We start from the raw sequence: 71,417 nt of genomic DNA, 5'->3' as shown, positions 1-71,417 counted from the left end.
CCGTCACACCACCGGGCCCCGGGATCACCAACCCCCTACCCACGGAGGGGATAACATCCTAGCTGCTCCCTACCATCTCTCCCGGGATCCCCGTCACCAGCAGCGGTGGTGCCATCATCACCATGTCCTGTGCGTGGCATCACGAACTCTCTCCCCAAACAAACCATTCCTTTTCACTCACGGGTGAGGAGCGCTGCTCGAGTCCCCAGGTCCGGCCCACCGCTCGAGCCACCGAGCAGCAGCAGCAGAAGCCCCGGACCCGAGCGTGGCAAGCGCGTCCCCTCCGCCCACGACAACTTGGCGTCACGAACAGGATAGAACCGATCTACCTACCGGTAGAAGTGCGCCTTGCAGTCCCCGCCGGCGGCGTCCGGACGAAAAATTTGAAGCGCCGCTATCTTTGTGCGAAGATTTCCCACTCGAGCGTCTTCCCCGAGCAGAGAAGGCGCGAAAAGTGAAGCCCCGCCCCCAAAGAGGAAGTACTAAAAAGAACCAAGGGGGGGGCGGGTGAAGGCCTGCCTAATGTAGCCGAGGGCATAAAAAGCAGGGACGCCAGGACTCTGCAACACATCCGGTTCCTGGGAGCACAAGCGCTGACATGTCCGTCCCGTCCGGCCACGCAGAGATCCCGGAGCCCACGCCAGGAACAGCGGCGTGAGTGGAGGCCCGGACCGTGCAAATGTGCTGCCGCCTGCAAGCCAAGGTCCGATTTTTGATGGAGCGGTGGGTGGCAGAAATGGAGGAGTTGGCGGCGGCCGTGCGGAGACGCGAGGTGGAGACAGTGCTGGAGGAGCGGGTAAGCGACCCACGCCCCTGTGTCCCTGAAGGACCGGCCGCTGTGGCTGAGGGGCCCGGTCTGAGCCTGCTCACCCAGCTGCCTCCCCCGCCACCCGCACCGGCTGTTGCCGCCTCATCACTAGGCTCGCTGTCCCCGACACCGGTAACAGAACCCAGTCCGTCCGCCCTGCAGAACCAACCTGCAGGCGTTGTTTGTGAGCGGCCCGCATCCCTCCCGCTGCCATGGAAGATCCCGAGGGAGGTGCCTGTCCGCGACAAAAAGCCGTCGGCCCCAGAAGCAGCCGTACCTGAGACCGTCCCGGCCCCAGCAGTCCGTCCGGCTACCAGAGAGGTGGAAGCCGAGAACCGGAAGGCCCAGCAGGTGAGGCCTGCTGTCCCTGCACCCACGCCTCAGCTGAGGCTGCGCCGGGTCGTCACTGCAAAGCAGCAGCCCAGGCAATGTCACCGCAGGACCCCCACAAGAGAGTACCGGTCATGGCCGGTGTGGGCGCAGCCCAGCGGGGCCCGACCCGCGCGCAGGGGCATGCAAACGCCCCTTACTGGGACATGGAGCCGAGCCAGCTGGGCCGTGAAATTGCAGCCAGAGAGCAGCAGAGGGCCAAAGTGCTGGTGCGAGTCATAAAAGAAAAAGACAGTCTCCGCAATGCCACCTTTCGGGTGCGGGGCCCAGTGTATGAAGGCCAGGTGAGGAGGTTTGATCCTCAGCGGGGGTAGGGCTTTGTGTACGAACCGGGCCTGCAGGCCGAAATATTCGTGGCCCGCCGAGATGTGAACTCTCACCTGCCAACCGGTCATCCTGGTCGCGACTTACAGCCGGGCGACTTAGGGACTTACACCCGCCATTGCGGGGAGAGGGGCTGCTTTGCCCTGGATGTCAAGCAGGGGGTGGGCTGCAGTGCCCAGAAACAGCCCCAGTCCCCTCCCCCACCGAGCCGTCCGGATGTTGAGTTGGAAGAGGCCTATGAGGAGGGTGACCTCAAGTAATGGCAGCGGTCCACCGTTGCAACCAAGTTGTCCCCGTTGGGACCCTCAGCGCTTTGTTTCTCCGTTGAATGAACGTAAATCAATCCAAAGCATCACCTAATCAGCAACCAGTTGATTATCCCGGGCGTTGCCGGCAAGTTGTCCCCGGAGGAACTCTATGTGTTTTACCACCCACATGAGAAACTGCTCATGAACATGGCTGAGAACTAGCAGACCTCCCACGAACTTGTGGGTTTGTAAATAATTTGTGGGCCGGTTTTCCATTCTGTGCCACCTCCGGAGAGGCAGATTGGAGGAAGGGCCCGCAGCAGAGGAGGCTGGGGACCAGCCACCACCAGAACCGGTGGCCATCCTCTGGGGGTCAGGGGTCCCCCTAGACGTGGGGTCCCCTGAAGTGACAGGCGGGTGCGAGACACCGTACCCGTTCCCGCTAGGGTAACCTGGACCAGGACTGGGGAAGAGGAGTGCTGCCCGTTTCTTAGGGGCAGCATCAAGGGTCAGGTTGCTTGGGTGGGGGAGCGGATGACCATGAACCCGTCCGTTTTAATAAAAATGTTTACCGTTTGAAACGTTAAAGTACCGAGCCTCCCGTAAGGGAAGATTTCTAAATATGCTTATGTTGAATGTTTACATGTTAATTTATCTTTTGCAGAAACAAAAATAAAACCGGTGATGAATGGGCAGCCCGCGGACAGTCTGTATTTTACCAAGGGGGAGTGTGAAGCCCTGGACTAGCCAGGTAGTCACATACATAACAACATACACACACACACACACCCTAAACAGTGTGAGACTGTGACTGGGGTTGTCTATGACGGCCGGTACGTCTCGCCCCGGTTGTGCTCCCTCCATGTATAGAAAGCAACTCCACTCCAGAGTTAATGCTGTTTCCCTGCAGGCTGAAAGGAGGGTTAAAAGGAAACAGGAACATGGGCATGGGCCCCTAGTGTGAGGGAGTGAACACAACTCCCTGAGTTTCTGCCAAAGAAGCACATGTGAGCCATTTCTGGAACCTGGCTTGTTGGTCCAGGAGGAGGACATTCCGGAACGTGTTGTGTGCTGTTTTGGACTTTGTTTGTGCAATAAACCGTGTGCTGTGACCATTGGTGCCTGGATCCCGTGTCTTCTGCAGCGCAGCCGACCACGCTACCTCACATATGGTGGAGAATGCAGGCAGTCCAGCCCGGTGAGGTGTAGCATCCATCCCTGGTGACCCAGTAGCGCATGTCCTGGATTCGATCGGCTATACTACAGCCCAAACCCGGCGACGCCATGGAGGACATACTAAAGCATCTGGCTCAGGCTAATGCACAGCAACAACAGACCAATGCACACCTGCTCCGGTCGTTCGATCGTCAGCAGCAACAGCACCAGCACTCCTTGCAATTGCAGGAACAAAGGCACCAAGAACAGATGGTTCTCCTGGCCAAGTCGATCCGTGCCGGACCGGCAGCAACAACCCCGGGACCGGGTGACGACGGCAGCGTCCGGAAAGCGGTGAGACAAGCATTGCAAAAGATGACCCCGGGGGATGATGTGGAAGCGTTCCTAGCGGTGTTTGAGCGGGTGGCCGAGCGGGAGAAGCTGCCGACCCCCCAGTGGGCTGAGGTATTGTCGCCCTATCTGACAGGGGAGCCCCAAAAAGCGTAACTGGACCTCTGTACCGAGGATGCCATAGAATATGAGACCCTGAAAGCCGAAATACTTGCTCGGTTGGGGGTGAATACCTATGTACGGGCTCAGCGGGTAAATCAGTGGTTCTATGAGGAAGTCAAACCCGTACGCTCCCAGGCCTATGACTTGTTGCATCTGGTAAAGAAGTGGTTGCAGCCTGACACTCTGAGCCCTGCGCAAATGGTGACTTTACCCGTCACCATTCAACGGTGGGTAGGACAGGGCGACCCTGGACCAATTAGTGTGCCTGGTGGAGCGGCATGTGGCTACGCAGGACTTGATACGGGACACTGAGACTTTGCGTGCCGCCCGTCGGTTCTCCCCTCCAAGCCTCGGGCCAAGGACCCACCGCTGACACCGCTGACACCGGTGCGGGAGTCCGCTACCGTCCCGTCTGAGGCCGCGCCCGCCGTCCCTGAGGTCCGGAAGGCTATGTACCCTAAATGACAACTCGTCAAGGGGGTTTCCTTCCCTATTAGATGTTGGCAGTGCCAACGGGTGGGACATATGGAAGCCCAGTGTCCATTCACCACGGAGCCCATGGATTGTGGGGTTACCCGGCGGGGTTCAATGTATGCTCAGGCAGTGTGTACCGCGGACCTTGTCTCCACGGAGACTGAGCCCCACTTGTGCCAAATACAGGTGAATGGATGTCCGGTTACAGGCTTGTTGGATTCCGGAAGCTTAGTGACCCTTGTGCGATCAACCCTAATGGCTGAAGTAAAGGCCACAGGATGTACAGTGGGGGTGGTTTGCATACATGGGGACCGCTGAGACTATCCCACGGGGGTTGTCACCATCACAGCACCCTGCGGTCAGGTGCAGCATGAGGTGGGACTTATGAACACTCTTCCCTATGACGTGATCCTAGGAAGGGATCTGCCGTATTTTTGGACTCTATGGAAGGGGCCTCCTAAGTCCCCTCAGGTATTGGACAGTCCAGGACCTGAGCCCGACAATCCCGAATCCGGGACGCCTGTCGTAGGGATCCCCATGATAGGGACAGAATGTGAACCCGATAGGTCACCCCTAGAGGTATTGGCAGGAGAGGCTGAGATGGTCGAGCCCATCCCGGAGTTGGAGGCGTCCCCGGATACGTTTGGGACAGCCCAACTACAGGACCCTACATTAATACATGCCCGGAGTCGGGTGACAGTGGTTGACGGGGTGGCACAGCTGCCCGGTGCCCAGGTAAGGTACCCCCATTTCGCTCTTAAGCAGGATTTACTCTATCGGGTAGATGAAATACGGGGTGTGGGGGTAGAGCAGTTGGTGGTGCCCCAGCCGTATTGTCACGCTCCCCAGCTCCCGTGCCACGGTCCCCGGCTCCCCTGCCTTGCTTACCGGCTCCCCGGCCACGCTTCCTCGCTCTCAGGCCGCGCTCCGCCGCTCCCGTGCCAGGCCTCCCGGTCCCCCGCTCCACAGCCTTCCTGCTTCATCGCCTGCGGTCCCCAGGCAGCCCGGTCCCCGCTCCCGGCGCCCGTCGGCTACTCAGCCCCAGCCCGGCTCTCCTGCTTCCTGCTCACCGCTCCCTGCTCTGGCTTCTGGCACCCGGGCCTCGCGCATGCGCATTAGGGCGCGCGCGCGGTCATTGACCCTCTCTTAAAGGGCCAGTGTCCTCCAACAGGATATTGGTGAATCAGGTACAGGGTATATAGGGGAATCCTTTCCAAGTGGGCGGGGCCTGTTCTTCGTGTTTTGCTAAGCTAGGAGTCAGGTCTCCTTGTGTCTTGCGGTATACTTACCTCTCTCTCTCCTAGAGCCGCTCCTGCCTCGCCATCCGGTCCTGACGATTCCCGAACCCCGAACGGTGACTGTCCGCCATCCCGTCAGTCCATACCATCTCTGATCCCTGTGGTGACCCGTCTTCTTGCTCCGTCGGTTCCGGACTCTGCCTGACAACATCTCGGCCTCCGAACCTGAGCTCCGTCACCCGGACTACCTTCGGTGACTCCGTGGTCCCAGGGACTTCTACACTCCACTTCCTTGAACGGACTCTCCTGCTACCTGTAGTGCTCCGGCTACCGGACCCCTTGCCTTCAGTGAGGTGTTCGGCCCAGTGGATCCACCTCCTGGGTCTGCCCGTCCACCCGGCCCTAACACGTATCGCCTGCGGGTCCTCGACTTGGCTCATAAACACCTGATGAGTGGCCACCTAGGGGTCAAGAAAACGCAGGAGCGAATATTGCAAAGGTTCTATTGGCCCGGGGTCTTTGGGGAGGTAAAACGGTTCTGCGAAACCTGCCCGGAGTGTCAGCTTACCGCACCCCTGGCCCACTTTCGCAGTCCGTTGGTACCGTTACCCATTATAGACGTCCCTTTTGAACGGATAGGGATGGATCTGGTGGGGCCCCTCGTAAAGTCCGCTCGAGGGCACCAACACATCCTAGTGATCGTTGACTATGCCACCCGGTATCCAGAGGCGATACCTCTCAGACATACTGCAGCGAAGCTTATAGCTCGGGAGTTGTTTGCTGTGTTCTGCCGGGTGGGGTTGCCCAAGGAGATCCTTACGGATCAGGGGACCCCATTCATGTCTAAAGTGACCAAAGAGCTATGCCGGCTACTCCAGATCAAGCAGTTGCCTACGTCTGTGTATCATCCTCAAACGGACGGTTTAGTGGAGCGATTCAATAAAACCCTGAAAACCATGCTCAAAAGGGTGATTTCCAAAGACGGGAAAGACTGGGATATGATGCTTCCCTATTTGATGTTTGCCATCCGAGAGGTGCCACAGGCATCCACGGGGTTTTCGCCTTTTGAGTTGTTATACGGGCGACATCCCCGGGGATTGTTGGACCTGGCAAAGGAAACATGAGAGCAGGAGCCCACCCCCCATAAAAGTGTGGTTGAACACATTTTAGGAATGCAGAACCGCATAAGCGCGGTCATGCCAATTGTGAAGGAGCATTTACAGGAGGCTCAGGCCGCGCAAAGCGGCCGCTACAATAGACAAGCCACCGTGCGGACCTTTAACCCCGGGGATCGGGTGTTGGTATTAGTCCCCACGGCAGAGAGTAAATTCCTGGCTCAGTGGCAAGGCCCCTACGAGATAAAGGAAAGAATCGGGGTGGTCAACTATAAGGTATTGCAGCCCGGTAGGCGGAAACCTGAACAAATATACCATGTCAACCTGTTAAAATCTTGGCAGGAATGGGAAAGCCTGATGGTTGATTTTTCCCCATCTCCCTCCTCTTTGGGTCGTTCAAAGCCGGCTCCAGCGACCCCCGGAGAGGACGAACCGGAAGTAAGGATTGGAGAAGCCCTCACCAAGCAACAGAGGCAAGAGGCCAGACGGCTGGTTCAGCAGAACCCCGATGTCTTCTCCGAGCTGCCTGGTAGGACCAGTCTGATACGACATGACATTGTCACCGAGCCTCACCTGAAGGTACGCCTGAAGCCATACCGGGTGCCGGAGGCTCGAAGACAAGCCATATCAGAGGAAGTGAAGACAATGCTACGCCTGGGGGTCATCGAAAAATCCCGGAGTGAATGGGCTAGTCCCATTGTCCTAATACCAAAACCCGATGGCTCCTTAAGGTTCTGCAATGACTTTAGGAGATTGAACGAAATATCCAAGTTCGATCTCTACCCCATGCCCCGGGTGGATGAGCTGATTGATAGGCTGGGACAGGCGCGATATTTCACCACGCTCGACCTGACCAAGGGGTACTGGCAGGTGCCACTGACGGAGTCCGCCAAGGAGAAAACCGCTTTTGTTACGCCGGAGGGTCTCTTCCACTATGTTGCCTTGCGCCTTTTGGGTTACATGGCGCTCCGGCCACGTTCCAGAGGTTGATGGACTTGGTGCTGGAACCCCACCAGGCGTATGCATCAGCGTACCTTGATGACATCATTATTTACAGCTCCGAGTGGCAGACCCACTTGGAACAGGTACAAGTGGTGGTGAACGCGCTCCGAACAGCCGGATTGACAGCCAATCCCAAGAAATGTGCGTTGGGGCTCACGGAAGCCCGCTACTTGGGCTACGTAATAGGCCAAGGAGTGATTAAGCCCCAAATTAACAAAGTTGAGCTGATCCAGAAGTGGCCTAGACCCCTGACCACAAAGCAGGTTAGGACCTTCCTGGGTATCATGGGGTACTACAGGAGGTTTGTAAAAAATTTTGCAGGACTATCAGCCCCCTTGACGGACCTTCTCAAAGGCAAGAAGTCCGTCATGGTGCGCTGGACTCCGCAGGCCGAGGACTCCTTCCGGGCCCTGAAAGGGGTCCTGTGCGGACAGCCCGTTCTTGTCAACCCTGATTTCCGGAAGGAGTTCGTAGTACAGACTGACGCCTCTGAGGTCGGCCTGGGGGCAGTGCTGTCTCAGGTGGTTCAGGGGGAGGAACACCCCGTCACCTTCTTAAGTAGGAAGCTCACCCCTACCGAGCGGAATTATAGCGTAGTGGAGAAGGAGTGCCTGGCGATCAAGTGGGCCTTGGAGTCCCTACGCTATTACCTGCTGGGACGGCAGTTTCGCTTGGTGACTGATCACTCTCCGCTGGTCTGGATGAGGTCCGCCAAGGAACGGAATGCCCGGGTTACCCGGTGGTTCCTTTCTCTACAGAACTTCTGGTTTACGGTTGAACACCGGGCCGGTAGGTTGCAGGGCAACGCCGATGCCTTGTCCCGCAGCCCGTGTTTGATGGCGGGAGTTCAACCCCGCACGCTTGAACTGAGGGGGGCGATTATGTGAGACTGTGACCGGGGTTGTCTATGACGGCCGGTACGTCTCGCCCCGGTTGTGCTCCCTCCATGTATAGAAAGCAACTCCACTCCAGGGTTAATGCTGTTTCCCTGCAGGCTGAAAGGAGGGTTAAAAGGAAACAGGAACATGGGCGTGGGCCCCTAGTGTGAGGGAGTGAACACAACTCCCTGAGTTTCTGCCAAAGAAGCACATGTGAGCCATTTCTGGAACCTGGCTTGTTAGTCCAGGAGGAGGACATTCCGGAACGTGTTGTGTGCTGTTTTGGACTTTGTTTGTGCAATAAACCGTGTGCTGTGACCATTGGTGCTTGGATCGCGTGTCTTCTGCAGCGCAGCCGACCACGCTACCTCACAACAGTTACAATAGTCAGACAAAAACCCTTGTTGCCTCCCTCCAGGGTCTGATGTCCACACCAGGTGGGGCGGAGCCAGGCGGTTGACCCCACCCACCGAGGAGTTCACAGGCCTGGAGGCGGGAAAAAGGAGTCATATTAGTTTTGGAGGTGAAAGTGAGAGGAGTGAAACGTCTGCGTGTGCCTGGGTAGGAGCCCAGGCACTGACAGCAAGGTTGGCAGACGGTGGTGGCCGTCTGCAGGAGTTAGCGGAACTCTGCAGAGCCATAGCACCGGGGTTGGGCGGTGGCCCACCGGTACCGAACCGGGGAGCGGAGTGAAGCTAAGCACACAGGCAGGGCCATCGGACCCCGACCAGGCTTGGAGCTGCCGACAATAGCCAAATCCGAGTGTGACAGGAACCCCAGGGGTTTCCCAACAACCAAGACCCGACAGAAGGCAACAGTCCACACCGAGAGGATATACAGCCACCGCCATAGGCTAGAGATCCAAGGGCCAAAATGGGCTCCTACGGCACCTACAGTGCCTACAAGTAGTATTCAACCCCCTGCAGATTTAGCAGGTTTGATAAGATGCAAATAAGTTAGAGCCTGCAAACTTCAAACAAGAGCAGGATTTATTGACAGATGCATAAATCTTACAAACCAACAAGTTATGTTGCTCAGTTAAATTTTAATAAATTTTCAACATAAAAGTGTGGGTCAATTATTATTCAACCCCTAGGTTTAATATTTTGTGGAATAACCCTTGTTTGCAATTACAGCTAATAATCGTCTTTTATAAGACCTGATCAGGCTGGCACAGGTCTCTGGAGTTATCTTGGCCGAGTCCTCCATGCAGATCTTCTCCAAGTTATCTAGGTTCTTTGGGTGTATCATGTGGACTTTAATCTTGAGCTCCTTCCACAAGTTTTCAATTGGGTTAAGGTCAGGAGACTGACTAGGCCACTGCAACACCTTGATTTTTTTCCCTCTTGAACCAGGCCTTGGTTTTCTTGGCTGTGTGCTTTGGGTCGTTGTCTTGTTGGAAGATGAAATGACGACCCATCTTAAGATCCTTGATGGAGGAGCGGAGGTTCTTGGCCAAAATCTCCAGGTAGGCCGTGCTATCCATCTTCCCATGGATGCGGACCAGATGGCCAGGCCCCTTTGCTGAGAAACAGCCCCACAGCATGATGCTGCCACCACCATGCTTGACTGTAGGGATGGTATTCTTGGGGTCGTATGCAGTGCCATCCAGTCTCCAAATGTCACGTGTGTGGTTGGCACCAAAGATCTCGATCTTGGTCTCATCAGACCAGAGAACCTTGAACCAGTCTGTCTCAGAGTCCTCCAAGTGATCATAAGCAAACTGTAGACGAGCCTTGACATGGCGCTTTGAAAGTAAAGGTACCTTACGGGCTCGTCTGGAACGGAGACCATTGCGGTGGAGTACGTTACTTATGGTATTGACTGAAACCAATGTCCCCACTGCCATGAGATGTTCCCGGAGCTCCTTCCTTGTTATCCTTGGGTTAGCCTTGACTCTTCGGACAAGCCTGGCCTCGGCACGGGTGGAAACTTTCAAAGGCTGTCCAGGCCGTGGAAGGCTAACAGTACTCCACTTCCGGATGATGCTCCCAACAGTGTAGACAGGTAGGCCCAACTCCTTGGAAAGGGTTTTGTACCCCTTGCCAGCCTTGTGACCCTCCACGATCTTGTCTCTGATGGCCTTGGAATCCTCCTTTGTCTTTCCCATGTTGACCAAGTATGAGGGCTGTTCACAAGTTTGGGGAGGGTCTTAATTAGTCAGAAAAGGCTGGAAAAAGAGATAATGAATCCAAACATGTGAAGCTCATTGTTCTTTGTGCCTGAAATACTTCTTAATACTTTAGGGGAACCAAACAGAATTCTGGTGGTTTGAGGGGTTGAATAATAAATGACCCTCTGAATAAACTTTTCACAATTTAAAAAAAAGAAATAACATTCTTTTTTGCTGCAGTGCATTTCCCACTTCCAGGCTGATCTACAGTCCAAATGTCACAATGCCAAGTTAATTCCGAATGTGTAAACCTGCTAAATCTGCAGGGGGTTGAATACTACTTGTAGGCACTGTATACGCCAGGAAGCAGACTACCGGTGGGCAACCACAGGAGTCAGAACATTCTAACAGGTGCAGGGAAAGACAGCCACTATCAGCTGTCCGGGGAGAGCACAACAACACTGCAGCCGGCTGCGGGACCCGTCCATCTGGCCGTTTTGGTTTACCATAGACTCTGTCATTGATTGTCTGAGTGAGTACACCAGTGCCGTCTGGCACCGCGCCGCGCTGTCCCTGCAACCCTGCACCCCCAGCCATCCAGCTTCCCCATCACACCACCGGGCCCCGGGATCACCAACCCCCTACCCACGGAGGGGATAATATCCTAGCTGCTCCCTACCATCTCTCCCGGGATCCCCGTCACCAGCAGCGGTGGTGCCATCATCACCACGTCCCGTGGGTTTGGCGTCATGAACACTGTCCCCAAACAAAACATCCCTTTTCACTCATGGGTGAGGAGCGCTGCTCGAGTCCCCGTGTCCGGCCCACTGCTCGAGCCACCGAGCAGCAGCAGCAGAAGCCCCGGACCCGAGCATGGCGAGCGCATGCCCTCCACCCGCGACAGCAGCTCGGTAATGGTCACTTGGACTTGGTAATATGGACGAGATGGCTCTCACGTGACAGCACGGAGGTAGTGGCTCTGAAGTGGGAGCACAGAGGTAGTAGCTCGAATGTGGCATCATGGAGGTAGTAGCTCTGACGTGACAGCACAGAGGTAATGGCTCTGATGTGGCAGCATGGAGATAGTAGCTCTGACATGGCAGTACAAGGTGGTGGTAGAGAGCAGGCTCTAAGACGAGACAGAGGTTAGACACACGAGACTAGTACTAGGACTAGACATAGTAACGTACAGGGACCTGAGAACTAGCACCGCACTAAAGGCAACGTTGCTCAGGCGCTTCCTGTCAGGGGAGGTGGATTTAAATACCTTTAAGGTCATGGGTGACCTCAGGAACAGATTCCAGGTAATGGGACGCCGCCTCCTTAAGAAAGGGGGCGTAACTGCGTTTGCACCTTACAGGCACTCACAGAAGCAGTGTGCATGGCTTAGAAGCAGGAGGCTGCTGAAGCATACCCCAGGGCAGAAGAAAAATAGATGGGGACGCCGGACAGGAGAGAGGGAAGAAGCCCTCGTCGGAGCCTGGAATCAGTCTCTTCTCTATATCTGTTGCTGACTGTATTGCCATTCTTCCTGGTCATTTGGACTAGTCCGTGCATTGCCTGCATATCCTTTCCTACTTTGTGAGTCATAAATTAAGAGTATTTTCAAAATGAAAACAAAAATGTATTCAGAGGACTGCTTCTACTTCTCTTTTAAGGTTTATCTCATTACCTTGTTCTAATGTTGGCAACCCTTGCACTTAGTGCATAGTCTTTATTACTGTAGGGCTAGCTGCTGAAGTAGGGATAGCTTACCAATATTGGCAAATAGGCAAAGATTCTTAGTACATAGCCTTTATGAGTTTAACAGTCCCACTACCTAACATTTTTAACTGAATGTTTTTAAGGCCCTTTTCTCTCTAATTTTTGAAAGTTCTTGTATTGTTTGCATAGGCTTTGTGAGTATGCCTCCCTCCTTTATAAATTAAACAGCATGTGTCTGGCCATGTCCTACATAGGCCTTGCCCAGATAAGATAATAAACTGTTAAAATTACATTTACCATTGACTACTAGTGTGTGTAGTTTTATTTATTCCTATGCTATGTCTACTGCATTTTCCTATAAAATTGTATGTATTGTGTTAAAGCAGCAAAACATAAAAAACCCTAAATAAATGTGGTATTGCTGTAATCGCACTGACCTAAAGAATGAAGCTGTTTTATCACATTTATGACTCTGACAACAGCATAATATATATATATATATATATATATATATATATATATATATATCTCCCAAATTGCTGTTTCTTCTTGATTCTATCTCACAAAAAGAATAGAAAGCAATAAAAAAATACATTTTGTGGTACTAGCACTAAAGTCTCATCCTGTAAAAAACAAATCCTCACTTGACTCTGTAGGGAAAAAAATAAAATTAAAAACCTGCAGCCTTCAAGATTCAATTATGCAAAAAACCCTTTATTTTGTAAAAAAGATTTTTTAGTGTGATAGTAGCCAAAGCTAAAAAATCTAAATCTGGTATAGCTGTAATTGCAATGACTTGTGGAATAAAACCACTTAATCACTTATACCGCAAGGTGAACGCTGTAAAAAAAAATAGTAATAAAGACAAATCTTCAACTGCTGTTGATTTGTTCATTCTGCCTCCCAAAGATCGCAGTAAAACAAGGTTCATATTTATCCTGCACACTACGCTGTGTATTAACGCCAGAGTTTACATGTAAATCATTGAAAAACATGTTTCAAAAAAAATTCTCAACAGAAAATTCACTGTAATAAGGCAAAGGGATTTTGAACTCCTTTCTGGCCTCAGGTCCAGTGGTGTCTATCTTTTAAAGCGTCTTTTAAGCTCTTGCTGACATTGGACATACTGGGCATGTCCTGCCTCATGTCGGTATCATCACCGCCTGCTGCTGTAGTGAGTCGGTGATAGTCCAGCTGACATGTGCGGCTATCAGGCGTGGGTGGATCTGTGATCCACTTGCGTCTGTTAACTCCTTGGATCGCACTGTCACATTTTGATGTAAATGTCCACCGTGGTAAGCGCACACTCACCCGCTGCCATCGGAAGTCACGTGACATGATCACCTGAAGCCGACGGTTGCCATGGTAGCACACCCTCTTACTTACTACTGGCTGTAAGAGGAAAGCAGCATTTCAGCAGATCAGAGGTGTGTAGCAGTGATCTATAGAAATGAACAAGCAATCAGATTGCTGATTTTAATAGTCCTTTAGAGGGACTAGTAAAATAAAAAAAGTTGAAAAAAACGTTAAAGATTAAAAAAATAAGAAAAACCTAGAGTTCAAATAACCCCTTATTCGCTCCATTGAAAATTAAAAGATTAAAAAAAATTAAAAAAAAATACACACATTTGGCATCGCCGCGTTCAGAAATTACCGATCTATCAAAATGTAAAATCAATTAATGTGATCAATAAGCGACGTAGGATCAAAAAAAAAAGCGAAATGGCAAAATTATGTTTTCTGGTCGCCGCAAATTTTGCGCAAAATTGAATAACAGGCGATTAAAACATAGCATCTGCGCAAAAATGGTACCGTAAAAATTTCAGTTTGAGATGCAAAAAATAAGCCATCATTGAACCCCAGATTCCTAAAAAATGAGAGCGTTACAGGTTCCGGAATATGGCGCAAAAAAGTGCACCACTTTTTTTGGACAAACTTATGATTTTTTTTAACCCCTTAGATAAAAATAAACCTATACATGTTTAGTGTGAACGCATGCTGATAAACCAAAAAAGACCAAATTACCTAAAAAAAACATTTTATTCACATATATGCCACAAACACAGTACACATATTAAAAATAATTAGTAATGAGAAGAAAGATGGGAATCAATCTCCCCTAATCCTCACCCTTCCTGTCATACAGGGGTCGGCGTACTTAAGTTTATTGACGCCCCCGTTCCTCGTCGACTTGAGTCCTATACTGACCCTCCACTCACTCTAAATGTTTTTATGTTTTTTCTGATTGACAGTCGACTGAGTTACACCCTTTCCCATAGTTACTCCATGACATCTACTGACAGTATTTAGTACCTTTATTACTTGATGTCACATACTATTTCTATGGTTCTGATCTTGGGTGTTTCACTTTACCCACTTTGAATTGAGACACATGGTATTTCTCTTAGAGTGAGTGGAGGGTCAGTATAGGATTCAAGTCGACGAGGAACGGGGGCGTCAATAAACTTAAGGACGCCGACCCCTGTATGACAGGAAGGGTGAGGATTAGGGGAGATTGATTCCCACCTTTCTTCTCATTACTAATTATTTTTAATATGTGTACTGTGTTTGTGGCATATATGTGAATAAAATGTTTTTTTAGGTAATTTGGTCTTTTTTGGTTTATGAACAAGTTGTTTACCTTGATATCTAGTTTGGTTTATGATTTAGTGTGAACGCATGCTGACCTGGGGCATCAAACTGAACATCGGTTTTACCGTATAGTTAACACGTTGAATAAAATATCCCAAAAACAAGTGTGTAATTGCACTTTATTTGCAATTTTTCTGCAATTGGAAATTTATGTCGCTTTCCAGTACACTATATGGTAAAACTCATGGTTTACTTTAAAAGTACAACTTTTCCCACAAAGAATAAACCCTTATATTTCAATTTTAGCAGAAAAATAAAAAAGTTATGGCTCTCGGAAGAAGGGGAGCAAAAAAACCCCCAAAAAAATGAAAAATGGAAAATTGCCCGGGGGCGAAGGGGTTAAGGTATGCACAAAATTGTGGTCGAAAACAGTTTTGTGCACCACTGAAAAGAAGAACACCATTGAAAAGAAGCCAAATCGAGTCTAGAGTAACACTGCTGCCTCATTATAGCGAAAGGATCCTTTGGGGATCACCCATATCACGTTTTTCAGAAATGTAGATAGAAACCCTAATGTAAGTGATCAGCATAGAGCACAGGATAAATGTGAACTGATACAAAATGTTCTATACCCCAAATTTCCACCGGTAGCATTTCGATCCTTTAACATTGAGCCCCGAGTAAGTGGAAGACTGTGAATTAAACAGACAGAGTGAAATTATGTTACCTATATTGCTTGGTTTCTTTGAACAAAATAATACTTTTGGAAAAAAATTTATTTAATGTAACATCCTGACTAAAATCTGGGGAATATTTTTTGACTAGATCCACTATTTTGTGGTAAACAATGCTGTATAGAGTGGAAAAAGTAATGGCTCCAGGATTGAATTTTTTTTAGGGATGAGCAAATATATTCACCACTATTTCGGTATCCAGCGGATAATGGGGTATTTGAGGTATACGGTATCTGACGGCTAATATGGTATTCGCTCCGATACTTTCATTTTCATTTCTGGACTTCCTGGCGCCTTTTTCTAGCCAATGAACATATCCGATGTTGCTTGCCCTCACAGTAACGCCGCAGCCATCCTTGTTGTGGTGTTTCTGTGATTGGCACAGCGTCATAGGGGCTATATAAGGCTGCCGCCATATTGTGAACACGCATTAATTCCTGAGCTGCTGGTATAGCTAGACTGTCCTGTGTGCGAGACAGCGGTTATACAGCAAGCTAATAATAGTCCTTTTAAGGGCTGAACACAGTATCCACTAGCTGCAACCAGCTGTGTAAATCATAGAACCAGATATAGGGACAGTGTTAGTGCATTACTTAGTCAGTGGAGAGCTGTTCCTGTTTTAACCCCTTCACGACCGAGGCAGTAAAATTACGTCCTATTTTAACGTGACTTAACGACCAGGGACGTAACTTTACTGCCTAAAGTTCATTTGATTGCCGGGCATAGCAACGGCTTTCAAATGATGTCCCCTGCTGTTTCCTACAGCAGGGGACCTTTGATTGACCCCAGGGGGGGTGGCATCGCCACCCCCCATCGACGATCGATGTGATTGGCTGTTCAAATCTGAACCGCCAACCACATCGTTCGCACTAATTTCGGCAAAAATAATGCCCGAATTAGTGCGATACTATGAGATCCTGCTATGAGATGCCGTAGCAGCTGCAGCATATCATAGGTGGACCTCAAACATGTCGCCCCCAGCCCCTGCAGCACTGATTGGAGCGATCGTGCTATGACGCGCAATTGCTCCAATCAGCGTGCAGTGGGGCGGTCTGATCTGCAGGTGGCCACCCTCCCCAGGCCTGTGCTGGTCTGGGGAGCGTCCCCCAACATGTCTGCAGCGTGGACTTGCTGGTACTTGTGGTACCACACCACCGCTGCTGCTGCCGCCGCCGCTGATGTGACTGCCCCTGCTCCACGTGAGTACTGTGCTCACCTTGCAGCCTGTGCGCGCTCCCCTTATGGCCCCTGCGCGCTCCCGTGATGGCCCCTGCGCGCTCCCGTGATGGCCCCTGCCCGTGCCCCCATCCCGATCTGCTCCCCCCGCGATCTGCCTGCCTCCTCTGTGATCTCTATTCTGCTTCCTTCCTTCTTTACTTCTCCAGTATCCCCCTCTGCTCTCCCTCTCCCCCTCCCCCTCTGCTGTCCCCCCGACATCCTCTTACCTGCCTTCACCGGGTCGTCCAAGGTCTTCACTGGCCCGATCACATCTGCCTCCATCGCTGGGTCCTTCCTGGGTATTCTGCAGAGCTGTCCAACGTCCTGCCTGCTGCTCCTGTAAAGCTGTCCATCTCGCTTGCCTTCTGTTCCTCCTGCAGTTCTTCTCGTCAGTGATCCTCCTGCTAATCCTATGGGTACTGTGAGTATAACTTTTTTTTTTTTCTTTCTGTATCCCCTGTCCATTTTTTCACCTCATCCGTCCGTGCGTCCTGCCGAGCGCTAATCAGGGATGCAGATAACGTATCTGCATCCGTGGTCCGTTTTCGGCGGTACTTTTTTTTTTCCGTATACCCGACGCTTTTTGTATCGCATCAGTCTGTGCGACCTGCCGAGCGCTGATCAGGGATGCACATAACGTATCTGCATCCCTGCTCAATTTTTGGCGTCACTTTTTTTTTTCTCGTATCCTTGACGCTTTTTGTATCGCATCCGTCCGTGTGTCCCGCCAAGCGCTGATCAGGGATGCACATAACGTATCTGCATCCATGGTCGATTTTTGGCGTGACTTTTTTCCGTATCCGCAACGCTTTTTGTATCGCATCTGTCCGTGCGTCCCGTCGAGCACTGACCAGGGATGCACATAACGTATCTGCATCCCTGCTCAATTTTTGGCGTCACTTTTTTTTTCTCGTATCCTTGACGCTTTTTGTATCGCATCCGTCCGTGCATCCCGCCAAGCGCTGATCAGGGATGCACATAACGTATCTGCATCCATGGTCAATTTTTGTATTTCATCCGACCGTGCGTCCTGCAGCGGCCGATCAGTGCACCGTGTCTGTGCGTTTGAAAAGTCAACTGGCGTTCCTTCTCTTCTCCCCGCAATGCACCCAAACAATTAATTTCAACCACATATGAGGTATCTGCGTACTCAGGAAAAATTGCACAATACATTTTATGGTGCATTTTTTCCTGATACCATTGTAAAAAAAAAAAGCTACCTGATTGAGGCAAAAATTTTGTGGTAAGAAAAATAATAAGTTTCACGGTTCAACGTTATCAACTTCTGTGGAGCCCCCGGGGGGTACAAGGGGCTCACCAAACATCTAAATAAATTCCTTGAGGGGTCTAGTTCCAAAATGGAGTTATTTGTGGGGGAGCTCCACTGTTTAGGTACCATAGGGGGTCTCCAAACGTGACATGGCGTCCGCTAATGATTCCAATTTTGCTGTCAAATGGTGCTCCTCTTCTGAGCCCCGCCATGCGCCAAAACAATTACTTTCCACCACATGTGAGGTATCTGTGTACGCAGGAGAAATTGCACAATACGTTTTATGGTGCATTTTTTCCTGATACCCTTGTGAAAAAAAAGCTACCTAGTTCAAGTAACAGGTTTGTGGTGAAAAAAAAGAAATGTATTCATGGCTCAACATTATTAACTTCTGTGGAGCCCTTTGGGGCTCGCTAAACATCTAGATAAATTCCTTGAGGGGTCTAATTTCCAAAATGGGGTCATTTGTGGGGGAGCTCCACTGTTTAGGCACCATAAGGGGTCTCCAAACGTGACATGGCATCCACTAATGATTCCATCCAATTTTGCTGTCAAATGGTGCTCCTTCTCTTCTGAGCCCCGCCATGCACCCAAACAATTACTTTCCACCACATATGAGGTATCGTCGTACTCAGGAAAAAATGCACTATAAATTTCATGGTGCATTTTTTCCTGATATCCTTGTGAAAAAAAAGCTACCTAGTTGAAGCAACAGTTTTGTGGTGAAAATTGTATTTTTTCTTTTCACGGCTTAACATTATAAACTTCTGTGAAGCCCCTGGATGTTCAAAGTGCTCACCAGACATCTAGAAAAATTATTTGAGTGCTCTAGTTTCCAAAATGGGGTCACTTGTGGGGGAGCTCCATTGTGTAGACACTACAGGGGGTATTCAAACCCGACATGGCGTCCACTAATGAGTCCAGCTAATTTTGCACTCAAAAATTCAAATGGCGCTCCTTGCCTTCCGAGCCCTGCCATATGCCCAAACATTTGATTTCCACCACATATGAGGTATCTGCGTACTCAGGAGAAAATACACAATAAATTGTATGGTGCACTTTCTCTTTTCTCCCTTGTGAAAATGAAAATTTTATGGCTAAAGTAACATTTTTGTGTTAAAAAGTAAAATTTTCATTTTTTCCTTCCACATTGCTTTGGTTCCTGTGAAGCACCTAAAGGGTTAGATGTGGTTTTGAGCAGTGTGAGGGGTGCAGTTTTTAGAATGGGGTCACTTTTGGGTATTTTCTGTCACCTTGGCCTCTCAAAGTCACTTCAAATGTGATGTGGTCCCTAAAAAAAAAATATTTTGTAAATTTTGTTGGAAAAATGAGAAATTGCTGATTAACTTTAACCCCTTCTAACGTCCTAACGAAAAAAAAATTGTTTAGAAAATTGCGCTGATGTAAAGTAGACATGTGGGAAATTTTATTTAGTAACTATTTTGTGTGACATATCTCTCAGATTTATGGGCATAAATTTTCAAAGTTTAAAAATTGCGAAATTTTCAAAATTTTCGCAAAATTTCCTAAATTTTCACAAATAAACGCAAAAAATATCGGCCTAAATTTACCACTGACATAAAGTACAATATGTCATGAAAAAACAATCTCAGAATCGCCAGGATCTGTTGAAGCGTTCCATAGTTATAACCTGTCAAAGTGACACTGGTCAGAATTGCAAAAAATGGCCCGGTCATTAGGGTGTTTTAGTGGCCGAGAGTGAAGGGGTTAAACCAGCAAAAAAAAAAAAATCCTCTCATTAGTGCTGCATATGGTCTGTTACTACAGTGTGTGATATAGGAAGAGCTTATTCACAGGCAGGGAGAGATTTAAAGCTGTCCTGACATCTGCTACTAATAATCAACAATCTCAGCACTGCTACATCCCTTATGTCTGTACTATACTAGGAAAAGGATAACGAGATAGATCAAAAAAAGCAACCATACATAGCACCAACATAAATAAATACATACATCAAAGTTGAATGATAAAGAGGTGTAAGGGTTGTGAGGATATTGAACGACTTATGGAAAATACGTAGGAGACACAGAAATGTAGAAAAAATTCCACAGAAAACTGATGAGGTAAAAAAAATATATTTATTGGTTAAAAACAGAGACTGCCACAATGGCAGTGCAAACCAGAAGACAAGGGCATCACATGTGGTGCGAAACATGACGGCAGAGACTACATATAGTATATAATATATAATAAATAGTCCAGGACCAAACAGTGGCAAAAACTGGTAACAATATGGTAATAAGGATGTGTGACCAGGAGAAAAATTATTGAATGTTCTCAGTGAGAGGAACAAAATTATAATCTTGTGATACCTTTTAATGGCTAACTAAAATAAAATAAAGTGATGTTACACAGCAAGCTTTCAAGACATCTCAGGTCCCTTCGAGATGTCTCGAAAGCTTGCTTTGTAACATCACTTTATTTTATATTAGTTAGCCATTAAAAGGTATCACAAGATTATAATTTTGTTCCTCTCACTGAGAACATTCAATAATTTTTCAACTGGCTAACACAGTACCAAAACCTTTTCACTTGTAACAGGAGAAAAATGTGACAAAATGTAGAATGCACAGTTCTGCAGTATACCGTGTATATCACTTGTTAATAAAGGTAAAAAGATGCAGAACTGGGAAACAAATGTCGTGAAATAGATGTAACTGTCAGTCTCATGTAAAGTGATGATGTAAAAAAAAACAAAAACCAAAACGAGAAAGGGAGCGGGGACACCATGTGGGGTATGTGCAAACAATGGTGTGCCAAAGAAAATAAAGCACTAGTGGCCTTAGCACAAGATGGTGCACAACCCCAAGCGGTGACCGCTTGTGAAACAAACAGTTTAAATGGTTAAAGTAATGGAGGATTAGAAAGGAATAGATACCTGATCATAGAAGACCTAGGCATGGAGGACTTGCACGCACATGTGACACCCAGCCCCGACAAGCACGTTTCATTGTCACCTTCGTCAGGGGGCCCCAGATTTTAGTAATACTTGGTGTCAGTGGCACTATTTCTTCCTGAAGGCCAGTACCTTCCTATAAACAAACTATCATAATTTTGGGGGCTTCATATCTTATAGAACTTAGATAGTGGCTTGCTCTTATTAAAACACAGTCTCATTGTTACCCACTTTTTATTAATACTTGGTGTCAGTGGCACTATTTCTGCCTCAAGGCCAGTACCTTCCTATCAGTAACCTAGTGTAATTTTGGGGGCTTCATATCTTACAGAACTTACACAGTGGCTTGCTCTTATTAAAACACAGTCTCAGTGTTACCCAATTTTTATTAATACTTGTTGTCAGTGGCACTACTTCTGCCTGAAACAAAATGCCTTCATAGCACCAAACTAGCATCCTGGTGATGTCGTCTTCCTATCTTACAGAACCTACATAGTGTCCTGCTCTTACTAAAACACAGTCTGAGTGCCAAAAACCAATACTAAAATAAAAGTGTTGTCAAACTTTGTTTTCTTTTGTCTGAAAGACATCCACGACATCTTTGACTCCTCCAAGTGGTACTTTGTCCAGTAAAGGTACCTTGCGGTTTTTAGACTTACAGAAACAGCTATCGTGGGAAACTATTAACACAAGTTTAAAAACCCGGCATCAGTGTTGTTCCACTGTCTGTAGAAAAGGTCACGTTACAGTATTCACCTTCAAATAATAGAACCAAAAAAATGGGAAAAAGAGGGGGTAAGGGAAGTAAACAAGGTGGTAGTGACAGTGGTGGTCGCCCAAGCAGAGTGATCGAGCCAAAGAAAAAGGTTCCTGCTTTATCTACCTCTGCCTTCCTATCCCAATTTTCTTGTCCACGTGAGAAAGCACACTTACACCCTTAACAGTGCGAACAGGTAACGAGTTGGCTAGCAGAAAATGCCTCCAGTTACTTGTCGAGTAGCAAATCCCAAGGGTCCACACAGACAGACTTGAGTAGCCAGAGGGTGGTCCAGCGAATCCTCAGCCTGGTCCTCCTTCCTCACAACATCAGTATTCTAAGGAAACATATGACACCAAAGCAGGTGCCTCTGAGGAACTGTTAACGGGACCCTTTGACCTTTCTTGACTCTCACTGCACACTGACGGGTGGCATGGATTGCGAGAGGAGCATGTGCCCGTAATCTGCAAAAAGACTGTAAGACATATCGTTTCGACCACTGCCCGAAGTCAATCAACTGTGCACATGACACCACCACCTGTGATATCTGAGAGTCCAAGGGTCCGTGCACCACCTGTGCCATCTCAGAGTCCAAGGGTCCGTGCACCACCTCAGCCATCTCAGAGTCCAAGGGTCCGTGGTGCGATTGTGTGGGAGTTTGGGAGGTTTTTTCCAAGAGTCCTTCGGACCAAACGGTTGACATTTGTCAAATCTGACAGACCAAGCTTAGCAGAGGCAGAAATACTTCCAGCTTGGGCACCTCCAGCATGAGAAACCTTATGTTAGCCAACCAAACCACTAGGTAATTGATAACTCTAGGTGAAAAACACGACTTCCAGACTCAAAATTCTGCCACTTCCCCTGGGCTGCCTGGTTCCCAAACTGGTGTGCAAGAAGGTGGCGCTGATGCGTCCTTCTTCCAACCTGACGGTTGGCCAAACTCAATCATGAACGACCACATCCGCTTCAGTGTCCCAGCGTTTCGTTCAGTTGTCCATAACAGAGACCTTCAAAAAGAAGAGAAAATACCCTGTTACGCACCCAATGGCAGAAACCATAACTGCACACATTGCACGATTGATAGCCCTTGAGATGTTGCTTTTGGGAACAGAGGCTTTCCGCGACCTTTTGGCGGTGTTAGAACATCGGTACTCTGTGCCTAGCCGCCACTATTTTTCTCGTTGTGCCGTCCCCGCGCTCCACAATCACGTGTCCGTAAACATCAAACGGGATCTCACCAATGCCATAACAGGGAAGGTCCACTTAACCACAGACACATGGACAAGCGGAACGGAAGTGGACAGGGACGCTACATCTTACTGATGGCACACTGGGTGAACCTGGTGGTGGCTGGTACAGAGTCTGAGCCGGCAACATCCCATATAGTGCCCACACCCAGAATAGCGGGCCCCACTTCAATCACAGTCTCAGTAGCCGCCTACACAGCAACAACTCCCTCTTCCTACTTTTCATCTGGCTCCTGTGCATCCTCCTCAACATCCGCCAGTGTCCAACCGTCGACATCATTCCCCAGCTGGGACCTCTGCAGCACTGCCTCGGCTAAGCGGCAATATGCCCTACTGAAGCTTACCTGTATCGGACAAATCGCACACGGCACCTGAGTATTTGAAAGGAATAACTGAGCAGACAGATGAGTGGCTTGAGCCGTTGGACCTCCGTCCAGGGATGCTAGTGTGCGATAATGGTCGTAATCTGGTGTTGGCTTTAAAGCTTGGAAAGCTTGTACACGTTCTTGTATGGCCCACGTTGCAAATTTAGTAGTTCAGCACTTTCTGAAGAAATACCCTGAGATACCAGACCTACTTACTAAGGTACGACGTATTAGCGCCCATTTCCGCAAGTCACCTCCCTCTTTTGCTGGCCTGGCAGTGTTGCAGCAGTGCTTACACTTGCCTCGTCACAGACTAATATGTGACCTTCCTATTAGATGGAATTCAACCTATCATATGTTGGCCAGGATCCTTGAGCAGCAGAGGGCAGTATCCAAATTCCAGATGGAACATGCTCGTCAGACGCAGCTGCCAGACATAAGTATTGCCGAGTGGGTGTGGATTGCAGACAGTTGTCAGGTCTTGGAGATTTTTGATTTCTGTACCAACATTGTGAGCAGTGAGGATGCTGTTATTAGCATTACCATTCCACTGATTTGTTTATTGAAACGCTCTCTGGATGGTCTGATTGACCAATGTGTTCATGCACCCGAGTTGCCTGTGGATCCAGACTTTACAATATTTAATAGTAATCTGCACAACCTCGGCCAACAAGTTCAGGCCACCTTTGCTCAGCATCATGAGGATGAGGATGAGGAGGATGATGAAGAACAGGAATGCTTTGAAGTTGGTAACCAAGGAATTGACAACCCAAGCTTCAGGGCTGTCCAGCATGGATGACCTGAGGAGGAGCAGGAGGAGGACAAAGAGACTGAGGAGGAGAGGAGGTTTAGTGAGACAGAATGTATTCTTAGAAGTGACACACAAAGGTTTCCAGTTCGAAGTCTGGAACACATGGCACAGTTCATGTGACACTGCCTTTCTCATTATAAAGTAAAGTCTGGCTCACTTATCAAAAAGTAGGTGCCTCCGAGGAAATATCGCAATACAGTAAAGAACAAATAACTCGGGCACACAAAAAGTTAAGAGTCTGAGGCAGAGTAGTACTTGAATTTCAGTTTGCTTGTTTATTGATGCAAAGGATCCAAAATGAAAATTCCTAACGTTTCGGCCTTCACATACAGGCCTTCGTCAGAGAAAGTCTATGATATAGATATACAGAAAGAAAAAAATTGAATTAGTTGTTATACAAACAGAGTAATGTACATACCAAATATGCTCAATATAGGAGTACATCATTAGGGGCAAAGAACACAAAACAATATCTACAAGCTGATAATTGATAATTGATAATTGATCTATGATGAACAAGAAGAATCCACATAGTGTATCATAGTGATCTGTCTTTGAAAAAATGTCCTCTAGAGGAGGTAACGGAACAAATGACCGCTATACAGGAAAACCACCCTAAACAGAGTTATCAGGAATAAATGAGACATACCTATATGATTGTAGAGAAAACGGTGTGTATACAATATACGAAATCTCCGTGTAAAAGAAAAGGATACCTAGAAATAGAAGGTAGTCAAATATCCGGCTGGACAATTTAGAAAAAATCTATACCAGAGAGTACAGTCAAAATATGAAAAATGGTAAATGACTAGGGAAGGATCATATGAGCTGCAAAGAGATGATGAAAAAAGAAGAAGGAAGAAGCAAGAAACAAGGGAGAAAAAAAGAAGAGAGAAAGAAAAAAGAAAAAGAAAAGAGAAGGGAGAAAAAAAAGAACAAGAGACAAAGAAGTGTGAAAGACTAGAAGAAGAAATGGAAGAGGGGAAATGAGGAGCAGTGTACAGTTCTGAAGGTAAAGATAAGTAGGGGATACCTCTGTTGACATCAATGGTACAACTGATAGCAAACAAATGATGTAAGAAGGAGTGCGCTTTTTAAAGGTGCCTAATGGCCCAGGTGTGCCAGCTCTAACAGGAAATCCTGCCTGTGAAACGCAGGGACAGCCCGCGGCACGCACGCCGCCCATGCGCGGAGGAACCCTCTGTGATCCTCGGCGCATGCGCGAGCGGCGGCCACAGCCGGTCCACGTGCGTGTGTGTTGGCAGGACCAGGACGCACATGCAGACATGGAAATGAGGGTGCTGGAGCGCAAACAGTGATCGTGGAACGCACGATCACCCATGCGCCGAAGGGCCAAGGGGCCGATCAGCGCATGCGCAAGCGGCGGCCACGGCATGTGAATGTTGAATAGGAGGAGTGGGCCGGGCGCGTGCGCAGACCGGCCGATAAGGCGGCCGAGACTGCGCATGCATGGGCACACAAACGTCCATGTGATCCAGGTGAATGGTGCCGACAGGATATTCAGTGCCGTGACGAGATCATGGAAAAACTACAGCGCCTGTGAAAAAAGACATAGGATAATTAGATAAATATAATGTACATAGCGCCACTGTAAAGAGATTTATAGGACACAATAGCAATGAAAAATAGGATTATAAATAAAGAAGAGTAAGAGACTGCATTTGAAAGAATGGAACAGAAAAAAAAGGGAAAATAGAGCTGTATCTGAAAAAGGGTGAATTGTTTGAAAAGAAGAAAAAAAGAAGAAAAATTAAAATTAAAAAAAGAATAAATAATAAAATAAAAGGAATGAAAGTAAGGATAAAAATAAGAATAAACCATGTGAAAATAGAGGGCATATTGATTTAGTAAAAAATCTCATATTCCCGATTCAATCCCAAGGGTTCTAATGTCTGTAATGTAAAAATCCAATATGCCTCCCGTTCTTTCAGCTTCTGCACCCTATTGCCCCCCCTCCTGGGTTGAGGTACTTGTTCCAAAACTTGGTAGCGTAGCTGTGCTACCGTGTGACCTGCCTGTAGAAAGTGTGCGGGAATGGGTAGTAATGTCTGCTTACACCTAATGGTCGATTTGTGTTTACTTATTCGGTCTCGGATATGTTGGGTAGTCTCCCCAACATATCCGAGACCGCAGGGACACTTAATCAAGTATACAACATATGCTGAATCACAAGTGAAGAAGTTTTTTATATGAAAGATCTTACCGGTACGGGGGTGGGTGAAAGTACTCCCCTTTGTAACATTTGAACATTGAATACAATGCAAGCATGGATAAGTGCCAGTACGGGCTGTCTGTAGTGTCAATTGTAATGCCTGTTTCCGCTGGGAGCCAATATCTGCCCGCACTAAAGTGTCCTTCAGATTTTTTGGACGCTTATTGCAAAAAAGAGGTCTGTTTTGAAACTCAGAAATGTTGGGATAAGCCTGGCCCAAAAGCGACCAGTGTTTCAGGATAACCCCCTTAACCTGCGCCTGAAAGGGATGATAGGTTGCGACAAAGGTGGCTCTAGGGCCTTGAACCGGACTTGATCGTCTAATAGTAGACTGTGGTGTCGCAACGTTCTGTGGATATCCCCTGGCTATAAACTTAGCACTCATTTCCGCCCGACGTCTTTCTCGTATGTCGGGGTCTGACACAATGCGGTCCACCCTCTTAATCTGAGAAGATGGTAATGCCCACTTAATGTGACTAGGATGAGCACTGGTGTAGTGTAGCAAACTATTCCTGTCCGTGGATTTGGTGTAAAGATCAGTTGAAATAGTGCCATCAGGTGATTTCAAGACGAGTACGTCGAGAAAATTGATCTTATGTTGGTCTGAGTGTAAGGTAAACTTAAGATTGGGTAGACAGCTGTTCAAATCAGAAGAGAATGTACTCAAATCAGAAGGGTCACCATGCCAAACCATGAAAATGTCGTCTATATATCTGCGCCATATGACGACGTGTGCCGAGAACATAGGATGAGAATAGACGAACGTTTCCTCGAAATGCACCATAAAGATATTAGCATATGGTGGTGCTACATTTGATCCCATGGCGGTCCCCTGGATTTGCAAATAAAATTGATCTTGAAACAGAAAGAAATTATTATGTAACACTATTGTCAAAAGGTCAATGACCAACTTTTTTTGATGGGGGGATAGTCCACCATGCTTGTCCAAGAATAAATCAACAGCGTCAATACCCTGCTGATGATTAATGCTTGTGTAAAGACTTGTCACATCTAGAGTAACCAGAATGTCGTCACCGGAAATATTACTAGATGTCCTGAGAAAAATGGAGGAAATCATTAGTATCCTTAATATATGATTGAATGGTTGGTACCATGGGGTTCAAAATCCTCTCAAGTGTAATCGCCAAAGGTGATAAGATGGAATCCGTGGAAGCCACAATGGGACGTCCAGGTGGTTGATTCAAGTTTTTGTGAATTTTGGGCAGAGTGTAAAATACTGGTGTAATGGGAAAATCTTTCATGAGGAATTCGGATAGTTTTTTATCAATGGTACCAAGTTGTATGTGTTCAGTAATAAGGTGTCTAATGAGATCCCTGATCCTTGATGTCGGATCATGTGGAATGGGCTTGTAAGTGGTGTAATCATCCAATTGCCCCTGTATCTCAGAGACATAGTAGGATTTGTCCATTACTACAATAGCACCGCCTTTATCGGCCGGTTTGATGACTAATTTCTGGTTACTCTTAAGACCATCCAGGGCCTGAGATTCCTCAGGTGTAAGATTATGACGGACCTGCAAGTGACCGTGTTTTATATCATTAATGACTTTTCTGGTGTCAGAGCTGACTAGACTAATGAAAGTTTCGACCGGATGATATGTCTTAGGTGGTTGAAAGGAACTAGGAATAGTTAATTTCAGATCCTTGAGTCGAAATGTTCCTGGAGTCGTAGTAAGTGAAACAGTCTCACCAGAGTCCAGGGACTGAAAGTGTGTTTTTAATCTAAGGGACCGGAAGAACCGTCTAAGTTCCTGGTCCAGGGTAAATTCGTTAAATGTCGGGGTGGGACAGAAGGAGAGACCCTTCTGTAATACGTCGGACTCTGTTGGTGATAAATGGTAGGACGAGATGTTGTATAGGATATTGGTCCTACCTGAGAACGAGTCGTGACCTTGTATGGAGCCCCTTGGTTTCCTTTTCCCCCGCCTCATCTTTCTCTTTGGGGACGTCTTGGCCCTAAAAAAGAAGGGGAAGGCCCACGGGACTGGCTGTGATCGCTATCAGAGCTGGTGGAACCCTGAAAAGTCACATAATAGGGTTGTCGTCGATCCTGAGGCTCCTGAAATCGCCATTTGTAGATACGGTTTTTTGAATAGTCCTCCTGGTCTCTGATGTATTTAGCTCTTTTCCTATCTTGTAGTGTTTTCCTGAAGTCCGTCAATGAATCTTGTGTCCGCGTTTTCATGGTGTTCCATTCGTTGGGTGGAAGAGTGTTGGATAGTTGATCTTCAATACTTCGGATTCTATCACCAACATCTCTGAGTTCCTGTTGTAAGAAGTCAATGGTGAGGATAATGATATCCATTGAGCACTTATTAAGTATACTTTCAAACTTGTCACAATAGGTAGTATTATCAGCAAATAATGTAGGACGGAGAGGGACCCGTAGTCCACGGGGTATTCTTTTGACTTTATGGTATTCCGCCAAGGTTATAGAGTGTAATTCAAAGGCAATTTGTTTACGAAGAATCTTCTCATAATCCCTTGTTCTTGTTTCTTCAGCCGGAATGGATAAAAAAGTGTTAGGAGTGGTAACCTGATCCAAAATAGACGAGGTTTCCTCCTCATTATATGAGAAAGTGGAAAATGACATCCTGAAAAAATGAAAAAATTCAATCAAGGAGCTCAGACTGAAATAGTCAGTATCAATATAAAGTAAAGTCTGGCTCACTTATCAAAAAGTAGGTGCCTCCGAGGAAATATCGCAATACAGTAAAGAACAAATAACTCAGGCACACAAAAAGTTAAGAGTCTGAGGCAGAGTAGTACTTGAATTTCAGATTGCTTGTTTATTGATGCAAAGGATCCAAAATGAAAATTCCTAACGTTTCGGCCTTCACATACAGGCCTTCGTCAGAGAAAGTCTATGATATAGATATACAGAAAGAAAAAAATTGAATTAGTTGTTATACAAATAGAGTAATGTACATACCAAATATGCTCAATATAGGAGTACATCATTAGGGGCAAAGAACACAAAACAATATCTACAAGCTTTTAATACTGATAATTGATCTATGATGAACAAGAAGAATCCACATAGTGTATCATAGTGATCTGTCTTTGAAAAAATGTCCTTTAGAGGAGGTAACGGAACAAATGACCGCTATACAGGAAAACCACCCTAAACAGAGTTATCAGGAATAAATGAGACATACCTATATGATTGTAGAGAAAACGGTGTGTATACAATATACGAAATCTCCGTGTAAAAGAAAAGGATACCTAGAAATAGAAGGTAGTCAAATATCCGGCTGGACAATTTAGAAAAAATCTATACCAGAGAGTACAGTCAAAATATGAAAAATGGTAAATGACTAGGGAAGGATCATATGAGCTGCAAAGAGATGATGAAAAAAGAAGAAGGAAGAAGCAAGAAACAAGGGAGAAAAAAAGAAGAGAGAAAGAAAAAAGAAAAAGAAAAGAGAAGGGAGAAAAAAAAGAACAAGAGACAAAGAAGTGTGAAAGACTAGAAGAAGAAATGGAAGAGGGGAAATGAGGAGCAGTGTACAGTTCTGAAGGTAAAGATAAGTAGGGGATACCTCTGTTGACATCAATGGTACAACTGATAGCAAACAAATGATGTAAGAAGGAGTGCGCTTTTTAAAGGTGCCTAATGGCCCAGGTGTGCCAGCTCTAACAGGAAATCCTGCCTGTGAAACGCAGGGACAGCCCGCGGCACGCACGCCGCCCATGCGCGGAGGAACCCTCTGTGATCCTCGGCGCATGCGCGAGCGGCGGCCACAGCCGGTCCACGTGCGTGTGTGTTGGCAGGACCAGGACGCACATGCAGACATGGAAATGAGGGTGCTGGAGCGCAAACAGTGATCGTGGAACGCACGATCACCCATGCGCCGAAGGGCCAAGGGGCCGATCAGCGCATGCGCAAGCGGCGGCCACGGCATGTGAATGTTGAATAGGAGGAGTGGGCCGGGCGCGTGCGCAGACCGGCCGATAAGGCGGCCGAGACCGCGCATGCATGGGCACACAAACGTCCATGTGATCCAGGTGAATGGTGCCGACAGGATATTCAGTGCCGTGACGAGATCATGGAAAAACTACAGCGCCTGTGAAAAAAGACATAGGATAATTAGATAAATATAATGTACATAGCGCCACTGTAAAGAGATTTATAGGACACAATAGCAATGAAAAATAGGATTATAAATAAAGAAGAGTAAGAGACTGCATTTGAAAGAATGGAACAGAAAAAAAAGGGAAAATAGAGCTGTATCTGAAAAAGGGTGAATTGTTTGAAAAGAAGAAAAAAAGAAGAAAAATTAAAATTAAAAAAAGAATAAATAATAAAATAAAAGGAATGAAAGTAAGGATAAAAATAAGAATAAACCATGTGAAAATAGAGGGCATATTGATTTAGTAAAAAATCTCATATTCCCGATTCAATCCCAAGGGTTCTAATGTCTGTAATGTAAAAATCCAATATGCCTCCCGTTCTTTCAGCTTCTGCACCCTATTGCCCCCCCTCCTGGGTTGAGGTACTTGTTCCAAAACTTGGTAGCGTAGCTGTGCTACCGTGTGACCTGCCTGTAGAAAGTGTGCGGGAATGGGTAGTAATGTCTGCTTACACCTAATGGTCGATTTGTGTTTACTTATTCGGTCTCGGATATGTTGGGTAGTCTCCCCAACATATCCGAGACCGCAGGGACACTTAATCAAGTATACAACATATGCTGAATCACAAGTGAAGAAGTTTTTTATATGAAAGATCTTACCGGTACGGGGGTGGGTGAAAGTACTCCCCTTTGTAACATTTGAACATTGAATACAATGCAAGCATGGATAAGTGCCAGTACGGGCTGTCTGTAGTGTCAATTGTAATGCCTGTTTCCGCTGGGAGCCAATATCTGCCCGCACTAAAGTGTCCTTCAGATTTTTTGGACGCTTATTGCAAAAAAGAGGTCTGTTTTGAAACTCAGAAATGTTGGGATAAGCCTGGCCCAAAAGCGACCAGTGTTTCAGGATAACCCCCTTAACCTGCGCCTGAAAGGGATGATAGGTTGCGACAAAGGTGGCTCTAGGGCCTTGAACCGGACTTGATCGTCTAATAGTAGACTGTGGTGTCGCAACGTTCTGTGGATATCCCCTGGCTATAAACTTAGCACTCATTTCCGCCCGACGTCTTTCTCGTATGTCGGGGTCTGACACAATGCGCAGGTTAAGGGGGTTATCCTGAAACACTGGTCGCTTTTGGGCCAGGCTTATCCCAACATTTCTGAGTTTCAAAACAGACCTCTTTTTTGCAATAAGCGTCCAAAAAATCTGAAGGACACTTTAGTGCAGGCAGATATTGGCTCCCAGCGGAAACAGGCATTACAATTGACACTACAGACAGCCTGTACTGGCACTTATCCATGCTTGCATTGTATTCAATGTTCAAATGTTACAAAGGGGAGTACTTTCACCCACCCCCGTACCGGTAAGATCTTTCATATAAAAAACTTCTTCACTTGTGATTCAGCATATGTTGTATACTTGATTAAGTGTCCCTGCGGTCTCGGATATGTTGGGGAGACTACCCAACATATCCGAGACCGAATAAGTAAACACAAATCGACCATTAGGTGTAAGCAGACATTACTACCCATTCCCGCACACTTTCTACAGGCAGGTCACACGGTAGCACAGCTACGCTACCAAGTTTTGGAACAAGTACCTCAACCCAGGAGGGGGGGCAATAGGGTGCAGAAGCTGAAAGAACGGGAGGCATATTGGATTTTTACACTACAGACATTAGAACCCTTGGGATTGAATCGGGAATATGAGATTTTTTACTAAATCAATATGCCCTCTATTTTCACATGGTTTATTCTTATTTTTATCCTTACTTTCATTCCTTTTATTTTATTATTTATTCTTTTTTTAATTTTAATTTTTCTTCTTTTTTTCTTCTTTTCAAACAATTCACCCTTTTTCAGATACAGCTCTATTTTCCCTTTTTTTTCTGTTCCATTCTTTCAAATGCAGTCTCTTACTCTTCTTTATTTATAATCCTATTTTTCATTGCTATTGTGTCCTATAAATCTCTTTACAGTGGCGCTATGTACATTATATTTATCTAATTATCCTATGTCTTTTTTCACAGGCGCTGTAGTTTTTCCATGATCTCGTCACGGCACTGAATATCCTGTCGGCACCATTCACCTGGATCACATGGACGTTTGTGTGCCCATGCATGCGCGGTCTCGGCCGCCTTATCGGCCGGTCTGCGCACGCGCCCGGCCCACTCCTCCTATTCAACATTCACATGCCGTGGCCGCCGCTTGCGCATGCGCTGATCGACCCCTTGGCCCTTCGGCGCATGGGTGATCGTGCGTTCCACGATCACTGTTTGCGCTCCAGCACCCTCATTTCCATGTCTGCATGTGCGTCCTGGTCCTGCCAACACACACGCACGTGGACCGGCTGTGGCCGCCGCTCGCGCATGCGCCGAGGATCACAGAGGGTTCCTCCGCGCATGGGCGGCGTGCGTGCCGCGGGCTGTCCCTGCGTTTCACAGGCAGGATTTCCTGTTAGAGCTGGCACACCTGGGCCATTAGGCACCTTTAAAAAGCGCACTCCTTCTTACATCATTTGTTTGCTATCAGTTGTACCATTGATGTCAACAGAGGTATCCCCTACTTATCTTTACCTTCAGAACTGTACACTGCTCCTCATTTCCCCTCTTCCATTTCTTCTTCTAGTCTTTCACACTTCTTTGTCTCTTGTTCTTTTTTTTCTCCCTTCTCTTTTCTTTTTCTTTTTTCTTTCTCTCTTCTTTTTTTCTCCCTTGTTTCTTGCTTCTTCCTTCTTCTTTTTTCATCATCTCTTTGCAGCTCATATGATCCTTCCCTAGTCATTTACCATTTTTCATATTTTGACTGTACTCTCTGGTATAGATTTTTTCTAAATTGTCCAGCCGGATATTTGACTACCTTCTATTTCTAGGTATCCTTTTCTTTTACACGGAGATTTCGTATATTGTATACACACCGTTTTCTCTACAATCATATAGGTATGTCTCATTTATTCCTGATAACTCTGTTTAGGGTGGTTTTCCTGTATAGCGGTCATTTGTTCCGTTACCTCCTCTAGAGGACATTTTTTCAAAGACAGATCACTATGATACACTATGTGGATTCTTCTTGTTCATCATAGATCAATTATCAGTATTAAAAGCTTGTAGATATTGTTTTGTGTTCTTTGCCCCTAATGATGTACTCCTATATTGAGCATATTTGGTATGTACATTACTCTGTTTGTATAACAACTAATTCAATTTTTTTCTTTCTGTATATCTATATCATAGACTTTCTCTGACGAAGGCCTGTATGTGAAGGCCGAAACGTTAGGAATTTTCATTTTGGATCCTTTGCATCAATAAACAAGCAAACTGAAATTCAAGTACTACTCTGCCTCAGACTCTTAACTTTTTGTGTGCCCGAGTTATTTGTTCTTTACTGCCTTTCTCATGACTGTCGGCTAGTCTACATTTTGGCAGACAACAAATACTGGTTATGTACCTTCTTTGACCCACGCTACAAGGACAAATTCGCTTCGGTACTTGTGGAGGCAAATAAGGATTGTGCTACGGAAACATACAAGAGGGCTGTAGTGGGAGCAGTTGATGAAACGATTACCCTCAGATCATGCTGGCGTCAGAGGTAGCGTGCCATCTCATGCAAGATTAGTACAAGAGAGGGCTACACATAGTAGGAGCAACACAGGCGGGGGACTAATGTGCCAAAACTGGTCTATTTTCTACAAACCGTCAACTGCAAATCAGATAACGGTTGGGGGAACTATGACTAGGAGTATCTCAGGCCGCCTGTTAACAATACCCAATAATAAGTGTAGCCCCAAAATTTGAATTTCTTAAGTTCAAATAAGTTCCATTGTTTCTCATTCAAGACTATTTTGGCTTCTATCATCTAATGACACCACATGATTAATCTAACTTGTTATGCTGCTGCGATTTAATTATTTGGCACAATCACCGAGGGAAATATTTTTCAAACCTTTGTACATTATGCACTGGCACAACTACTGTCGAGGCTACATTGTCTAGAACAATTAGTCAGGCAGTCTCTATTTGTGTTCTTTATTGATGCACTGTTCCACGGTGTGTTACACATGGCTCCTTGCAAAATCAGAATTTAAAAAAAAAAAAAAAGCTGTTGAGAGCTATTGGGAGTACCCTGTGATGCTGTGCTCCATTGTGCCTGAACCATTACCCCCTGGAGGAACTGAATTTATTAAACCCCTTGGCATGTTATGCCCTGTTGCTTATCCGACTTATTTTTTTTAAAAAAAAGCTGTTGGGAGTACCTACTGATGCAGTGCTCCATGGTGTCTGAACCATTATCCCCTGGGGAAACTGAATTTATTAAACTCCTTGGCATGTTATGCCCTGTTGCTTATCCTACCAATTTTTTTTTTCAAAAAACGCTGTTGGGAGCTGTTGGGAGTACCTTCTGATGCTGTGCTACATGGTGTTTGAACCAGTCCCCCCTGGAGAAACTGAATTTTTTGAAATCCTCAGTGTTAGCTAGTAGAATAAAGCCTGAGTTGCAGAGTGAAACAACTGCCACTTCCGCGATGCTGCATGCTTCACATACTGCGGTGTTGTGAATACGTTTTCCAGTTTGGGGCTCCCTCTTGAAGTCAGTGTTGGCGGTGCAGTTGATTTGTGGAATTAAAGCCACACATTTGTTGAGGACTGGCAATCAGGGTCAGATTGGGACTATATAACTGAGTAATTTTCTCTTGCTATTTGCCGGTGCTCAATGGTCTCCTGTGTGTGTTAAGGACATTCTGTAACCAGCTCTGCTTACTACCAGAACTTCTCTCAGATAAGTGGTCTTTGTACCTCTGCTGTTTGTTTTCCACTTTCTTGTTGTTTTTTCTGTTTTGATACTAATGCTTGATTCCTATTTTGTCTGTGTGGATTTCTTGGTGGAATGAGATCATTCCCTGCTGGGAGTATCTGTATACTTAGGTCCTAGATTCTGCAAGGTATTGTGTTTGTTATGCTTGGTATTAATTCAGTCCCTCATCTATATTAGTGTTTTTGGATCCCAGTAACATCAGAGTGTTGATACAGTGGGGGAGAGGTTGTGTGACCTCAGGATTTTTCCATATCAGAAGTACTGGTATATATTAGGGGTTTTTACGGTTGCAGACAGTGCTCCTTCCTATCCTTTCCTATAAAAATAGTTTGGGCCTCAACTTTGCTGAATCTGTCTAGCTTTTTATTGTGTTTTTCTATATCACCGTAGCCTTTACATGTGGGGGTCTATCTATCTATCTTTGGGGACTGCTCCGAGGCAGATTAGCTTTCTTATATCTCTATCTGTGAGAATATTTAGTTATCCGACTGTGTCGAGACGACTAGGTCATCGTAGACTTGTCCCACAGCTTCTTCTAGTGGTGTATCAGGATTAAGTCTGCAATCTGTTAAGGTTCCAGCCACTCTGTTACCATTTGGGATTCCACATTTTTTGATCCTCCTCGGTCCCTGAATCATAACAGTAGCACCGGCCTCACCTAGATTCCAGGGTACTCAAAAGAAGGAAAGAAAAAAAAGTGTCAGAATTTTTTTTTTTCTTGTGTGTTTTTTCCTCTTTATCTCTGGGTGCTGTGGAAGATCTTGTGCTGTTATGGATGTTACACAATTAGGTGGGCGAGTCGATCAGCTTACTTCTCAAGTTAAGGATGTATCCGATTATCTTGCTCAGACACCTGCAGTAGAACCTAAGATCCTTGTCCCTGATTTGTTTTCTGGAGATCGGTCTAAATTTTTGAACTTTAAGAACAATTGTAAGCTATTCTTTGCTTTGAAACCAAAGTCCTCAGGGTCTTCCAGGCAGCGAGTTCAGATTGTTATCTCTCTCCTGCATGGTGACCCCGAGGATTGGGCCTTTTCCCTGGTGCCTGAAGATCCTGCTCATTATTTTTTCAGGCTCTAGGGTTGTTATATGATTAACCTAATGCTATTGGTCAAGCCAAGAAAACCTTATTGGCTTTGCTTCAGGGTCAGGAACCTGCAGAGTTATACAGTCAGAAATTTCATAAGTGGGCGGTCCTTACTGAGTGGAATGATGCGGCTCTTGCGGCTCTCTTTCAAAAGGGGTTGGTAGAGCCTGTAAAGGATGATATGGTGGGCTTTCCTGTCCCCTCTGGTGTTGATGCCTCTATGCCATTGGCCATTCAGATTGATAGACGTTTACGTGAACGTAAAACAATGCGTGCAGAGGTGTCGCTCTCAGAGCAGTCTCCGAAGCCTTTGCAGTGTGATAGGGTCCTTTTTAGGGTGGAACGGCAGGATTTTAGACGGCGTAGTAAGCTATGTTCCTTCTGTGGAGATGCCTCTCATACTATTTCTGTCTGCCCCAAGCGCGAGAAACAATTTGCCCGTTCATTTACTTTGGGCGCTTTACAGTCTAAGTTTCTTTTGTCAGTTTCTTTGATCTGTTCCCTATCATAATTTTCGGTTATGGCTTTTATTGACTCAGGAGCTGCCCTGAACTTGATGGATTTTGGGTTTGCTGATCGTTGTGGTTTTCCTATGGTGCCTTTGCCTGCTCCTAGCCCTTTGAGGGGTATTGATACTATTCCTTTAGCTGAAAATAAGCCCCAGTTTTGGACCTAGGTGAAGATGCGGGTCGCTCCTGACCATCAGGAGGTTTGTACATTTTTGGTCTTGCATAATTTGCATGACACTTTGGTACTGGGATTTCCTTGGTTGCAAGCCCATAATCCAGTACTTGATTGGACTTCTTTATCTGGGACTAGTTGGGGCTGCCAATGTGTGAATAGTGATACTCCTGTTTTGTCTATTTCATCTCAGACACGAGAGGTTCCTGACTATTTGGCAGATTTCATGGATGTGTTTAATGAGACCGAGGCTGCGTCTTTGCCTCTGCATAGGGACTGTGATTGCGCTATTGAATTAGTGCCTGGTTGTACATTTCCTAAGGGATAGCTTTTTAATTTATCTGTACCTGAACATGTTGCTATGCGGACTTACATTAAGGAATCTTTGGAGAAGGGTCATATCTGACCGTCATCTCCACCTTAGGGTGCCGTTTTTTTTTTGTGTGGCCAACAAGGATAGCTCATTGCGGCCCTGTATTGATTATCATCTCCTTAATAAAATCATTGTTAAATATCAGGATCCATTGCCTCTGATTTCCGACCTGTTTTCTAGAGAGAAGGGTGCTAATTGGTTTACTTAACTCGATCTTCGGGGAGCGTATAATCTCATTCGTATTAAGCAGAGTGATGAATGGAAAACAACCTGAGGGGCATTTTGAGTACCTAGTGATGCCCTTTGGGCTCACTAATGCCCCTTCCGTCTTTCAATCTTTCATGAATGATATTTTCCTGGACTTTGTGGACAAGTTTTTGATTGTCTATTTGGATGACATTTTGATTTTTTTTCACGACTGGGATTCTCATGTTGAACAGGTTCGGACAGTATTTCAGGTTCTCAGAGACAATGCTTTATATGTCAAGGGATCGAAATGTCTGTTTGGCGTACAAAAGGTCTCTTTTTTGGGGTTTATTTTGTCCCCATCTTCTATTGAGATGGATCCGGTCAAGGTCCAGGCCATTCATGATTGGATTCAGCCTACTTCTTTGAAAAGCCTTCAGACGTTTTTGGGTTTTGCTAATTTCTATCGTAAATTCATAGGCAAGTATTGTCAAGCCATTGACTGATTTTACCAAGAAGGCAGCTGATGTTGTGAATTGGTCTTCAGAGGCAGTCTTGGCATTTCAGGAGCTGAAAATGAGGTGTACTTCTGCTCCGGTCTTGCGGCAGCCTGATATGTCTATTCCTTTTCAGGTGGAGATCGATGCCTCGGAGATCGGAGCTGGGGCTGTCTTGTCTCAAAGAGACCCTGTGATTTCTAAAATTACACCCTGTGCTTTTTTTTCCCAGAAATTTTCCCCACAGGAGCGAAATTATGATGTGGGGAATCGGGAATTATTGGCTATGAAGTGGGCTTTTGAAGAATGGAGACATTGTCTGGAGGGGGCGAGACATCAAATTGTAGTACTTACTGATCATAAGAATTTGATCTATCTTGAATCTGCCAGGAGATTGAATCCTAGGCAGGCTAGATGGGCCTTGTTTTTCACGAGCTTTAATTTTGTGGTCTCATATTCCGGGTACTAAGAATATTAAGGTGGATTCCCTTTCTATAAGATTATTTGCTGATTCTCTGGATGGGACTGAGCCTGCTATCATCCTGCATGAGGGAGTGATTCTCTCTGCGATTTCACCCAATTTGAGACATGCTCTTGAGGAATTTAAGGAGAACAAACCTGAAAGATGTCCTGGGGAAAATTGTATGTTCCTGACCAATGGAGGAGTAGAGTGATGTCTGAAGTTCATTGTTCGGTGTTGGCTGGTCATCCTGGGATTTTTGGCACCAAGGATTTGGTGTGTAGGTCTTGTTGGTGGCCTTCTTTGTCTCGTGATGTGAGGAGTTTTGTGCAGTCCTGTGAGATCTGTTCTAGATCCAAGCCTTGTTGTTCTCGTTCTAGTGGACTATTATTGCCATTGCCGATGCCTAAGAGACCATGGACTCACATCTCTATGGATTTTATGTCTGATCTCCCTGTTTCTCAGGGGATGATGGTTATTTGGGTAATCTGTGATATATTTTCCAAAATGATTAATTTGGTGCTACTGCCTAAGTTGCCATCAGCTTCGGAGTTGGTACCTTTGTTTCTTCGTCAGGTAGTTCGTGTGCATGGTATTCCTGAGAATGTTGTGTCCGATAGGGTAGTCCAGTTTGTGTCTAGATTTTGGAGAGCTTTTTGTTCTAGGCTGGGAGTTGAGTTGTCCTTCTCCTCTGCATTTCATTCTCAGACCAATGGACAGACTGAAAGGACAAATTAGACTTTGGAAACCTATTTGCGATGTTTTGTGTCGGCTGATCAGGACTACTGGGTTTCTTTTTTGTCTTTGGCTGAGTTTGCTCATAATAATAGAGCTAGTTCGGCCACTTTGATATCTCCTTTTTTTTGCAATTTCGTGTTTCATCCTCGATTTTCTTCGGAGCAGATGGAGGCTTACGCCTTCCCGGATGTTGATTTGGCAGTGGAGAAAATGCAGCATATTTGGGATCAAGTGGTGGATAAATTGTCCCACTCCCAGGAAATTGCCCAACGGTTTGCCAACCGACATAGGACTGTGAGTCCCCGGTTTAAGGTAAGGGACTTGGTCTGGTTGTCTTCCAGACATGTTGCTATGAAAGTTTCCTCTCTGAAATTTAAGCCAAGGTTTATTGGACCGTTTAGAATTTCGAGGGTAAACAATCCTGTTTCTTTACCTTTGGCTCTTCCAGAGACTTTCAAGATTCATAATATCTTTCATAAGTTTTTGTTGAAAAAATATGTTGAACCGGTAGTGGCCATGGCTGCGCCTCCTGATCCTGTGCTGGTCGAAGGGGATCTGGAATATGTAGTGGAAAAAATTTTGGATTCCCGTATTGCTAGACAGAAGCTCCAGTATCTTGTCAAGTTGAAAGGTTATGGTCAGGAGGATAATTCTTGGGTGGTTGTTTCAGACATACATGCTGATCGCTTGATCCATGCTTTTACTCGAGCCTATCCTGACAAACCCAGGGGTTCCAGTGAGGGTTCGGTGACCCCCTCCTCAAGGGAGGGGTACTGTTGTGAATACGTTTTCCAGTTTGGGGCTTCCTCTTGTGGTCAGCGCTGGTGGTGCAGTTGATTTGTGGAATGAATGCCACACACCTGTAGAGGACTGGCAATCAGGGTCAGATTGGGACTATATAACTGAGTAGTTTTCTCTTGTTACTTGCCGGTGCTCAATGGTCTCCTGTGTGTTAAGGACATTCTGTAACCAGCTCTGCTTACTACCAAAACTCCTCTCAGATAAGTGGTCTTTGTAGCTTTGCTGTTTGTTTTCCACTTTCTTGTTGTTTTTTTCTGCTTTGATACTAACACTTGATTCCTATTTTGTCTGTGTGGAGTTCTTGGTGGAATGGGATCATTCCCTACTGGGAGTGTCTGTATACTTAGCTCCATGATTCTACAAGGTATTGTGTTTGTCAAGCTTGGCATTAATTCAGTCCCTCATCTATGTTAGTGTTTTTGGATCCCAGTAACATCAGAGTGCTGATACAGTGGGGGAGAGGTTGTGTGACCTCAGGAGTTTTCCATATCAGAAGTGCTGGTATATATTAGGGTTTTTTATGGTTGCAGACAGTGCTCCTTCCTATCCTTTCCTATAAAGATAGTTTGGGTCTCACCTTTGCTGAATCTGTCTTTTCTAGCTTTTTATTGTGTTTTTCTATATCACCGTAGCCTTTACATGTGGGGGGCTATCTATCTATATTTGGGGACTGCTCCGATGCAAATTAGCTTTCTTAAATCTCTATGTGTGAGAATATTTAGTTCTCCGGCTGTGTCGAGACGACTAGGTCATCGTAGGCTCGTCCCACGGCTACTTTTAGCTGTGTGTCAGGATTAGGTCTGCAATCCGTTAAGGTTCCAACCACTCTGTTACCATTTGGGATTCTGCATTTTTGATCCTCCTCGGTCCCTGAATCATAACACTGCGGTCTAGAAAGCAAACGATGATGCCTCATGCTCCCAACCTGCTTTTGGTCAGATGCAATCATCAACGACATCAGCTTCGATGTCCCAGCATTCAATTCAGTTGTCCATGCCACAGACCTTTGGAAAGAAGCGAAAGTACCCAGAAACCATAACTGCACACATTGCACGATTGATAGACCTTGAGATGTTGCCGTATCGGCTTGTGGGAAAAGAGGCTTTCCGCGACCTTTTGGCGGTGTTAGAAACTGAGTTTATTAAACTTCTCGGCATGTTATGCTCTGTTGCAAATGCTACCAATTTTTTTTTAAAAAAAGCTGTTTAGAACTGTTGGGAGTACCTTGTGATGCTGTGCTACATGGTGTCTGAACCATTATCCCCTGGGGGAACTGAATTTATTAAACTCCTTGGCATGTTATGCCCTGTTGCTTATCCTACCAACTTTTTTAAAAATAAGCTGTTTGGAGCTGTTTGGAGTACCTTCTGATGCTGTGCTACATGGTGTTTGACCCATTCCCCCCTGGGGAAACTGAATTTTTTTAAATCCTCGGTGTTAGCTGATGGAATAAAGCCTGAGTTACAGAGTGAAACAACTGCCACTTCCACGGTGTTGCATGCTTCACAAATTGCTGTCTAGAAAGCAGGCGATGATGCCTCCTGCTCCCAACCTGCTTTTGGTCAGATACAAGGATCATCAACGATATCAGCTTCGATGTTCCAGCTTGGTGTTCATTTGTCCATAAAATATACATTTCTGAATCATTTGAATAGAATTTGAATAGAGGGCCACTGGAGCCGGTGGTGTTGGTGGAGGAGGTGAGGAGGAGGAGGAGGGCAAGGTCAATATCCAAATGGCCACATTGGCAATAGCACTGTAAAGTGTTATAGAGTACGTATTCCAACTTTCACACTAATGATATAGGGGATGCAGAAAACTACAAATGACTGCCATCCCTCCCCAATGTATGTTACAGGTCCACCTGATAGCCCTAAGAAGTCTGAGATTTGAGGACAGCCAGTGGCCCTTCCTACATTTCAGTAGAGGGCCACTGGAGCTGGTGGTGCTGGTGGAAGAGGAGGAGGGCAAGGTCAACTTCCCAATGGGCAAATTGTAGCTGACCTTTTAAAGTGCTGTCAAATATGTCCCAAAAAAGGAGGTGTGAGACACACACCAATATAATGTAAAAGTTACAGCCCTTTCTAATCGAAAAAGAAGGAAAAATGTAAAAAACGAAATGTGAGAATATATGTTAAAGTGTTTTTTTTTGGGAGGTCGGGGCTTGATTTGACATTTTATTACAGTTATTAGGCACTAGAAACTGTTTCTTAGCAATTTCCCCTCTTTTACTTTGGTTTGAGAGCTGTTCTGGCGACTACGTAAACGCCGCGTGCTGCTCTGACCACGTTATTCAAAGACACCAGTAATGCAGTAAGGCACCTTCTACAGGCTGTGTCCATACTGTTTCAGCCTTTTCCCATCCATTTCAGCCTTTTCCTCAGTCACCACAGGTCACCGTTGGGTCCAATGTAAAATTACTCTGGTTTCTCATAGACTTACATTGGGGGCCGAATATTCGCGAATACGCGAATAGCGGCGAGGTATTCGTCGAATCGAATAATAGGGTATTCGATCATCCCTAATTGTTTTCTGCCAATATTGACTATCATGGTTTTTTAGATGCAATAATTTGCGATCTGAATAATGTCTTTTTGGAATAACCTCTCCTGATTAAACGTTCTCTAATGTATTGGAGTGAAAAGCTTTCATTATCAGAGCAAAGATGTCTGGCCTTTATAAATCTCCCTACAGGTACATTTTTAACAGTATGGGAGAGGTGGCAGCTCGAAGCACGTAGCAAAATATTGCCTCTAGTAGGTCTTCTGTATAGAGAAATGTGGATCTGATTTGTGACAGAATCACCTTGAAGCCAAATGTCTGAAAAACATTTAACTTCGAGGTGATTCTGTCAAAAATAAGATTTAAGCCTGCTTTACACGGTACGACCGATTGTGCGATTTCACAATCGATCGTGCCCGCCCCCGTCCTTTTTGCGTCACGGGCAAATCGCTGCCCGTGTCGCACAAAGTTAGTAACCCCCGTCACACATACTTACCTCTCGTGCGACCTCGCTGTGGGCGGCGAACGTCCACTTCCTGGAGTGGGAGGGACGTTCGGCGTCACAGCGACGTCACACGGCCGCCGGCCAATAGAAGCGGAGGGGCGGAGATGAGCGGGACGTAAACATCCCGCCCACCTCCTTCCTTCCACATAGAGCCGGTGGCGGCCGCGGGAGGCAGGTGAGCTGCTCATCGTTCCCGTGGTGTCACACGGAGCGGCGTGTGCTACCACGGAAACGATGGTCAACTAAATTAAACGATATTATGGAACCTAGCGAGCAGTACCCGACTCACGATTTGTGAGCGATACTGCGTCGCTAGGAGGTGTCACACAGGCCGGCATCGCCAGCGATGCCGGATGTGCGTCACAAAATCCGTGACCCCGATGATCTATCGCACGATAGATTGTCTGGTGTAAAGCAGCCTTTACACTTATCTATACAGAAGACCTACTAGAGGCAATATTTTGCTACATGCTACGAGCTGCCACCTCTCCCATACTGTTAAATATGTACCTGTAGGGAGATTTATAAAGACCAGACGTCTTTGCTCTGATAATGAAAGCTTTTCACTCCAACGTGCGTAAACCTCCCCAATGTATGTTTTGGCGTACCTTCCTCAGGGTTACACTCTCTCTCACTCCTGAAGAAGGTATGCCGAAATGTACGATGGGGAGGTTGACGCATGTATAAACGGGACATTTTACAGGTAATTATGCTATTATTGCACATTGTTCTTCTGGATCGGCAAATTGTGGGGGCCACCAGGGATTCCTGTTTACATTGCATATGTCACTTTGCTTAATACCATCTTGCTGCTTAGGCTCAGTTAATTATTGGGACTATTGTTAAAGACTTTTATCACTCCAGCACTTTATCATTGACAGTCATTATTTATTACCATTTGCTGCTTTATATGTAATCACCTTACCTGAAGCCAGTATTTGCTTTACATATTGCATGTTGTTTATTTTTACTTATTGTCTGGCTTTGTGGGGAGGGTGACGTGAGTGTATATCAGACACCTCTCAGGTGTTCTGTAATATTACTGTACATCTATCCCCTGTGTTTTGGATTAGCTAGCTGTGGGACCCACCAGGGATTTATATACTTTACTCTATATTGCACACGTCACTTTGTTATTTTAAACCATCTTGCTGCTAGGGCTTTGTCATCATTATTATTATTTTTTTCTGGGATTACATATGGTTGCCATGATCTGACAATTAACACTCCAGCACTTTATTATTAATAGTGACTATATATTACAATTTGCTAATACATATAATTTATATAATTTAACTTCAATAGTAGCTATATTTATTACCAGCTGCTATCATATATTTTGGTTCTGTATAAGTGTCTAGAGTTCTGTATCAACCATTGTTGCCATCATTGCCATTATTAAATTGGAATTATTGTTTGTATATTATTACCTGGTATATTTCAAATTATGCATTTTCCGATGATGTGTCATTGTGTTAATGTGGTTTTTACCTGCACCTGTTTTTTTCATATATTTATTAATAAAAAAATTGCACTTTTATTCATATTAGACCTCATGTCGGTTTTTCTTTTCAGTGAATTTGGGTGTTGGTTCCGATTGGTCTATAAAGTCATATAATTGTCCTTTGTTCTGGTACCTTTTTGATTTAATTTATTTTGGTTATCGATATATATTCACAATTGTGGTTGATTATGTGCCCTTTTTCCGTTTGGTCTTCAATTAAAAAGACATTATACAGAGCACAAATTATTGCATCTAAAAAACCATGATCATCATTATTGGCAGAACACAATGGAAAACACCTCAAAGCTGGAGCTGGAGCTATTAGTTTTTCCACTCCATATAGAGTTAATTATCTTAAAATAGTGGTTCTAGTCTAAAATTATTTCCCCAGGATGTTACCTTAAATACAATTATTTCCAAAAGTATTAATTTTGGTCAAGAAACCTAGCAACATAGGTAACATAACTTTACCCACTCTGTTTAATTTAGCCTTTCACTTACTCGGCGCTCAGTGTTAAAAGATCTTATAAATGTGGTGGAAATATATGTAACGTATGCAAATACGTATATGGTTAAAACACAAAATATTAACAGCAATACCTGGACCATTTACAAAATAAATTCTTTTATCAATTGTGCCATCACATACGTGATACATCAGGACTAGAGATAAGCGAACTTGTTCGATAAAGGTTCGCCAATCTCAAATTTGGTATGAGTCTTAGGCTATGTGCGCACGTTGCGTTTTTTCCCGCGGAAACGATGCGTTTTGAACTGCAGCGTTACTGCATGCATTCAGCTTCCCCAGCAAAGTCTATGAGAAAGCCGAAAAATCAATGCACACGCTGCGTTTGTAAACGCAGCGTTTTGGATGTCCAAAATCGCTGCAGAAAAAAAAGCAGCATGTCACTTATTTTGTGCGTTGTAGCTGCGTTCTCCACCCATTGAAATCAATGATGTGGGTCAGAACGCAACCAAAATGCACTTGGACTGCATTTTTGTTGCGTTCCGCATGCTTTTTGGACAAGCAAAACGCAGGTCTTTTCAGTCTCTATGATGTCGGTCAATTTCTGTCTGTGGATGTCGGTGAATCTCCCTCTGTCTGTTGGACGGTCTCTTTCTCTGTCAGTTGTTTGCTCTGTCTGTCTCTCTCTCTCTCTCTGTCGGTCGGTCTCTCTGTCTGTCCCTCTCTCTGTCCGTCGGTCAGTCTCCCCCCCTTCTCTCATATTCACCATTCTGCGATCACCGGCGCGGCGCTGCACGGCGTTCACACTGCTCCGGCGGCTTTTCCTCTTTTGAAAATGCCGGCCGCTCATTATTCAATCTCGTATTCCCTGCTTTCCCCGCCCACCGGCGCCTATGATTGGTTGCAGTCAGACACGCCCCCATGCTGAGGGACAGCTGTCTCACTGCAACCAATCACAGCCACAGGTGGGCGGGTCTATATCATGCAGTAAAATAAATAAATAATTAAAAAAAACAACGTGCGGTTCCCCCCAATTTTGATACCAGCCAAGATAAAGCCACATGGCTGAAGGCTGGTATTCACAGGATGGGGAGCGCCACGTTATGGGAAGCCCCCCAGCCAAACAATATCAGCCAGGAGCCGCCCGGAATTGCCGCATCTGTCGCGGGCGGAGGAGGGGACGCCGCACTCTCCCACCGCTGCTCGGGTCCGGCTGCCGCGGCTGCTGCGGCCTGCTGCTGCTCGGTGGCTCGAGCGGTGGGCCGGATCCCGGGGACTCTAGCGGCGCTCCTCGCCCGTGAGTGAAAGGGGGGTTGGTTTTGGGTGTGGGGATTGTTTATTGTCCGTGACGCCACCCACGGTTGTGGTGATTTGTAGCACCACCGCTGCTCAATATGGGGATCCCGGGAGTGGTGATGCGGAGCAGCCAGGTGTTGTGTTGCCCTTCCGTAGGTAGGGGTTGGTGATCCCGGGGCCCAGTGATGGTGTGGAAGGTGCAGGGCCTGGTGGGCGCAGGGACGCGGGGGCAGCGCTGTGCCTTGCGGCACTGTGGTACTCACTCAGCCTGAGACGTTGACACAGTTTTACGGTAAACCACACGGCTGGAAAGACGGTTCCACTTGCTCTCCCAGTAGGTAACGGTGATGTCCCTTTGACCTGCACATAGTGTTTCTATGTTGGTAGCGATGGGTTCCCACCGGTAACCCGCTCCCCGGCTTGGATATGGGCCGGAGGAGCCCTGCTTTGCCCGCAGACGCTGGCCCCGAGGAACTGGTGCCCTGGCGGTGGCGGTGTTCCTCCTTAATGGTTGGACTTTTGCCTTCAGTCGGGACTTGGTTGTTAGGGGATCGACGTCCCCTTCACTGACGGATTTGGCAAATTATGGCGACTCCTAGCCTTGCCGGGGTCCGAGAGGCCCCTGCCCTGGTGCTGACTGTCCTTCGTATACTGCTCCAGACCGCCGGGCTACTACCCGTCCGCGGTCCTTCCAGCAACCTCCGAGCAGTCCCCCTCCAGACAATCACCGCTGTTGCTGACCTTGCTGATACTGTCCTGCACTTAGCCGGACCAACTTCAGGGCTTTCTACGCTCACTTTTACTCCTTTTCTTCTTTGCTCCACTACTACTTCACTTTCACTTAGCTGTTTACTCCTTCACTTAGCTCCTCACTCAAGCTCCCCCTGAGCTAATCTGCCTGGTTCTTCCCGCCTCCAGGGCTGTGTACTCCTCGGTGAGCGGAGCCAACTGCCTGGCCCACCCCCTGGTGTGAACATCAGCCCCTGGAGGAAGGCAACAAGGATTTTAGTAGCTTTGGTGTTCCTAACTGGGATGTAGGGTGTGGTGGTGTGATGACCTGTGACCCCTGGCTTGCCCAGGGCGTCACATATCCATTACATGCGACAGTCCCGGGACTTTATCTGGCTCATCCCAAATTGCCTTGGTGCGTTGGCAATCGGGATAATAAGGGGTTAATGGCAGCAGCCCATAGCTGCCACTAAGTGCTAGGTTAATCATGACGGGCGTCTCCACGAGATACCTTCCATAATTAACCTGTAAGTGAAAGAAAATAAACACATACACCCGAAAAAATCATTTATTTGGAATAAAAGACAAAAAAAACACCCTCTTTAACCACTTTATTAAAATCCCCAAATACCCTTCCAGGTCAGGCATAATCCAGAGGTCCCGCGACACATCCAGCTCTGCTACATGAAGCTGACAGGAGCGGCCGTAGTACACCACCGCTCCTGTGAGCTCCACGCAGCAACTGAAGTGAATCGCACTATCAGCGGGGACGTCACTGTTGTAATGCTGGTGTGTGTGCGGTGATGATGAGGGCTGTAGTGTCGGGATGTGTGCGGGGATGTCGGCGGTAATGTCGGGTTGTGTGCGGGGATGTCGGCGGTAATGTCAGGATGTGTGCGGGGATGTCAGTGGTAATGTCAGGAAGTGTGCGGGGAGGTCAGGATATGTGCGGGTATGTCGGCATGTGTGCGGGGATGTCGGGATGTGTGCGGGGATGTCGGGATGTGTGCGGGGATGTCGGGATGTGTGCGGGGATGTCGGGATGTGTGCGGTGAAGATGATAATCAGGACGCCACACACAGACAGAGCTGCGGTATGACAATGAAGTCGGGTGCAGTTCTCATCGCGCGACTCTGTCTGTGTCGGCTGTCAGCGGGTATGTAGCAGAGCTGAATTGCAGGGGGAACGCACTGTCAAAAATGCATCCAAAACGCATTCAAAACGCATGGAATAGAGCATCCAAAATGCATGCGTTGTGGATGCATTTTATTTTATAAACGCAGTGTCCAGTCTGCCAGAGGTTGCGTTCTTTTCCGCACTGCAGAAAACGCAACGTGCGCACGTAGCCTTAGCTGGTTTGGCCCGAGCTAGGTAATCTGAGCACTTTCCCCAAAAGTTGGCAATGTTTGGTTTTGTGCAAAAACTGATTGCGTTTTCCAAAATATTTTTCTAATAACATGTTATGCTTTTGGATAGGATTGTGGTGATGTATGATGAACGCGGGTATGTGTTTAATGAGTGGAGTGGGTGGGGACTCAGAAGAGCAGTGCACATTTTTTTTCCTTAACTTTATTTGTGGATATTCCTGCAGCCAATCATGGAGCAGAAAACATCCTCAAGGTTAAGACAAAATGGCTTATGTTATTAGCTGCCAATGTCACATGTCTGTCTGCATTTAAAATGCAGGCATGCGGCGCTGGCGCCATTTTGTGCTTGTGAAGATTAAAGAAGGTGATGCCACCACTGCTGCTTTAGTGCCTGCTCAAAATTAGCCAGTGAACAACATTTCTAGGTATTGCTATTTATTAGTGCCAGCTCAAAATTTGCCAGTGAACTAGCTAAATAGGTATTGACACTTAAGGTATTAGCGTCTGCTCAAAATTAGCCAGTGAAACACATTTCCAAATACTGGTACTTATTAGTGACTGCTCAAAATTTGCCAGTGAAATAGCTAAATAGGTATTGGAACTTTTTAGTGCCTGCTCAAAATTAGCCAGTGAACCACATTTCTAGGTAGGGGTACTTATTAGTGACTGCTCAAAATTTGCCAGTGTGCTAGCTAAATAGGTATTGTTACTTTTTAGCTCCTGCTCAAAATTTGGCAGTGAACTATTTAAGTTGGTATTGTTACTTTTAGTGCCTGCTCAAAATTAGCCAGTGAATTACATTTCTAGGTAATGGTACTTTTTAATGCCTGTGGAAAATTTACCAGTGAACCATATTTCTAAGTATTGGTACTTTTTAATGCCTTCCCAATATTGTCATCTCAGGCAAGAAATAAAGAGTTTAACTTTTGTGTCAGGTGTCTGACAGGTGTGGACATAAGGTTGCAAAACAAATGTATTAAAGGAGAAGGATACATTAAACATGAGTGGTAAATCACAACGAGGTTGTGGTGGAATGGTGAATAGGCAGGGTGTTCTTGAGATGTGCTTGTAGGATGTTCTAATGTAAGTCAAGCTTACTTCTGCCATTTGCAACCCGCAGCTAATCGACTTGTATTGCTACAAAGGTCTTTTGGCCTACCGGTTAACCGGTTGATATAAAATATAAAATTTCCCCCTGCACATGTTGTAGAAACTGTGGCAGCACCAGTGAGCTCTGGTGACTATGCCATGATGCATAGCCTGGGACACCACAGTCAATATGTGGGGCAAATCACGATTGCGAAATGGGCACAGATGAAGGACCTCTGCACCCTCCTGCACAGTTTAAAAATAGCTATAAGATGATTAGCACTGACAATGCCATCATCAGCATCATTATTCTAGTCATCTACATGTTGGAGCACACTTTAAATAGTCTGCGGGGAGGAGGTGGTGGTGGTCCCAGAGGAAAAGAAAGAACCAAAGGAGGATGCAAAGGGATACTATTTCCTGTAAGGTCTGGACAGTCATTGCACAGGCAAGTGTCATGGGAAGGCAAAATCCATTGATCAAGGCAAGCTCATGGTAACAGACAAACTGGTAGTGAAGGTGCAGAAACCAAGGAACATATGGAGGAAAAAGAGGTGAATGGAGCAGAAAGCTCAAGAGATGAAGAAGATATTGAACCCGTCTCTCTTGTTCATGTTTGGTGGAAGAAGATGGGGGAGGCAAGCTTGAGCATTACCCCACCACCAACAAAACATGGATTTGGACTTCATGGAAGCATCCAACACATGAGCGGCTTCTTGCTGCACTATTTGCAAAATAATGTCCGTATTGTTAGGATTAGAAGTAGTGCCGACCACTGGGTTGCCACTCTTTGAGAGCCACGATACAAGAGTAAATTTAGCAAGATGCTTCTCCCCCTGGATAGGGATGCGTGGAAGCCGGAGAATCGAAACAAACTTGTAGACCATCTTAACAGTAGTTTTCCCCAGACAGCAGTGAGGCACACAGTGTGCATCACATCAATGCAGAAACATTAGCAGCAGCCGTTCAAGTGGCAGAAGCAATTTCAGAGAGGTTTGGCATGTCTGCACCAGCAGAACAGAGTAGACGTCTGACACATAATGAAAGACTGGAGAAGATAGTGCAGTACTATCTAGAGCTCTATATCGCTGCAATAAAGGGGAAATTTGACCCTTTAGCATTTTGGTTTTCAAAAATGGAAGAGTAGCCTGTGCTCGCCAGTCATGCTTTAAAAATTTTGCCTGCCCTGCAGCTAGCATTCTTTCAGAATGTGTCTTCAGCACTGCTGGCGATGTATTGACAGATAAGCGCATCCGGCTATTCCCTCAGAGTGTAGACTGCCTTACTTTCATAAAGATGGACAAGTCATGGATGTCCAATGACTTTTCCACCAAAGTCCTAGACTGTGCAGACTAGGCTATGGTGTAATGCCAGGGGTCTAGTAGTACCAGCCCTATGCCTGTTTGTCATTTTGCTGTCTCTTGTGAAGCTAGAAATGCTGGTTCAGGCCATATTACAGGACTGATCACACACATCCATGTGGCGGCATTTGACTATTTGTAGTCTTTTGTTGTCTTTTGTCAATTGTTTATACTTTTCCTATTGTCTGACATTACTTTTTGGAAATGTGGAGACTTCAAGTAGGGTCTACAAATTGTCTTTTGCCTGTAGTGCCTGAGTTCAGGGAGCAAGAGGCTTATAAGCATAAGTGTGTCCTCTTGCTGTTTCTGGTGAAGATAGAAATGCTGGTTCAGGCCTTCTTACAGGGCTGGTACCATGCATCCTTGTTGCGGCATTTTACTATATGTAGTCTGTGTCAACTGTTTCTACTTGTCCTGTAGTCTGACCTTCATTTTTGGATATGTGGAGACTCCAAATAGGGTCTCCAAATTGTCTTTTGCCTGCAGTGCCAGGGTTCAGGGAGCAAGAGGCCTAATCCTATCATTCACCCCTATCTTGATTTTTAAAGTGGAAATGCCAGGTCACTTCTTATGTGTTGGATGGACCATACCTCACTGCTGTGCAAAAATACAAGGGGTAGATTGTGGGTGGAATTGATGCCTTTGTCTTGCTGTCTGCCTGAAATGTTTTTAAATATCAAGACTCCAAGATGGGTCTCCAAGCTGTGTCTGTGTCTTATCTATACTGGCAGAAGTTTGGGAGCAAGAGACCTAAACCTGTCACTCATCCACCTCTTGTTTTTCAAAATAGAAATGACAAGCCACATCATGTGTGTTGTATGGACCATACAACACACTGACGACTAACCGTTCGGTGAACATTGGGAAGTTCACTCATGATTGTCAAACCAAAGTTTAAAATGTTTGCTCATCTCTAATAAGGACCTTTGTAAAACATGTAATACATTTTATATAGGGTGCATAATAAGGTTGTTGAAAATAAGATTATCAGAACATACAGTACAGACCAAATGTTTGGACACACCTTTTCATTCAAAGAGTTTTCTTTATTTTCAGGACTCTAAAAATTGTAGATTCACAGTTTTGATGCCTTCAGTGTGAATTAAAACATGTGGAATGAAATACTTAAAAAAGTGTGAAACAACTGAAAATATGTCTTATATTCTAGGCTCTTCAAAGTAGCCACCTTTTGCTTTCATTACTACTTTGCACACTCTTGGCATTCTCTTGATGAGCTTCAAGAGGTAGTCACCGGAAATGGTTTTCAAACAGTCTTGAAGGAGTTCCCAGAGATGCTTAGCACTTGTTGGCTCTTTTGCCTTCACTCTGCGGTCCAGCTCACCCCAAACCATCTCGATTGGGTTCAGGTCTGGTGACTGTGGAGACCAGGTCATCTGGCGTAGCACCCCATCACTCTCCTTCTTAGTCAAATAGCCCTTATACAGTCTGAAGGTGTATTTGGGGTCATTGTCCTGTTGAAAAATAAATGATGGTCCAACTAAACGCAAACTGGATGGAATAGCACACCGCTGCAAGATGCTGTGGTAGTCATGCTGGTTCTGTATGCCTTCAATTTTGAATAAATCCCCAACAGTGTCACCAGCAAAGCACCCCCACACCATCACACCTCCTCCTCCATGATTCACGGTGGGAACCAGCCATGTAGAGTCGATCCGTTCACCTTTTCTACAAAGACACGGTGGTTGGATCCAAAGATCTCAAATTTTGACTTATCAGACCAAAGCACAGATTTCCACTTGTCTAATGTCCATTCCTTGTGTTCTTTAGCCCAAACAAGTCTCTTCTGCATGTTGCCTTTCCTTAGCAGTGGTTTCCTAGCAGCTATTTTACCATGAAGGCCTGCTGCACAATGTCTCCTCTTAACAGTTGTTCTAGAGATGAGAAGGTGTGTCCAGACTTTTGGTCTGTACTGTGTATCAGCAGCCTCACTTGATTCTCTTCTTTAACTCCATCATCTGGTTTGTCTACACATTTCTTAGTCATAATAGACATAGAAATAGTTCAAAAGCTACTTAGAGGAGGTGACTGGCAGAAACCTTTGTTCACCAGAGAAGCTAAATTAATTCTATCAATAGATGCACGAGCGCCAGCAGGCTTAAACTACTGCAAAGATTTATTATATGTTTTTTTAGAAAAGACAAAAACATTCTGCAGTATTTCATAACTAGAGATGAGCCACCCCCCCTAAAGTTCGAGTGCGGTTCAGTCCGTCGAATGGTGCCCCGTTCGACGAACCTCTCGAACCCCATTGAAAACAATGGGAGGTAATCACAAACACATAAAAACACCTAGAAAACACCCTCAAAGGTGTCCAAAAGGTGACAAACAACTCCCAAGACAACCCAAACACATGGGAAAGTGACAAGGACAAATACTCATGCGAAAACAAAACAGCTGGACGAGGAAAAAGAGGACGAGACACAGATATAGGCATGGCATGCCCTTCTAAAATCATGTAAAACACAGCAAGGGGACTCCAAGCGGAGTCTCCCTTTTTTCCAAAAATTGGGCCCCACAGACACCTCTTCAGTGGCATCACTTGTGCCCCAGTTTTACACTTCACAGGTACATTTGCATCAACCACATTCAAAAATCCGCCAGACTTAACTGTCCCCAGGATGACACTGAAATAGGTAGCAAAGTGCTTGCTGAACCAAGACTTTTTCATCTTGGCTTGTTTTTAAAAACACAGCAGGAGGACTCCAAGCAGAGTTGCCCTTTTTTCCAAAAATTGGGACCCACAGACACCACTTCATTGGCATCACTTATGCCCCTGTTGTACACTTCACAGGTAGATTTGCATCAAGCACATTCCAAAATACGCCAGCCTTAACTGTCACCAGGATGACACCGGGATAGGTAGCAAAGTCTTTGTTGAACCATGACATGTTAATCTTGGCTCGCTTGTAAAACACAGCAGGGGGACTCCAAGCAGAGTCGCCCTTTTTTTCCAAAATTGGGCCACACAGACACCCCTTCAGTGGCATCACTTGTGCCCCAGTTGCAAACTTGACAGGTACATTTGCATCAAGCACATTCCAAATCCACAAGCCTTTACTCTCCCCAGGATGACACAGGGGTAGTAAAGTCCTTGCGGATCCATGACTTGTTCATCTTGATGAACGTTAGTCTGTCCACATTGTCACTGGACAGACGCGTGCGCTTATCTGTCAGCACACACCCAGCAGCACTGAAGACACGTTCTGAGACAACGCTGGCAGCTGGACACGACAAAATCTCCAAGGCGAAAGTGGAGAGCTCAGGCCATTTTTCAAGATTTGAAGCCCAAAATGAGCAAGGCTCCAGTTGCAAAGTCATGGCATCTGTGAGGGCCAGGGAGGACTGGTAGGCCCAGGAGGTGGATCCACTGGACCGAGCACCCCACCTGGAGGGCAAGGTACACGGTAGCTGGAGCACTAACGTGGCAGGAACGGGTGCAGGTATCAGGAAGCAAAGACAGGACCAGGTCACTAAGGTCACAGCGTACTTTAAGGCAGTAATAGGAAACAGGAACAAAGACCCGAGCACCTAGCTCACAAGACAAGGCATAGAAACACAAACGATGATCAGGCCCCGCCCACATGGAGAGGCCAGTCTTATATACTCAGCACAGCCTCAGGTCATTTCCTGTTGCAGCAGTGCTGGGGCTATAAGACCAGGTGAGTGGGCGCGGCCCGGTCCTATACAGAACATTAGTCAGAATCAGACTCCTGAGACCAGGAACAGGACTCTGGGGAGCATGAGCGGGAATGGCAGGCGTGACCGGTGGACGCATGGACTGGACCAGTGAGGAAGGAGCGGTGGTGCGACGCAGGTGTGACTGGCTCAGTGGTTACGGAGCGGTGCCTGGATGGTGAGACCGGCTTAGTAGGTAAGGAGCGCTGCTGGGACACCGGGAGCGTCACAGTACCCCCCCCTTGAAGCCCCCCTCTCCTCCGCCGAGACATGAAGGCACACCGAAGAGGGGCAGCAACGTACTTCCGGGACAACCAGGACCGGGCCTCAGGACCGCAATCCACCCAATCGACCAGGAAGGACTGCTTACCCCAGACCGTTTTCATGGCCACTATGTCCCGTATCGGGGAACCCATGTCAGCGGCAAGGGAGGCAACGGAAAGGGAAGGACAGTCAAAAGCAGGACTGGAATCTTGGACGACCGGATCGGGCGTCTCGGACCTGGTATCAGCCATAGTCTCATCCTCAGTAGCCGCTGGACTCAAAGTCTCATCTCTAGAAGGCGGTGAAATCAAAGTCTCATCTCCAGAAGATGGTGGAATCAAGGTCTCGGATGCCTGGGGTGGTGGAACGTCACTGGATAGCGTAGTCTCTTCTTCAGGATCCTGCAGCTTGACTGAGTCAAGTGCCAGGGGCTGAGGAACAGGCTGCAAGCAGGTTTCGTGGCACAAGGGACTCCAGAGGGTAATCGCGCCAGAGCGCCAACCAATAACAGGGTCATGGAGTTTCAGCCAGGGCAGGCCCAACAGGAGCTCAGGAGCCATCCTCGGGATCACATAGAAGGCGATGGTCTCTCTATGCGAAGTGCCAACCTGGAGGTTCACGGGCTCGGTGGTATACCAGACAGGTTCGTAGAGCAGTTTGCCGTCCACTGAGGCGAACCAGAGAGGCTTCTTCAGCGGGGTGACAGGGACCTGGTATTTGTCTACCGTGGCCTGGTGAATAAAGTTGCCTGCTGCCCCGGAATCGATGTGGGCCTCAGCTGAAAACCGGGTCCCCTCTGTCGTCACCCGGACAGTCTGTTTAACTGGAACCAAAAGGATTTTGGTGGCAAGGGTGGCGGTTCCCACCATCCCTTGGACCTGGGGTCTACCAGGTTTCTTAGGGCATGTTCAAAGCATATGTGAACCGTCTCCGCAATAGAAGCACAGGCCCCGGGCGAGCCGTTCTGCACGGCGTTGCTTGGCTTGGGTCAGACGGTCCACTTGCATGGGTTCTGGCGATAAGTCACGGAAAGGCAAGGACGAGGGAGCAGCAGACCTCTGTGGGGGCAAGATGTGGCAAGGTGGTCGCTTATCCCGGACTATCTCTTTGGTACGCTCCTGAAAACAGAGGTCAATCCGAGTGGCCAGGAAAATCAAAGCGTCCAAGGTTCAGGGAACATCACGGCCGGCTAGTTCGTCTTTGATGCGGCCAGAGAGACCTTCCCAAAAGGCTGCCGTCAAGGCCTCATTGTTCCAGCCCAGCTCAGAGGCGAGCGTGCAGAACTGGATGGCGTATTGGCCGACGGTCAGGGTCCCTTGACGTAGCCGGAGAAGCGAAGAGGTCACTGCGGTAGTTCGTCCGGCCTCATCGAAGGTACTTCGGAAAGCTTGCAGGAACTCCTGGATGTCGGTGATCATCGGGTCCTCATTTTCCCACAGGGGGTTAATCCAGGCCAGGGCTTCGCCTTCCAGGTGTGACATCAGGAACGCCACCTTGGCCTGGTCTGAGGTGAACAAGTGCGGAAGCAACTGGAAGTGCAAGGAGCACTGGTTCAGGAAGCCTCGGCAGGACTTGGGATCCCCTGCGTAGCGAGGCGGAGCAGCAAGGTGAAGTTGCGAGGCCGTGGAGACAACTGGTTCGGACCTGGAGACTAGTTGCTGCGTGGACTGAGAAGCGGCGGCGATCTGCAGCGCATATAACCGGTGGTCCACGGACGTCATGAACTTCAGCATCCGGTTCAGGGTTTCGCGCTGTTGCGCCAGCTCCTGGCGCAGCTCAGACAGCTCTGATGTTTGCGCTCCAGCGGGATCCATGGCCTGATCATACTGTGAGGGCCAGGGAGGACTGGTAGGCCCAGGAGGTGGATCCACTGGACCGAGCACCCCACCTGGAGGGCAAGGTACACGGTAGCTGGAACACTAACGTGGCAGGAACGGGTGCAGGTATCAGGAAGCAAAGACAGGACCAGGTCACTAAGGTTACAGCGTACTTTAAGGCAGTAATAGGAAACAGGAACAAAGACCCGAGCACCTAGCTCACAAGACAAGGCATAGAAACACAAACGATGATCAGGCCCCGCCCACATGGAGAGGCCAGTCTTATATACTCAACACAGCCTCAGGTCATTTCCTGTTGCAGCAGTGCTGGGGCTATAAGACCAGGTGAGTGGACGCAGCCCGGTCCTATACAGAACATTAGTCAGAATCAGACTCCTGAGACCAGGAACAGGACTCTGGGGAGCATGAGCGGGAATGGCAGGCGTGACCGGTGGACACATGGACTGGACCAGGGAGGAAGGAGTGGTGGTGCGACGCAGGTGTGACTGGCTCAGTGGTTACGGAGCGGTGCCTGGATGGTGAGACCGGCTTAGTAGGTAAGGAGCGCTGCTGGGACACCGGGAGCGTGACAGCATCGATGTTCATTTGGAGATACTCCTGTATCATCCTCTGCAGCCGTTGACTACGTGTCTAAAAAAATTATGAAACGATTCAATAAAATTGCTGTTACCAGCAACAGATACGGTGCTGCTGGTACGGTTAGACTGTTGATGACGAGACCGTCCCATGTTTATCAAGTTACAACTGGGAGATTCACTCCGAGCACCACTGGTGTTTGGTGGAAAAGCCGAGCTAAGATTGAGTAACAGCTTCTGCTAATACTCCTGCATACGTGCGTCCCTTTCTATGGCTGGAAATATTTCACAAAATTTGGACTTGTACCGGGGATCTAATAGTGTGGCAACCCAGTAGTCATCATCACTTCTAATTTTGACAATCCGAGGGTCATGTTGTAGGTAGTGCAGCAAGAAGGTGCTCATGTGTCTTGCTCATCCATGCGGACCAAGTCCGCGCTGTGTTTGTGGCATAAAGGTACTAACCGTTCTTTGTTCCTCTGACATCTCCCCCAACCTCTTTCAACTGAAATTTGACCAAGGTCTCCCTCATCTGCTGAGTCTTCCATGTCCATGGACAGTTCGTCCTCCATTTCTTCATGTTCTCCTGCACCTTCCTCCATATTTTGCCTGCTACCATGCGCCCTTGTTAATCCCTCTCCCCCATCGTCCAATGCCTGCCGCCTTGGTGATGATGAACGTCTGGACCTTGGTGATGTTGTTATCCCTTGCGCATAGGAATCCTCCTGTACTTCCCTCCCTTCCTGTTGATCCACCCCCTGACTCCGAAAAGTGTTTAGCATGTGCTCCAGCATGAAAAAGACTGGAATTGTCATGCTGATAATGGCATTGTCAGCGCTAAACATATTCGTCGCCATGTCGAAACTGTGCAGAAGGGTGCATAGGTCCTTGATCTGAGACCCCTCTATCAGGGTGATCTGCCCCACCTATGAATCTCGTTGGCCCAGGCTATATGTCATGACGTATTGCACTAGTGCTCGGTGGTGCTGCCACAGTCGCTGTAGCATGTGGAGAGTCGAGTTCCAGCGTGTCGGCACATCGCATTTCAGGCGATGAACCGGCAGGCCGAAAGACTTCTGGAGCGATGCAAGTCGGTCAGCTGCGGCGGTTGAACGCCAGAAGTGAGCAGACAGTTTTCGTGCTCTGTGCAGAAGGCCATCTAGGCCGGGATAGTGTGTTAATAATTGCTGGACAACAAGGTTCAACACATGAGCCATACAAGGCACGTGTGTCACCTTGCCCAGGCGAAGGGCCGCACCCAGGTTTGCAGCATTGTCGCACACAGCCTTACCTGGCTGCAGGTTGAGTGGAGACAACCATTTATGAAACTCGGACCGCAGAGCTGACCACAACTCAGCCGCTGTGTGACTCTTATTTCCAAGACATTTCAAGCTAAAGACCGCCTGATGCCGTTGCGCTCTGCTGCCAGCATAGTAATGAGGTGTGCGTGATTCCTTGTACGCAGTTACAACGCTGGTGGCCTGACCAGGCAGGCTTGGGGTGGAGGTGGAGGACCCAGACGAGGTTGAGGAGGCAGAAGCGTTGGAGGAACTTATACATACAGAGGATTGACGCACAAGTCGTGGGGACGGCAAGACTTGTTCAGCAGACCCTTCTCCATCTATCACCATAGTTACCCAGTGCCCAGTCAGCGACATGTAACGCCCCTGTCCATGCTTACTGGTCCAAGTATCGGTGGTGAAATGCACCCGTTCACACATAGAGTTTGTCAAGGAAGCGGTGATGTTGTGTGCGACATGCTGGTGTAGTGCAGGCACACCTTTCTTAGAGAAGTAGTGGCGACTGTGCATCTGGTACTGGGGCACAGCGACGGACATAATGCCTCAAAAATCCTGTGTGTCCACCAGGCGGAAAGGCAGCATTTCGGTAGCCAAGAGCTCACAGAGGGATAAAGTCAACCTCTTAGCTTTGTCATGGGTCAGAGGAAATGGCCTTTTATTTGTCCACATCTGGGGGACAGAGATCTGGCTGCTGTGTGTAGACGGTGGTGAGTAGTGTGTCCCTGGAAAAATGCAGGTTTGTGAGGAAAGTGCAGGCGGAGACATGATGTTGCCTTCATCCAACTTTGGTGCTATCGATGTCTGAGAGAGCTGTACATACGCACTTGTTTCTCCTTCCAAACCAACTGACGACCTACCAAGCAAAATGCCTGTTGCGGTTACAGTGGTGGAAGGTGTGCGTGGAAAACCAGGTTTGACAGCTGTCCCCACAGTCATAGAAGATGAAGAGCGCGCGGATGCACTAGAAGGGGCAGGCGGTGGTTGGCCCGCTACGCTAGGCCACATTGCAGCACAGTGAGCTTCCCACTGGGAATTATGCTTGGTATTCATGTGACGATTCATGGAAGAAGTTGTCAAACTGGTGAGCTTTTTGCCTCTACTTATAGATTCCCGACAAATTTTATAGATCACATGATTTGGGCGATCCTTTGCAAGGTCAAAAGAGGACCAGGCTAGGCAAGGCTTAGAGGACATGCGACCTGCAGAGCCACCCTGACTTGTGCTCAGAGGCAGAGTGGTGGCTAAGGATGCAGTTGTAGATGTGCTACCAGTACTCCGACTCTGTCCAGGAAGGCGCAAGGTAACTTCGTCGTCAGTTGCATCCTCCTCCACCACCTCTGTTGACCTCCTCAAGTGCCTGACTGTGGGTTGACGGTAAGTGGGATCTAGAACTTTATCATCAAGCGTTGTGTTTGCACTCCCCTCGCCCTCAGACCTAGCCTCTTCCTGCCCTGACCGAATATTTAAGTTGTCATACCAATCTGGTATCTGCGTCTCATCGTCATCAGTATGTTCCCCATTGTCTACACCAAGAGGTGTTACAGTTTGTGAATGAGGGTCTACATTATGCTCATAAACTTGGTCATCAGGGCCTGAATCTGAGTCACAAAGCTTCTGGGCATCACTGCAGACCATTTCCTGGTCTGCACTCAATGTAGCTTGGGAGCAGACCTCTGATTCCCAGCCTATAGTTTGACTGAACAGCTCTGCAGACTCTGCCATCTCTGTTACACCATACTGTGCAGGGTGGGTGGAGACTTGAGAGCTGGGCTAAAGCAAGTGTGATTGGGATGACAACTCAGAGGACTGGGTTTTTTTATGTGGTAGTTGAGGTGGAGGAGAGGGCACTTGTTGGATCACTTGATATCCATTCAAGCATGTTCTTTTTTTGTGCATCATCTACCTTTCTTACAGTTGTTCGGGTCCGTAAAAAAGCGAGCACATCGGATTGTCCATGGAAAGTACTAGACATCTTACTTTTGCTGGAAGATGGCTTATCTCCAGCTGATGTTAATGTAGCTTTGCCACCATCCCCATGGACACAAACTTGTTTTCCTTTTCCAACACACCTGTTCCCTTTTCCACCAGCATCTGTCCTTTTGCCACTCATTTTGTTAGCGACAAGATTAGTCACTTAAAATGTGGTAGCAAAAATTGAGAGGTGGTGTAGATTACAGAGGTAGTCTAGCTTTATTGACAGCTGAAGAACCAACACTGACTATTCCTGACAATGCAACTATGACCCTAAAACTGGCAGCACTGTTTGCTATAAAAATAGCGTAGCAAAATGTGCAGGAGGGTAGAAACCAGAGGTGGTGGGACTTCCTTGGCACAAGTGGGACACAAAATTAGTATAGCAGACACTTTTTGGATGCCACTTATGTTCAGCACTGTTTGCTATTAGAATAGCGTAGCAAAATGTGCATGAGGGTAGACTGCAGAGGTGGTGGGACTTGCTTGGCACAAGTGGGACACAAAATTAGTATAGCAGACACTTTTTGGATGCCACTTATGTTCAGCAATTTTGCTATAAGAATAGTGTAGCAAAATGTGCATGAGGGTAGAATGCAGAGGTGCTGGGACATGCCTGGCACCAGTGGGACACTAAATTAGTACAGCAGACACTTTGTGGATGCCACTAATTTTCAGCACTGTTTGCTATAAAAATAGCATAGCAAAATGTGCATGAGGGTTGAATGCAGAGGTGGTGGGACTTGCTTGGCACAAGTGGGACACAAAATTAGTATAGCAGACACTTTTTGGATGCCACTAATTTTCAGCACTGTTTGCTATAAGAATAGCGTAGCAAAATGTGCATGAGGGTAGAATGCAGAGGTGCTGGGATTTGCTTGGCACCAGTGGGATACTAAATTAGTATAGCAGACATGTGGCGCCCCTGACCTGGTCAGGCACCACAGAGTATTGCACCCATGCGGGAGCAATGCTTCCAGGTAATCTCCAAAGGCCAGGATGAGGTGCACACACAAACATATAGTGATCAGGCCTCCCACATCACCAGAGGGGACCCTTGAGTAGCCAGAAGGAGTTAACTTTCAATTCCCAGCTGGGGGTGTGTTCAGGGGCTGGTTGCTAGGAAGCAGGGCAGAGAGAGAGGAAGAGGGGAGTCTGGAGGAAGAAGTTGAAGTGTGAGGAAGCAGGGCAGAGGAGCTCTAGAGTGTGAGACAGGTCCTGAGGAGTGCAGTAGCTGAAAGCGGGGGAGAAAGGAGTACCGTGGGTCGGCCTGAAAATCATCCAGAGAGAGAAGGGTGGCTGAGTACGGAGATCCCGGTATCCGAGCACACAAGGGGAACTAGATCCCCAGTTCATGCAGCAAATCATTCGGAGCTGCTCAACTCACAAGTGGGGATACTTCATGCCCTCACCACTACTACGCAGAGCTCGGGCCAAGCAGCAATCACCAGGCCCATAAGGGGACAGGGCCAGAAGCCATCCCACCAAGGCCACGCTGCCGGCAGACGAGCCAGAGAGAGGGGAGCAGGGTGGTAACAGCTTCCCTGGAGGGGTCCTACCACGCTTCAAGCAAAGGATCCTCCTAAAACAGAAAGAGTGCAAGGAAGGCGAGTGGACAGCTACCCTCAGAACGGCCTCCTGGAATTCCTGGTTCAACCTGGTTATCACAGTGTCGCCCGGGCATCTCACCGTGACCTCCAAACAGTGAGTAAACACGTTGAAAGACTTCTTGGACTGTGTTTGAGTCATTCTGCGACCTGTGGTCCCACACACATACACCGGGGCCTGGGGCTTGCCTCACTCTCAGGGGGCTAATATACTGACTGCACCCACCATCAGCCCCAGGCATCCCTTAATCTGCAGTGGCGGTCCCCACTGACCGCAATTCTGAGAGTGGCGTCACGACAATCCCAAATAGAAGATTTCCTACCTGTGACCAGACGGTTCCATCCACGTGGAGTCCCTGAAGGTAATGCACAGACACATACTAGCGGGGCTTCACATCTTCTGGCGTCACGAACAGGATAAGGACTAGACCTGTTCAGACAGGTGACCGTGTGCCTCAGAGGTCCGACCGCAAAAATTGAACCACCGCCATATTGCCATCTTCAAAAGCGCGCGCTGCAGCCCGCGCGAGGGAGAAGAGCACCGCCCACGAAGAGGTTTTGCCGCCCCAGAATCCCCACAATTCGGAGAGCGTACTGACCCCGGAAGTGGAAAGGGAGCGCGCAGATTTTTGAAGAAAAATGGACGCTGCAGGAGGTAATGCCCCTGGTCAGGGCGACGCAGCCCAAGCGATGCCAGCCCCCGTCGCGCTGGACGCAGCAGCGCCTGGTGCCGGTGCCGCGGTCGCAGCCGCGCCGGCTGAAATCTCCCCCATAATGCCAGTTTCCTTGCTGTATGTCCCAGGAGCGCAATGGCTGCCCCAATATGCCGGTAAAATAGACACGCTGACCGGGTTTAAGAAGAAGATCAACACCCTGCTAGACATGCACGCGATGACTGGTAAGCAGAGGGCCGCTGTGGTGCTGGGACAATTGACTGAAGCAGCAGAATTGGAAGCTGAGTCCTGGACCAATGATGACCGGAGCTCTGTTGAGACCATCTTTGCCAAACTAGCAGCTGCTTTTGAACACCGCACCGAGGGAGAGCTGAGGACGGACTTCTATAACTGCCGGCAGAAGCCCCAAGATAGCATAAGAGCCTATGCCCTCAGGCTGCAGGCTGCACTACGGGCTCTCAAGCTGGTGGACCCTGTCAGTGATCAGGAAGGAAACCGGATGATGAAGGAACAATTCTTGCGGGGCCTGCGCTCTCCTGAGGATGGGAAGCAGATGAAGCTGTGGTCCCTGGAACACCCTGATGTGGACTTTGCCATTCTGAAAGACAGGGCAGTGAAAGCACTCCAACCTCCTGTGGACACAGACCCCGTCGCACCAGCATGGCCTGCCAGTTCCACGGCTGCAGGAGCGGAATCCTCCTCGCAGGCCCTGATAACTGCAAAAGGACTCAACACGCCAGCAGAGACCATAAATACACTATCCTCCCAGGTGCAACAGCTCACTAAGGACGTCGCACAAATCCTGAAAGCAATGCAGTTGCCCTCAGAGACCAAAGTCCCTCATCGGATCCTGCTAGCTGACAACCCAGAGGACGTCCCTTGGATGCGGAGGAAAAGAGGTCCCCCAACCCGAGGCAGGAGCAGTGATCGCTATGACTCATCTGGACAACCCATCTGTCGTCGTTGCCAGGAGGCGGGACACTATGCAAGGGCCTGTCCTTTAAACGAGCCAAACCTGGGGCCGGGGGCCAGTCCTCAGGATTAAGAAGATCAGGCCCAGGTCGCTGCTGTGATCAGTACGTGGGTGGACGTCCTGTCCTGTCCATTGTCCTGGACGGGATCCCTACCCCGGCATTATTGGACACCGGCTCTCAGGTCACCACGATCCCGTATGTCCTTTATCGTAGGTTTTGGTCGGACGACGATCTCCGACCACCGGACCCCTCCCTCACCATCTATGCTGCCAACGGACAACCTATAGACCAGATCGGGGTCAAAGAGGTAACCATAAAGGTGGGAAGGCAGGAAATGAAGGGACAAGGACTGATTGTTGTGGACACTGATATTAGAGAAAGGAACCCGCAAATGATTTTAGGCACTAATGTCATAGAAAATTGCCTAGAGGAAGTGTTGTTGTTGCTTCACCAGATTGTTGAAGGTGCTGAGGGCAGGTCGCAAAGAGCCTTGCAAAAGGAGATCCGAATCATTCTGAGGAAGCAACAGGTAAAACAGACTGGCGGTGAGATTGGTAGTGTACGGGTGATGGATGCTAACCCCATTGTGATACCCCCACGGAGTGAAATGATGATGTGGTGTAGAGCAGCGGTAGGTCTCAGAGGACAAGATTACCAGGCTGTACTAGAGCCCACTCATTCAGACCACTGGCCCACGATTCTGACAGCCAGGGGGGTAGTTGATGTACACAAGGGACGAGTGCCTGTACGAGTGTTGAACTGTGGGGAGGAGGAAGCCAGACTACCAAGGTACGCTACCATAGCCAAACTGTTTACATGCTCAGATGACGCCATAACACCTGTAGGTCCCCTGACACAAGCTGACTCAAAAGAGGGCGAGACCTCCCAAAAGCAGTTAGAGGACTGGTGCCAGAAACTACACGTGGGGACTGACTCTACACCCGACTACCAGAAACATGGGGTTTACAGGGTCGTGCAGGAATACGAGCAGGTCTTTAGTAAGAACCCACTAGACTTTGGTAGGATCAAAGGGGTGCAACATCACATACCCACAGGCAGTCATCCTCCCATTAAGGAAAGACATAGGCCTATTCCACCAGCCCATTACCAGTGCACCAAGGACATGCTGAAAGACATGAAGGAGGCAGGCGTCATAAGGGACAGTTGTAGCCCCTGGGCGGCTCCTCTGGTCCTGGTAAGAAAGAAGGATGGCACGATGAGGATGTGTGTGGATTACAGGCGGATAAATCAGATAACACACAAGGATGCCTACCCTTTGCCAAGGATAGAGGAATCCCTCGCTGCCTTGAAAGCCTCTAACTACTTTTCTACCCTAGATCTTACTAGTGGCTACTGGCAAGTATCTGTAGCAGAAGAAGATCGGGAGAAGACGGCCTTCACCACCCCAATGGGCCTCTGTGAGTTCAACAGCATGCCATTTGGACTCTGCAATGCCCCCGGGACCTTCCAGAGGCTCATGGAATGCTGCCTAGGGCACCTCAACTTTGAAACCGTCCTGCTCTACCTGGATGATGTCATCGTGTACTCCAAGACCTACGAGGACCACCTGAAACACCTGGCTGAAGTCTTTGAAGCGCTATCCCGATATGGAATGAAGCTGAAACCATCCAAGTGCCATCTACTGAAGCCAAAGGTCCAGTACCTAGGTCACGTGGTCAGTGCAGAAGGAGTAGCACCGGACCCAGAGAAGGTCACAGTCATCCAGGAATGGCCCACACCTACTACCGTTCGGGAGGTACGTCAGTTCCTTGGCCTGGTAGGCTACTACAGAAGGTTCATCAAGGGCTACACGAAAATGGCAGCGCCTTTGCAAGAGCTCCTGGTAGGCCACCCAAAGAAGAAAGGAAAGACCTCCGGCCCGCCATTTCACTGGGGAGAAGCAGAAGAACACTCCTTCAGACAAATGAAAGGGGCCTTGACGGGTGAAGAGATCCTAGCCTACCCTGACTACGGTCTGCCATTCGTACTGTACACAGATGCCAGTAATGTGGGACTGGGAGCAGTGCTTTCACAGGTGCAGGGAGGCAAAGAGCGTGTGATTGCTTACGCCAGCAGGAAGCTCAGGCCTACTGAAAGAAACCCAGAGAATTATAGCTCATTCAAGCTAGAGTTCCTGGCCATGGTATGGGCTATCACAGAGCGGTTCAAGCACTACCTGGCAGCCACCAAATTCACTGTCTTCACGGACAACAACCCCCTGACCCACTTGGACACTGCTAAATTGGGTGCCATGGAGCAGCGTTGGGTAGCCCGACTGGCGAATTATGACTTTACTGTCAAGTATCGAGCTGGCCGCAAGAACGGCAACGCAGATGCTCTGTCCAGGATGCCTCACCTAGCAGACGAGGGTGAAGATGTAGATGATCTTGAAGAGATTGAGCTGCCAGCGTTCCATCGCCATGGAGCAAAACAGTGCCGGCAGTTGCGTGCCAACCGCCAAGAGGTGACCCTGAACCCACTACCTCACTACAACTGGAAGGAGACCCAGGAAAATGATCCAGCGGTAGGCTTGGTAAAGAAACTGATCAGCCAGCCTGGCGCCAGCCTTGACAAAGGAGCCCCACCTGAGGCACAGTACCTATGGAAGGAGAGGGGTCGATTATTCATCTATCAAGACAAACTTTACAGGAGCATCATTGACCCGAGGACGCATGAGAAGGTGTGGCAAGTGATTGTACCACAGAAGGATACGAGGATGGTGCTAGAAGCCTATCACAATGGTGCAGGCCACTTTGGTTGGAAGAAACTGGAGGCCCTACTTAAAGTAAGATTCTACTGGGTGGGCATGAGATCTGCCCTAGAGAAGTGGTGTCGAAACTGCGGGCCCTGCAATCTTAGAAGAAAAGACCAGCACAGCCAGAGAGCACCACTCCAGCCAATCCAAACTAAACGGCCCCTGGAGATCGTGGCCCTGGACCATGTAAAGTTGGCACCCAGCAGACAAGGCTACAACTACGCTCTCACTATGGTTGACCACTACTCCAGATTCCTGGTGGTAGTACCAGTCAAGGACTTGACAGGTCAAACTGCAGCCAAAGCTTTCCAGACACACTTCTGTCGACCACATGGCTATCCAGATCAAGTGCTCACTGACCAAGGACCAGCCTTTGAAGCTGAAGTGTTTAAGGAGTTTTGTAACCTATACGGCTGCCAGAAGATCCGTACTACGCCTTACCATCCTCAGACCAATGGCATGTGTGAGAAGATGAACCACATCATTCTCGACCTTCTGAAGACTCTCCCATTAGAAGAACGAAGTCGGTGGCCGGAAAAACTGCCCGATCTAGTGGACATGTATAACAACATCCCTGTGAGTTCCACGAACTGCACACCGGCATACCTGATGAGGGCCAGACCAGGGAGATTGCCAGTAGATCTGGAAATGGGAGTTGAGACCCCTGAAGACCATCTACAAGGTGCTGATTGGGATTCCAACCGCCAAGCCCAATACAAGAAAGTACAAGAGTGTGTGGAGCGAAGCCTGACTCAGCAGCGTGAGAAACAAGAAAAGGCCTACAATCGAAAAGCACCTGCTGTTCCTTTGATGCCAGGAGATATAGTTCTCAAAAGAAAGAGAAGACGTCATAAACTTGACAATCACTGGGAAGAAGAACCCTATACTGTGTTACCATCGACGCTTAGCAATGAAAAGACATGCCTTATCAGCAAAGATGGAGGAAAAACAACAGCTGTCGTTTCTAGAGATCGCCTAAAGAAATGTCCTGAACAACTAAGAATCCCTGAAGAAATTCCCAACCCTTTGCCAGTTCAAGAACCAAAAGAAAAGATGATCCATACTGTACTTGGAGATTTTCCAGCAAGTTGGCCTCAATACAATGGAGCAGTAGTTATTCCAGTCATTACATTCCCTCAATCTGGAGAAGTAAGAGACCCAGAAGAACCTGTTCAGAACCTGGAAGAGCCAAATGTAGCTGAAGCAGAAGACCATGCATTGGTATCAATACCCAGTACACCCATTATTCACATTGAGACACATACATCGGGTGGGAGGACACAACCTCAGACAGATGACAGTATAGTACTGCGTAGATCAACCCGCAGCAACTTTGGTCAGCTCCCATTACGCTATAGAGAAAGTACAGTTTAGTTCAAAGTGACGGTATGAAAGGTAATGTTTAACCTGTTTACAGTTAAGTAACGTTTAAGTGAAATGTGCCCACAAGGACTATTGTGAGACCTCCTTAAAATGTTAGACCACTGGTTATGAACTGGCTTTAACCACAAACTTTGCATTGTAAAAAGTTGCCTCCTTGGTATCAACCCCAGAGTCTGCCTGTTGAGGGGCATGGCTCTGCACCAACAAGGGGGCACGCCTGTTTATGTGGCCTGCCCTCCAACACTCGGAAGCGGGTACGCCTGTTTATGGGGCCTACCTTACACCACTCTCCTCAGGAGAGGAAGATTGGAGGAAAGGTCTGGGGAATGTGATGGCCCAGCCCTGGTCACCAAAAGGACCGGCGACCTACCTCCTGGAGGTTTTTGGGTGGGGTTCGGACATGTGGGTGGTTGGTGGTGGAATGGTACTTGGCATGTTTAAATGTAAATAATTGCCCCTGCGTGGGAAAAGTTTGTATTTACCTTTTTCTCTTGTCTTTGCAGCCCGAGGACGTGCTGATGATAACTAAGGGGGAATGTGGCGCCCCTGACCTGGTCAGGCACCACAGAGTATTGCACCCATGCGGGAGCAATGCTTCCAGGTAATCTCCAAAGGCCAGGATGAGGTGCACACACAAACATATAGTGATCAGGCCTCCCACATCACCAGAGGGGACCCTTGAGTAGCCAGAAGGAGTTAACTTTCAATTCCCAGCTGGGGGTGTGTTCAGGGGCTGGTTGCTAGGAAGCAGGGCAGAGAGAGAGGAAGAGGGGAGTCTGGAGGAAGAAGTTGAAGTGTGAGGAAGCAGGGCAGAGGAGCTCTAGAGTGTGAGACAGGTCCTGAGGAGTGCAGTAGCTGAAAGCGGGGGAGAAAGGAGTACCGTGGGTCGGCCTGAAAATCATCCAGAGAGAGAAGGGTGGCTGAGTACGGAGATCCCGGTATCCGAGCACACAAGGGGAACTAGATCCCCAGTTCATGCAGCAAATCATTCGGAGCTGCTCAACTCACAGGTGGGGATACTTCATGCCCTCACCACTACTACGCAGAGCTCGGGCCAAGCAGCAATCACCAGGCCCATAAGGGGACAGGGCCAGAAGCCATCCCACCAAGGCCACGCTGCCGGCAGACGAGCCAGAGAGAGGGGAGCAGGGTGGTAACAGCTTCCCTGGAGGGGTCCTACCACGCTTCAAGCAAAGGATCCTCCTAAAACAGAAAGAGTGCAAGGAAGGCGAGTGGACAGCTACCCTCAGAACGGCCTCCTGGAATTCCTGGTTCAACCTGGTTATCACAGTGTCGCCCGGGCATCTCACCGTGACCTCCAAACAGTGAGTAAACACGTTGAAAGACTTCTTGGACTGTGTTTGAGTCATTCTGCGACCTGTGGTCCCACACACATACACCGGGGCCTGGGGCTTGCCTCACTCTCAGGGGGCTAATATACTGACTGCACCCACCATCAGCCCCAGGCATCCCTTAATCTGCAGTGGCGGTCCCCACTGACCGCAATTCTGAGAGTGGCGTCACGACAATCCCAAATAGAAGATTTCCTACCTGTGACCAGACGGTTCCATCCACGTGGAGTCCCTGAAGGTAATGCACAGACACATACTAGCGGGGCTTCACAGACACTTTGTGGATGCCACTAAGTTTCAGCACTTTTTGCTATAAGAATAGCGTAGCAAAATGTGCATGAGGGTAGAATGCAGAGGTGCTGGGACTTGCTTGGCACCAGTGGGACACTAAGTTAGTATAGCAGACACTTTGTGGATGCCATTAATTTTCAGCACTGTTTTCTATAAAAATAGCATAGCAAAATGTGCATGAGGGTTGAATGTAGAGGTGGTGGGACTTGATTGGCACACGTGAAGAAAAGGAGAAATTCCAGCAACTTCAGGAGAAAGTAGAATTTTCTTAAAAAACAGATTCTTTATTGATCATAAAAATATTAATGTTCCATCCAAGCAAGACAAAAAATGGAGAGGCAAGACAGAGGAGCTGTTTCCTACGCGTTTCAACCTGAATAGGTCTTAATCATGGAATGCTTAATCATGGCATTCCATGATTAAGACCTATTCAGGTTGAAAGGCGTAGGAAACAGCTCCTCTGTCTTGCCTCTCCATTTTTTGTCTTGCTTGGATGGAACATTAATATTTTTATGATCAATAAAGAATCTGTTTTTTAAGAAAATTCTACTTTCTCCTGAAGTTGCTGGAATTTCTCCTTTTCTTCATGTGTTCTCACCCAGGTCAGGGTGTTTCCGTGCACCGGAGGTAAGATTTGGGAGTGAAGAGGGGAGAGCTGAAGTTTCTTCGTTTTTGATATTGATTGGCACACGTGGGACACAAAATTAGTATAGCAGACACTTTTTGGATGCCACTTATGTTCAGCACTGTTTGCTATAAGAATAGCGTAGCAAAATGTGCATGAGGGTAGAATGCAGAAGTGCTGGGACTTGCTTGGCACCAGTGGGACACTAAATTAGTATAGCAGACATTTTGTGGATGCCACTAAGTTTCAGCACTTTTTGCTATAAGAATAGCATAGCAAAATGTGCATGAGGGTAGAATGCAGAGGTGCTGGGACTTGCTTGGGACCAGTGGGACACTAAATTAGTATAGCAGACACTTTTTGGATGCCACTAATTTTCAGCACTGTTTGCTATAAAAATAGCGCAGCAAAATGTGCATGAGGATAGAATGCAGAGGTGCTGGAACTTGCTTGGCACCAGTGGGACACTAAATTAGTATAGCAGACACTTTGTGGATGCCACTAATTTTCAGCACTGTTTGCTATAAAAATAGCGTAGCAAACATGGGCAGGAGGGTAGAATGCAGAGGTGCTGGAAATTGCTTGGCACCAGTGGGACAACAATGGAGTACAGCAGCCACTTTTTGGATGCCACTAAGTTTCAGCACTGTTTGCTATAAAAATAGCGTGGCAAAAGTGGGCAGGTGGGTACAGTGGCCGGGTTCTCTGGGTCAGTGGACAGGAAAGGAAGCCTCACTTTCTATCCCTCCTAATGGTGAAATGCAGCAAGGAATTCCCTGACCTTAGGTACACAGACGCTGTTATCTGAAGCTATATACAGCGTTTTCACGGACCTGCCTGTCACCTATGGCTCTGAGCCCCAGGAAACAGCCCTGAAAAGGGCTGAAATAAACTTCTGTCCCTAATCTGTAGAGCGCTGTGTGTATAGTGTACACAGCAGGAGCGGCGACAGGAGCTGCATGAGCGGTGACTGTCACCTACACGCAGAAGGCAGATAATGGCGTCGTAAGGGAAAATGGCCGTATTTATAATGCAAGGATATGTGACATTCACAGCCTCTGACACATGCCCTTGCTTTACTAGAACAAGAAAACTCCGGGTGCACAGCCAAGTGTGTGAATATTTAAACCATGGGATGCTGCGTCCTGCATGAAAAATAGAGACCAACTGGGGAGAGGAAAGCTCATGCATAAAGGACGCGCAAACCGGAAGATAAAGCCATATCACAGTGATCCTCAATATAATTAATAATCCATTTGATTGAACAATCAAGATTACACACGAAACATGATTAAAATCATTTAAAATACATATCAAAATGTACACAAAAAAACCCCACATCTTTCATGATGGGAATGAGGGATGTCACCCTGTGCAAATGTGGCGCCCTGGACTAGCCAGGGGCCACAGGTAACAACACACACATCCCCACCCCCATCAGTTCACAGCAGTCATCC

At 47.4% G+C, this 71,417-nt stretch overlaps 1 long non-coding RNA gene across 1 annotated transcript; it reads left to right on the top strand.

The window, feature by feature from the left end:
* The first annotated feature begins 32,707 nt into the window (after nt 1-32,707).
* On the top strand, nt 32,708-33,531 carry LOC142289874 (uncharacterized). The gene is made up of 2 exons (XR_012750182.1): nt 32,708-32,755; nt 33,073-33,531. It is a non-coding gene; the product is annotated as an uncharacterized LOC142289874 (long non-coding RNA).
* Nucleotides 33,532-71,417: the final 37,886 nt, after the last annotated feature.

This window comes from Anomaloglossus baeobatrachus, chromosome 2 (assembly GCF_048569485.1).
Source record: "Anomaloglossus baeobatrachus isolate aAnoBae1 chromosome 2, aAnoBae1.hap1, whole genome shotgun sequence".
Lineage (NCBI taxonomy): Eukaryota > Metazoa > Chordata > Amphibia > Anura > Aromobatidae > Anomaloglossus > Anomaloglossus baeobatrachus.
This window is presented reverse-complemented; position numbering and strand designations above follow the sequence as displayed.